The sequence below is a fragment of the Nicotiana tabacum genome, chromosome 17, assembly GCF_000715075.1.
Source record: "Nicotiana tabacum cultivar K326 chromosome 17, ASM71507v2, whole genome shotgun sequence".
NCBI classification, from domain to species: domain Eukaryota; kingdom Viridiplantae; phylum Streptophyta; class Magnoliopsida; order Solanales; family Solanaceae; genus Nicotiana; species Nicotiana tabacum.
This window is the reverse complement of record NC_134096.1, coordinates 26122980-26195068: the sequence shown is the minus strand read 5'-3', so window position 1 is coordinate 26195068 and position 72089 is coordinate 26122980. Positions and strand designations below refer to the sequence as shown.

At 37.9% G+C, this 72089-nt stretch overlaps 1 protein-coding gene and 1 long non-coding RNA gene across 3 annotated transcripts; one reads left to right on the top strand and one right to left on the bottom strand.

The window, feature by feature from the left end:
- Positions 1-36269: 36269 nt before the first annotated feature.
- Positions 36270-41749, bottom strand: LOC107801172 (uncharacterized). Of its 2 annotated transcripts, XR_012701109.1 has the most exons (3): positions 41397-41737; positions 36908-37475; positions 36270-36776 (listed from the first exon to the last, which is right to left on the bottom strand). It is a non-coding gene; the product is annotated as an uncharacterized LOC107801172 (long non-coding RNA). The 2 variants fall into 2 exon arrangements; XR_001651598.2 differs by lacking the exons at positions 36270-36776; positions 36908-37475 and adding an exon at positions 39873-40184 and having other exon boundaries at positions 41397-41749.
- An 8284-nt stretch (positions 41750-50033) lies between these two features.
- Positions 50034-62938, top strand: LOC107795028 (uncharacterized). Its single transcript, XM_075234125.1, has 10 exons — positions 50034-51659; positions 52367-52840; positions 52938-53239; positions 56272-56994; positions 57075-57353; positions 57479-57640; positions 57724-58659; positions 58763-58978; positions 60517-60777; positions 62326-62938. The coding sequence occupies exons 1-10, from the start codon at positions 50276-50278 to the stop codon at positions 62665-62667; spliced, it is 5079 nt and encodes a 1692-aa protein (XP_075090226.1). The 5' UTR covers positions 50034-50275; the 3' UTR covers positions 62668-62938.
- Positions 62939-72089: the final 9151 nt, after the last annotated feature.

The following is a 72089-nucleotide window of genomic DNA, read 5'->3' as shown; positions in this document are numbered from 1 at the left end:
TCAAAGATGAGTACAAACGCCTTTGTACCAATCTGCAAGACTCTACTAAACCTTCTTATGACTCGCAAAATCTATGAACCTAGAGATCTGATACCAACTTGTCACGACCCCAATTTCCCACCTTAGGATGTCATTATGGCACCTAGTCTCTAAGACTAGGTAAGCCTAAAATGCATAGAGAAATAGCGGAAAATAAAAATGAAACCTCAACTTTACACAATTAAACTATCATAATAAGTCTCAATAGCATAGCTAACAAATAACTCCCAAAATCTGGTAGAACTAGGTCATAAGCTCTACAGAATATTCTAAAACATCTACTACAACACTATCTGATAAAGGAAATAACAATAATGAGAAGGTAACAGAAGGTGACTTCAAGGCCTGCGGACGTCGGGCAGGTATACCTTGAAGTCTCCTGAAAGCAGCTAGCTAATCAATCTCAAGCATCTAGTACAAGCACACGTACTTGGATATGCACAAAAGATGTGAAAAAATACAGTGTGAGCACACCACAACGGTACCCAGTAAGTATCAAGCCTAACCTCGGTAGAGTAGTGACGAGGCTAGGTTAAAACACCTACTAGGACATAACAAACAGAACAAAAATATAATAACGAGAAGTAATGGAAGGCGGTGAAATGGATGAAAACAAGGCAGTTTAGTAACGAAACTAATGATAGAAATTTAAGCAAAAAATGCAACGAGAAGAAAATACATAATGAGAACCACAAATAATCAAATACGGATAAAACTGGTAAGTCAAGGAAGAATAAAGGCAACAAGAACTGTTCAACAAAAAAATCTTTTCAATATGATATGTACAACAAGAGTTACAACTGAGGTACCGCCTCGTATGTACATTTCTCAATTTCAATCACAATCTTTCCTTATAACACCGCGTGAGCCTTTACATTTAGTTTTGAAAATCATGTTTTCCGAAATAGCTACACACTTTTTATCCCACCTTATCTCACCGTGTGGCTTCAAGTAGTTCTCCTACTAGCAACACGCGTATCAAGCCCACCTTATCTCACCGCATATGTTTCAACCCCTAGCCTTATACCATCGCATGCGTATCAATATCACAACACAATTCCAACTTGTACCCCAAGCGCCAATATGCCACATCTTGCCACAAAGTCAACAATACCAATATTTCCACAACAAATAGCCCATGGGTCAACAAGAAAGATATCTCAACAATTAACAACTTCACCTCAATGTAATAACGGCTTTTAAAACATCAACACCAATAACTCAAAAAGAAGATATTCCATGAAATACAACTCTAAGTAAAGTAATTCAACAATTAAAGAAGTAACAAGACAATAAGGAAGCCAATAACTTCAACTAAAGCATATAAGAGCAAAATAACAAGCAAGAGGTAGAACAAGTATTAACAATGTCAAATAAATCATGTAAGCTTAGATTAACACATGTGAGGGTAGATTACAAATGAAATATATAACATGTTATGAAAATTTGATTAAAGGCATGAAAAGAGTCTAAAAAACCTAAACTGGTCAAATACCACATTTAGCCCTTGTAGGCACTCGTCACCTCGCGTACACGTCTTTCACATAACACAAATAGCACGTTCAACCCAAATTCTAAGGGGTAGTTCTCCCACACAAAGTTAGGCAAGATATTTACCTCAAACAAGCTAAATCAACCCACTAGTAAGCCTTTCCCGCAAATATCCAACTCTGGACAGCTCGAGTCTAGCCAAAATAACTTAATACCATAAATACAAACCATAGGAAACGATTGCGTATAATAAAGTTGCAGTCTTTAAATAAAATCAAAAAGTCAACTCAAAAGGTCAACCCTGGGCTTGCTTCTCGGAACCCGACAAAATTTACAAAATCTAAACATCCATTCTGATACGAGTCCAACCATACTAAAATGATCCAATTCCCACCTCAAATCTACATTCAACCCCTCAATTTATAGTTTAGGAAGTGTTCACTAAATTCTCTAATTTCTCCAACTCAAAACACTAATTAAATAATAAAAATAAAGGTGGGATCATGAATAATAAGCAAATTCGAGTAAAAAACACTTACCCCGATCCAATCCTTGACAATCCCCTCCAAAATCGCCCATATCCGAGCTCTCTAACTCAAAATGTGAAAAATGGAACAAAATCCTCTATCTCCACTATTTATGCCTAGTTATTTCTCTTTTGCGGACATTTGGTCGCTTTTGCGATTCCGTATCTGCGGAAAATACCTCATAGATGCGTCCACACTAAAGCCCAACAATTTACGCTTCTGTGATCCAAACAGCGCTTCTGCGGACCAAAGGCACTTCTGTGGAAAATACCTGCACCTGCGGTCCCAAGCCATCAGGGAAAACTCTGCTTCTGCGGAAGATACCCGCATATGCGGTTGCGCACCTGTGCATAAACCTCCGCACCTGCGAACACAGTTCACCAGGCTCAATCTTGCTTATGCAGCTTAAAGTCTGCTTCTGCGGTGCCGCACATGCGGCCATACCATCGCAAGTGCGATTGCACAAGAACTCATCAGGCCTTGAAAATCTTCCAAGGCCAAAACGAATCCAGATTCAATTCGAATCACACCTCACACCCCAGGGACCCCGTCCAAACATACCATCAAGTCCTAAAACACATAACAAACTTACTCGAGGACTAAAATCACATCAAACAATATCAAATCTATGAATCGCACCCCAATCCAAGCATGTTGAACTAATGAACATCTAACTTCTAAAACTAATGTTGAATCATACCAAACCAATTCTGAATGACCTCAAATTTTGCACACCAGTCCCAAATGACACAACAGACCTATACCAACTCCCGAAATCACAATTTGGACCCAATATCAATAAATTCAAACCTAAGTCAAACCTTTAAACTTTTCAACCTTCGCCAAAAAGCCTCAAACCAACCTATGGACCTCCAAATCCATATCCGGACATACGCTTAAGTTTAAGATCATCATATGGAGCTATTTGAATCATCAAAACTCCATTTTAGAGTCGTCTACATAAAAGTCAAACTTCGATCAGCTCTTTCAACTTAAGCTTCCAACTTTGGGACTAAGTGTCCCAATTCACTTTGAAACTCACCTGAAACCAAACCAACTATCCCGACAAGTCACATAATCATAATTTAACATATAATAGGTAATAAATAGGGGAATATGGCTAAAATACTCAAAATGATTGGCTGGATCATTACACATTTATTCCATGTTATATCTTGTTACATGCTTTGATTGCTACATATCTTTACTTGTTATTTATGCCTTTACTTGTTACCGACCATTTATTTGTTACGTGTTTCTATTTATTCATTCCTTTTTTATTATTTGATTTACTTGTTATATGCTCTCGCCTGTATGGAATGGACATCTTTAATGTTTCATGCCTTTGCCTACCTTTATTTCCTTTACTTGTTACTTGTTGCACTTTATTATGTTATATTCGACTGTGTGAGCCCTTGGCAATTCTTGCGTTAATGACTTGTTGGGGTTGTTGTCCTACGATGTGAGGATACTTTATAGATTTGCATTGTTGGATGTTCTCTGTTTCTACTCGTATTTCCATTGTAATTTATACGCTCTAGTTCCCTTTTATGTTATGATTTTGGAGTTGGTTGCAATGAGCTGCTAATGTTAATGAAATTATATTTGGAATAGGTTGTGCACCGCAACAGAATAAAAATAAAATTATATTGGGATCGAGTTGCTCACCGCAACAGATATTGAAATAATATTGTGAATGGGTTACTCACTGCAACATATGTTGTTCTTGTAATAGGATCAGGTTGCATGCCGCTATAGGGAAATTATGTGTTGTAACTGTTTGTAGCTATGGTGTTTTGTTTTTCGTACTGTGATATAAGATTACAAGATGATGTTATTCCGGGGCCCTCTGTTATTGACCTTTTGGTCCCGTTCTTATGAATTTATCTTTTTTCTCTATATTTCTGTTGTCTTCTATTTGTTACTCGTACATGTTTATAGTGATTGTCTTGTCATAGCCTCGTCACTACTTTGTTGAAGTTAGACTCGGCACTTACAGAGTACATGGGGTCATTTGTACTCATACTACACTTCTGCACTTCTTGTGTAGATCCCAGAGTTGGTCTTAGCAGTATAGAAGAGATTGCTCGGACAATATCTATCCATGAGACTTGAGGTAGAGCTGCACGACATTCGCAGTCCTTGAAGTCACCTTCTTATCTTGTTTACTATTTATTTAATTTCGGACAGTTGTATTTTATTTCAGATTTTATTTGTAGCATTCTAGTCACTCATGCACTTGTGACTCTGGATTTCTGGGATTAGCATAGACAACGTTACTTATGGATGTATTATATGTATTTCAGAGTACTTCAGCCTTTAATTCTTAATATTTTGCTTTTAAATTGTTAAACCAGTTCATTATTTAGCTAATGTTGGCTTGCCTAGCAAGTATATGTTATGCGCCATCACGATCCCGTGGTTGGATTTTTGGATCGTGACAGCTTATGAGTTCAATTCATGATTTTCAATTGCAAACACTATGCTCTTCTCTTGAAGTTATTTCAACTATTTTAACCTCTTATGTACTCATGAATTTGTAGCCAAGATTTACCAATACTTTAATGATATTTGATGTCTTTTAATAGTCTACAACAAGAGAATGAAATGAAAGTATGAGGATGGAATGTGCCCATTTTGTCAAAATGAGATTGATGATGTATTCCCAAGGGACAAATGAAAAAAAAGGTTTTATGAAACATTTAAATGAAATGTTTTGGGAGCATTGCTATGTAATTAAGTAGGTATATGTTGTAAATGCTTAAACCCAATAACTACAGGTATTGGTGTAGGAGACAATTGGGGGACAAATTCCCTTTGCATTATGATGAAATATTTTCCCTTAATTGGATGGATTGATTGCTATCAAAGACCACATCGACCCACACAATATTTTGAAGAGACGACTTAGTCAATCGGTCTGAAATCGGACTCTATCCCGCACATATGGTGGCTTTAGACACATCAATCCACATACATTGTGGTGGGACGACTTAGCCGATCGGGCCGAGATCGGACTCCGTTCCATAGTGGTATGTCGGTAACTAATAATCTCCCAAACTAAGATGTTAATGTTTATTTGTGGATTTCACTCATGTTACGCTTTTTTTCCTTATGTTTTAACATGGCATTTTCATTACTATCAATTTTCTCCCTATTTCCCTGCTTTTCTCTCCTCATCATAGCATTCTATTCCATGTGACGGTACTTAGCTTTACATACTAGTACTATCACATATGTACTAATTTCCTTTTTTTTGGAGACACTACATCATTAATGGATATTGGTGGCACCTCAGTAGACGACACAAATTCTTGATAAGAGTGTATCCCTCCCTCCCCTACCCCCCCCCCCAGTGGATTTTGGTGAGCCCTACTCCATATCTATGCACTTATATTGTATTGATCATCGTACATTATTTTGAGGTACATCTGGGGGTTTGTCACCTATACTTTCATATTTTTCTCATGTTAGTCTAGAGGCCACGTAGACTTTGTAGGTCATGTATGTATGGAGGAACTATAAATGTCGTTTTGTTATTTTCTTCCACTTATAAACTATGGGTTATATTATTTTGTCATCCATCAATGAAACTGCTTAATTAATGGAATCAGCGTTGTTTATCCCTAACTTCTCGGTTACCTATCTCATATCTTTTCTACTTAAATATCATGGTCAAGGTTAGAGAGTAGGCATCAAGTAGGCTTGCTTGACTGGGTCACCTCGGTCAAGCGTTGGTCCCGCTTCCCAAGGTCGAGGCGTGATAATATTTACTACTACATTTGAGGTAAGTAATTTTCACTTGGATTTGGCTTATATCTTGAATCCCCGTGAATTTCTATATCTAAAACTTAGATTTTTACAGAACAATTTGGGGCTTTTGTCTGCAACTTAAGAGAATAAAAATTAGAAATTTGAAAGTCGATTTGGACTTGGTTTTAGAATCCAATCATATATTTGAACTCATGGGGTTATGGATAGTCGGGATCTACCCCTTAAATCGAATTTTGACCATGTGGGTTTGGGTTGACTTTTGTTGACCTTTGCAAATTTGATTAAAGATCGAAGCTTTATTATTTGGAGTTGTTTCCTCTGGCTTCGTTTGACGTTATTGAGTTATTATTTGCCAAATTCGAGTTGTTCAGAAGTGGTTTCTAAAGAAAAGGTGATTTTGGAGGATTGATTTGGTCGTTTGAGGTAAGTATCTTACCTAATCTTGTGTGAGGAATAACTCTTTGGCCGGGACCCTATTTGTCTACTTGTAATGTATGTGATGCAATGTATATGTGAGGTGACGAGCGTATATACGGGTGCTATATATGAAAAATGACCGAATTAGACTCTAGACTTCTACTATGCCTTGATCTGATTATGTGTTGTCTATGATACATGTATAATTCTTTGTATGACTACACGAGCTTACCTTTTCATGCTAGAGATCATGTGCTAGGATTATAATTTTCTAATTGGCCAAGATGGGCATTTGTAAAATCATTGCTAAATTAATTTAGCCATAGTCATGTTTTCTATGTTGAACTCTCATCCGCGGTTTGGTTATTATCATGTCCTTGTGCACTTTGTTGATAAATTATGAGCATATGTCTTTTGATGGTAATTTGGCATAATGCCTTGTTATGATTATAGCACATGTGAAAATATTGGGCGGATTGATTGGGCGTTGGCACAAGATTTTTTCGTGCAATTTGTGATGATATTGTGTCACGAGATCTTTGTCATGCAATTATGATTATTATTATGCATATATGGCAGAATAAAGGAGGTTATTCTTGAATATACACATGTGACAAAATAAGGGTGGCTATTCTTGATTATGCACAAGTGGCGGAATAAGAGTGACATTCTTGTTTATGTAATGTGGAGTGTAGGGGTGGCATTCCTGATTAACCAAGTGAATTCTTCATGCTTGTTATGCAGCTTACATGATTTCATATTGTTTTTAACATGCTACTCTATGCCTCTATTATTTGACTGATAATTCCTTGCCAGACACGGTTTACCTGTGTTGAGTTGATAACTCTTGTTTTCATCGTGTTGATAGTACTACATCTCGTTGTATTCTTGTTGCCAGTTATTTGAGATATTACACAGGTTATTTGATTAGTGAGTATCACATGACTTGAACCTCGTTAGTACTTCACCGAGGTTAGTCTAGATACTTACTGAGTACATGTTGTTCTGTACTCATACCACACTTCTGCATATTTTTGTGCATATCCGGATGCTAGAGGTAGCGGACCTCGTGAGTGAGCTTGTGACCGTTCGAGCGGATTCAAGGTAGTGCTTCTTGGTTGCCACAGACACTTGAAATCTTATTCTATTCTTTTTATATTGTTGTATTACTTTCAAATAATATTGTACTTATTGAGACTCGTTATGTATTTTGTTTAGAGCTCATGACTCCGTATTACCTGGTTTTGGGAAGCTTGACTTATGTACCTACGTTTTGACTTTATTAAGGCTTTATTCCGCATTTTATGTTAAAAATTCAGAGTTATTATATATTATTTTGATGTTTTATATTATTGTGTGATTGACTCACCTAGTCTTAGAAGTTAGGTGTCATCACGACCATTGGTGAATTTTTGCATCGTGTAACCCAAATCCCTCCGGGCTCTATTCGATCATTCCTACAAGTCCAAATACCCTATATGAAATTGTCCAAAGGTTCCAAACACCCAAGTGAACATCACAACAAGGAATTAAGGCTCAAACCGAATAGAATATCTCTTAAGTTCTTCAATTTTCATTCTTTCAAAAGAGTGTGCGAATCACACTTAGACACTTCGGATTATTTTCAAACTTTACACACAAGTTCAATTCAACTATACAGACCTATCCAAAGTCTCAAAACACCAACCGAAGTCCAATAATAACAAAGTCAAAATTTGGTCAAACTTATGAACTCTTAAGTTCTTCAAATTGCCAACTTTTGACAAATAGCGTTTCAAACTCTTGTAGGAATCTCCAAAATAGAATCGGAACATACGTACTAGTCCAAAATCATCACAAACCTATTGGAACCATAAAAATATAATTTCGAGTTCGTTTACCGAAAAGTCAAATATTTGTTAACTTTTCCAACTTAAAGCTTCCATTTAGGAACTAAGTGTTCCAAATCACTTCCAAACCTCTTGGGACCAAAATCACTCATACCCGCAAGTCATAAAATAACAAATGGACCTACGAGAAGTCTCAAATCATGGAATGAGATGCTAGAACTCAAAACGACTAACCGGATCGACACACATACCAACAAGTCAAATACTTTATCCAAACTTATTCTAGGGCTCAAAACATAAAAAATAACGACAAAATCAAGAATCGAAGATCAAAGTCATCTCTTAACTTTCAAACATTCCAACTTCACTAAATGCGTCTGAATCACACTTAGACATACCAAATTACAATCAAACTTTGCACACAAGTTCCAATCAACTAAATGAACCTGTCCAATTTTATATGTTAAGTAATTTTTTTTACTTTATTTTATATTTTAACTTATCCTAAGGTATAAATAGTCATAAGTTATCTCAGTTTAGATTTTTTTATATTTTTATTTTCTTTCTATTATATTTTTTCATTAATTTTTCACCTCCATGTTTCTAGCTAATATAGAAAGAGAGTTGATGAGTGGATCTATATATAGATATAGATATATAGATTAGATTTGTCTAAAATTTATTTAGATTATGTCTTAAAGGTGCCAAATGACATTTTCTCAATACGCCACTTGACTTAATCTCACGCTTCACTACCTTCCTTTAAAATAATATAGATTTTAATTTTCTTTCTATTATGATTTTTAATTAATTTTTTACCTTCATGTTTCTAACTAACTAGTCTTAGAGTACGCGCTTTGCGCGTGTTTTTCATGTTAATGAGTAAATAATTTGTAAAACTTTGCATAAATAGTGTTAAATGATGTATTTGAACTATAAAAGAGTGTAACTTTCTGAAAATATATTTATAAATTCTATTTAGCTCGCTCAATGAAGGATAAATCCTACCACATGAAAATTCTCAAAGTTTTTTAGGAATACTTTGTTAAAATTTGTGCTCTATTACCGAGGACAAATAAAAATAGTTTTATCATGATACGTCTTCAAATAAAACAAATTAAAAAAATAAATATTTTGATCTTTAAAAAATATAATAAAGAGGTTGGCCTATAACTCCTACAAAAATAAATTAATGATTAACAATATAAACTCTAAAAGTGACTACTGTTGAGTTAATAACTTACAAAAATTGGCCTTTAAAATTTTCATAATATTCATAATTGTTAGATGGTCAAAATGGGTTAAAAGTTATAGGTAGTCAAACTATGGACCACAATTTAATGACATAAGTATATCTTTCAAGAAAATAACATATAAATTGATGTGTATTTCCTTTTGAGAGAAAGTGAATATTGAATCAAATTCTATGTTTGTGTCCTTTTTTTGAGTTTAATATGTATTGCTAATAATATCAAATCTCTATGAGTTTAGAATGGAGCAAAGAATTCCAAGCAGCCAACAAATCTTCCAAAATTTTCTTGATGTTATAAATAGTATTTTATTTACGGTGAATGTCTATACTTTAGAGAGATTTAAGGGTTTGTTACTTGGTGTCTAAGTCACTTTTTCTTATAAATAGAGAGGTTCTATTCCATTATAATTCATCTCAAATCAATAAGAATCCTCTCTCTCTGTTTTTCTCTGCAATACTCTTCTTCTTCTTTTATTGTTCTATAACATGTTATCAGCACGAGACTCTAACCAATTATGTAGAAGCGGTTGTTTTAATTTGTAGATATACTATTAATTAGTTGTCTAATGTTTGAGAAATTAAACCACCCATGGACATAAGATATTGGAATTTGTGTGAGGCTCTAGCGTGAATGCATTGATATTCCTATGCTAGGCATCTGCTTTGGTCATCATGCTTTGGGATACGTGCATGGTGCTCAACTTGTACATAATATTGAGCATAGCGATTATCAATTGTTTCATAAACTTCCTACAGGAATAAATTATGGATTTCAGGTAAGTATTTTACTTTATTTTTCTCTTTCAAATTCTTGAAATTCTATAATTTGATTTGAAATACAAGCAAAGACAATAAATTTTGGTTATAACTCTAATGGAGTTTGTGAGAAATTATAACCACACGGAGTGGTAAAATTTCTATGTCTTACCATGATCAAATTCATGTATGATTATGAGTACAAGAAGTGAAAACTTGTCCCATTGAATTTGCCTCATTCTCGTTCCCTTAAGAGAATGTGGTAGCAATATGTAATAAGTCTAAAAGAAGACAAAATTATTACCGTAAAGGTATCAATGGATGTGGACATGGTAATAGACGAAATTATAATCGTCATCATTTTGGTAATGAGAATAATAAAGATTCTCAAAATAATCCTTCACCATATGAAAGTAATATTTGTCATAGATTTGACATGAGATTTTATAATGCATGATCCATTCATGATGTGAATGTGATAACATGTGATTTATGAATACATATTCATTCTTGGAAGAATATAAACGTACTAGTAGTAGTGAATATATCACACTCACTTCTAGAAGGAGGTTTGAGATGAAATAAGAAAATAATGTCATTATTATGGCATGATTGATTATTGGTTACGGTCATTTTGAGCTCTAGCGTATCATTCGGCAGTTCGAGGACTTGAGTGGCTTCACTTTAGGTGTTATGACTGGTACGTGTGGTCAGAATTAATATGTGTGGTCGGAATTAAATTTCGGAAAGTTCATAGTCGGTTTAGAAAGAAACTTCTCATTTTGAAAGCTTTAAGTTGGAAGAATTGATTAAGATTGGATTTTAGAGTAAACGACCTCAGAATCAGGATTTGAAGGTTCCAGCAGGTTTGTATGATGATTTTGGACTCGGGCGTATGTCCAGATCAGGTTTTGGATGCCCCGAGATCGTTTCGACACCTATTATGGAAGTTAGCATTTTGGAAGAATTCTATAAATTTGGGTTGAAGTACATTTCAATGTTATCGATGTCCATTTAGAATTCTGAGTCTGAAAATAGCTCTGTATGGTGATTTCGGTATTGGGAGCGCGTTCGGGAGTGGATTTGGAGGTCCGTAGGTCATTTTCGAGTCGTTTGGCGAAAGTTAGAAATTTGAAGGTTTTTGAGAAGTTTGACCGGAGGTGGACTTTTTGATATCGAAGTCAGAATCCGATTCCAGAAGTTGGAGTAGATCTTTAATGTTGAATGTGAGTTGTGTGCAAATTTTGAGGTCAATCGGACGTGATTGATAGGTTTCGGCATCGAATGTAGAAGTTTGAAGTTCTAAGGTTCATTAAGCTCGAATTGGGGCATGATTCATGATTTCGATGTTGTTTGATGTGATTTGAGGCCTCGAGAAGGTTCATGTTATATTTGAGTTCGTGAGGCTATGGGTAATGGTTATCCTCAAAAATATTCAGAATCCGGGCACGTGGGCCAGAGGGTGCTTTATCGACTTTTCGAGCGGAGTTGGAAATTGTTGTAAATTGATTACTTTTGAGTATTATAGCATATTTTAATTGGGTTGCATCTTATTTGACTAGTTTTGGAGCGTTGAGCATCGATTTGAGTTGATTGAATGGCTTGGGAGACGGTTATGGAACTACGGAGCGAGGTAAGTCTCCTTTCCAATCTTGTAAGAGGGAATTAGCCCCATAGGTGAATTAAATAAATGTTTGTACCTAATTGTGGGGGGCTACGTACGTGTGAGGTGACGAGAGTCCGTACGTTACTACTATTATGCAATTGTCCGGGTAGTTTAGGACCTATATCATGCTATACTTGGAATGTTTGTGCCCTTACTTGCTAATATAATCACTTAATCATGATAGAAATTGATAAAAGAATTGTATAAGGTTAAATTCACTTACTTGAAATTATATGAGATACTTGATCGTAAATGAGAAACTTGTGTTTTCTTGAAAATAATTGTTATTTGTGGATCGGGCCGAGCGCCTCGGTAGTAAATAGATGCATCTATGGTTCGCGCCATTCGACCCTCTGGCAATGCATAGTTTAAATATTTGTTGGATCGGGTCGTACGACCTCGGCATGATTTGTGCATGACTTAATTGATTGTTTTGGAATTATTGATAATTGATATGGCCTCATTGGTCGGAGATATAATTTGTTAAAAGATAAAAATAAATTTGGAAATTCCCTATTAACGAGAGAATTATTTACGTGCCTCGTGTTATTGTGTTTACCGTTGCCTCATAAAATCCATAATTTATCATATCATTGGTATATTAATTATAGCCCATAGTAAGTGTCTGAGTCGACCCCTCGTCACTACTTTTTCGAGGTTAGGCGGGATACTTACTGGGTACACGTTGATTTACGTACTCATGCTACACTTGCTACACATTTTTGTGCAGGTATACATATGTTTAGCGGCCTTGTAGGCGCAGAGGCGCGATTATGGCGGGGACTTAGGTGAGCTACATTCTATACGACGCTCCGCAGCCAACAGAGTTTCCTTCAGAGTATTTGTGTTTTTTTTTTTCTTCTGTCCAAATTTGTATTCCGGACAGTTATTAAAATGAGAATTTACTAATTATTAAAATGAGAATTTACTAATTATTATGTTGGCTTTCCTGAGAGTGGTGTCCGGCGCCATCACGACCTTTTAAGGATTTTGGGTCGGGACAACATGGTATCAGAGCACTAGGATCACTTAGGTCTCACGAGTCATGAGCTAGTCAAGTAGAGTCTTGCGGATCGGTACAGAGACGTCTGTACTTATCTTCGAGAGACTACAGGGCTGTTAGGAGCACATCCCTTCTTGATTCCTCATCGTGCGATTTGATTCCTTTGAGGCTTATGCCTTCATTTCTTTTCCATTCAATCTTATGTGACGTGAAGCACTGGATATAAATCGGGAATTAAGGAATTGTAATGGTACTACATATGTGGTTCGGGATGTTTCTCCTTGCGTGGTTGATTGGGCTATTGTCATCGTCTTGTCGAAGGATATTCTATCATTTCGGCTCAGTAGCTGTATTTCTGAGAGCTTTGAGGCTATGCACAGGTTGCTATGATGCTCATGAGTTGTTATCGCACAGTATTGATGTGATGGTAGGATGCTTGCCTATGTCTCGGGGCAGTGAATGACTTGAAAGGAGGTTTACTCAGTGCATGATTCAGAGATTCGGTATTTTACTTTTGATGGAGGAAAGGCAATCGAACTAAGAATGTCCAGACTTGGGTTGATGGAGTAGCGGGACTCAATATTTTCGAGCGTGGTGGAATCTTTGTCTATGATGTGGCATCGTCATCCTTTATTGGTTTCAATGTGTTATGTTCACCGGTGCTATGATTTTCTCCAATTCGCCTTGGGGCAGGGTATTATAAATGGTGCCGAGAAAGCGGGTGTCAAAGGTCGCAGTATGCAGAGGTTTAGGATTGAATCGGCATTCCTGGTATGGATGGCTCGAGAAAGATGATTTTCGAAAAGGTTTAAAGTTGGTAGTGATCTATCGGTTCAAGTGATACAGAGGTAGATTTTGATTTAAGGCAACAACTGGGCAGCGAAGGATGAGGAAGGACATATGGGAGGTGCGTTTCGGTGGATAAACTTATAGAAGGCCAAGTGTGAGAAACAGGAGTCGGGTAGTTACTTAAAGGAGTGAGTTTGACCAAAGTGGGAGAGTGGCAGAGTAGCATGTGGGTTCTGATAGTTACACGCCTTGAGGAAACTTTAGAGTGAATTGGGATTCATGGTGGACAACAACTAGGTTTACGGGCTTAATTTGGAATATTGGCTGCTATATTGAAGAAGATTGGGTGTGACATGAGAGAGTTGCTTGATATGAAGAAGGATACAACATGACTTTGTATTGGAATGTATTTTCGCACCTTTAGTTGACGTCCATGAGGAGTGAATGGACTGGTGCAGCTGGTGAATGATCTTGGACTCGGGATGATCTACTGATTTCATAGTAATTATACCCAGTGTAGCGACGTTGGAATATGTCGGCATGTAATTTCCACATGTGGGTTATCTCCGGTGAGTAGGTTAGCAGTCGCATGGTGTTGATGAAGCTTCTGCGAAGAATTCTAATGGCTACCCGGTAAGAGATTGAACATGTAAACGTGGCTAGTGATTCAGAGTGTTCATGAAATGGTTAACAGGAAGATTTTGAGGCAATGGCACGGGTTGATTGTGCAAGATCATGTCAATAGGGGGATAAGGAATCTTGGTGGATTCCAGAAGTATGCAATGGTAGCTTCAAGCTGAGTGGGAGAGCCCTCACCACCTACGATGGGATCACATGGTCATCTATTTGCGAGATTTCTGGTTATTGGCATATTGGAGGGTTATTACGACTAAGGAAAGAGAATAGCAATGGTAATTTGAGCAAGCAATTTGAGGAATGTGTGCTATAGTTGGCCTTATCGATTCATGCTCACACTTTGGGAAGACTCAGGATTTATGCTTCGTGTAGGGGCGAGTTACAAGGAAGATGATTCGGCCAGGTGCTTCTTTGAGAGGGTGCTCATGTGCTAGCAGAGCCTTGGGGTTGATTATATTCAGGACCAAGTCAGAGTGGGTGACTTTCAATAACGGTCCTAGTGGATTCAAAAGTTAAGGTGTGGTGCCTAAGGATTTCGAGTCCATAGTATGGTTGAATATCGAACTTTTACAGCGGATTTTGATAAAGGAGCTTGGAGTGTTCCGTGTTATCTTCGGTCTATGGGGTATCATGAGAGGAAAGGTAGCATGTGACATGGATTTATAGAAGAATCATCAGAATGGGTGTATCAGTTGAAGACGCGATTATGCGCACAAGGAGGGTGTGAAATGATTCGTGGTTTTTGAGACAATTGGTCTTATGAAATAGGATCACTCAGGACGATTGTGGATTGAGTTTGCCATGTTTGAATGGAGCTATTATTATTCCTAAGGCAAGTCCAGGGGAAATTGGAAAGAGTCAGGTCGGTTAGCAATGGTTGAATCGGCATAATGATGGCAATGATCAGCTCTTTCAGTGTGTTGGGTTATTCATGTGATTTATGACAGTACGTGCGAGGTTTGACAGTGGCCGTAACTGATCTTATTTGGAGGCTTTCGAGTATTATGTAATGTTATGTGCAGATGGATCCCGAAAGGGTTATGGTGGTTTAGACCACTACTTGAGGTTGGTATTTTCTGCGGATATGAGGATTCAGTCGCGTGTTGCGATAGTTCTCTTGGAATGAGTTAAGTAAAAGGTTTCTATATGATGAAGTGTTTCCCCTATTAGTAGTTCGAAAGTTAAGATAAAATTCTTGTACTCTTGTGCATTGGCATGATTAAGTGCAGTGATCGGCACGGGATTCGGAAGTTGAGGATCAAGGGTGCAGTTTGGTGTAGACAAGAATGTCAAGAGCTCGAATGAGTGGGAAAGGATTCAGATGGTTAGAGTAAGCTGGTATTGTCTTTAGCGTCACCTGCGATCGGTGTCTTGTGTAAGAGGCTTTGTGTATTGATTTGAGGATCCTTGATTTGCTTTATAGCATTAGCGCATCCGATGGCATGAATGTACAGACTTGTTACCTGGTGCGGAAGGTCATGGGAACATATCCCACGGGAAGATTGTATAAGTGTGATAGGTAGTCACTTAAATGATTAAAGATGGAAACCAAGTATGGAGGTTGTGGTACTATCATTGATGTGAGAATTTATGCCTAAAAGACGTTCGGTCCACTTAGTGGTGGACTGTCGAAGTTTGTTCCGGTTATGATGGTTGTTCTTATGTGTTATGGGAAAAAAGGGTTATTACAGACCCTTGAGAAGGTTATTAGCCTTGTACGGTGCGATCAGAATCGGCTTGAAATCCATGAAAGGATTTAAATATGAATATGGGCTCTGTATCAGGCTGGATGTGTTCATTTCAGCATAGTGCTCCTTATGGAGGAGTATTCGGACGTTGGATGTCATTTCGTCGTCGGCTATATCATGTAATACTATATTGTGCCGTGTGAGTTTTGAAAGGGCTTGATAAATTTCACATGTGCTGAGGTTCCGCGTAGCGATGATGTTATGTGAGCAAGATGGCTCTCGAGATTCAGATCATATATCGCACCTTAGTTGTGCTTGGGTTTTGTAGCGTATGGCGCTATCTGTCTCCCTAGAGATGGTATTATGAACTTGGCGTGTTTGTGGCCGATATTCGGGTATTTTGCAGGTATGAGAATTTTGTTATTTGGATCGGATTGCACACTGCAACAGTGTGATGTTGAGTACAGTTCCCTATATCTATTCTAGTGTGTTTTGTTTCTCATTTTCTGAGGAAGGTTCATAACGCCTTTTCGGTTGTCTAATTAGTTATGTGGGTTGAGTAGTTCTTTCTAGAGTTCGTTATACTTATGTATCACATTCAAGTTTGTAGTTTGTCGGCACGTTGTGGCATCATATGAGATTTTTGGCAGAGTCTGAGGTGGCTTATTGCTTGGGCAACTTATACTGGGAGAGACGGGATTATTGGACCTGGGGTTAGTATGATTAGATTGGTATGAGTCATAGTTAAAGAGTAAATATCGGTATTCAGTCCAGAATGAGGTAATGGTTCTTATCAAGGGGAGAAACTCAATGAATGGTTGACCCAGCAGTTGGTTGTAAATTTCTACGCATCTTTTCCGCTGCGGTAGCATTACAAGAGTTGGAGCAGGACATGTGTGTGGCATGAGGTGTGTTGTGGACATCAGGTTCGTGGAGTTTCGGCTATTGTTATCAGAGGATGTTATTATGGTCATGTGAATTATACGGTGCATGGTGTGAATTCAGCAAAGGTATGCAGTCATGTTTTGGTACATCATGTGGTGATTGATACGGTGATCGTATGTTGGAAACAGGACTGGCAGAAGATTTCGGATGTTGGAATTTGGCTCTAAGGCTAATTTGACTAAACAAAAAGAGTATCTTCAGATTTACTCAAGCCAGTGTGCTCAACTGAGTTATGGTATCACGGGTAGGTGCACGAGGTGCTAAACAGTGATTTCGGACAACTCCAACGCAGTTGTTAGCACGTTCGAGGATGAACATATGTTTAAGTAGGAGAGAATGTAATGACCCGATCGGTCGTTTTGAGCTCTAGCACGTCATTCGGCGGTTCGAGGACTTGAGTGGCTTCGCTTCAGGTGTTATGACTGGCACGTGTGGTCGGAATTAAATTTTGGGAAGTTCAGAGTCGGTTTGCAAAGAAAATTCTCATTTCGAAAGCTTTAAGTTAGAAGTATTGACTAAGATTGGATTTTAGAGTAAACGGCCTCGGAATCGGTATTTGAAGGTTCCAGCAGGTTCGTATGATGATTTTGGACTCGGGCATATGTCCAGATCAGGTTTTGGATGCCCCAAGAGCGTTTCGGCACCTATTGTGGGAGTTAGCATTTTGGAAGAATTCCATAAATTTGGGTTGAAGTATATTCCAATGTTATCGATGTCCATTTAGAATTCTGAATTTGGGAATAGCTCCGTATGGTGATTTCAGTATTGGGAGCGCGTTATGGAGTGGATTTGGAGGTCTGTAGGTCATTTTGGAGTCGTTTGGCGAAAGTTAGAAATTTGAAGGTTTTTGAGAAATTTGATCGGAAGTGGACTTTTTGATATCGGGGTCGGAATCCGATTCCAGAAGTTGGAGTAAGTCTATAATGTCGAATGTGACTTATGTGCAAAATTCGAGGTCAATCGGACGTGATTTGATAGGTTTCGGCATTGCATGTAGAAGTTTGAAGTTCTAAGGTTCATTAAGCTTGAATTGGGGCGTGATTCATGATTTCGATGTTTTTTGATATGATTGAGGCCTCGAGAAGGTTCATGTTATGTTGTGGGATGGGTTTGTGTGATTGGTTGGGGTCCTGGGGGCCTCGGGTGTGTTTCGGAGTGGTTTCGGACCAAAACGGAATGATTTGTTGTTGCTATATCTGATATCTGGTATCTGGTTTCATTCTTCGCGAACGCAAAGGGAGTCCCGCATTCGTGAAGAGGAACTTTGAGTCTGTTGGGATTTGGCCTTCGCGAACACGAGGTAGTGGACGTGAATGTGAGGTAGTAGCTAGGCAAGCCTTAGCAAACGCATCCTAGGCGACGCGAATGCGAAGAAGTAAGGGGGAGATGGGCCTAAGGCCATTTGGCCTACGCGAACACGTAGAAGGAAACTTGAACGCGAGGGGTCTGGGCAGCTAGCCTTCGCGAATGCGACCAGGATGACGCGAACGCGAAGAGGAAATTTGGAGGCAGTGTGTCTTTGGCCTTCGCGATGGCGATGGTCTTTTCGCGATCACGAAGAAGGGCAGACATGGGTAGTGAAGTTTTATATTCAGAATTTGGCCATTTTCCTCCATATTGCATTTTGGTCGGGCGATTTTTGGAGCTTTTGAAGAGGAGATTTCATCATCTATTATGAGATAAGTAATTCTCGGTCCATAGGTTGTATATGGATTTATACATGAAAAGATGTTGAAATTTGAGATTTTGAAGGAAAACCTAGAAATTTATATTTTTGGATTTTAACCACGGATTCGGGCATGAAATTGGGAATAAACTATATATTTGAGTTCGTGAGGCTATGGGTAATGGTTATCCTAAAAAATATTCGGAATCCGGGCATGTGGGCCCGAGGGTGCTTAATCGACTTTTCGAGCGGAGTTGGAAATTGTTGTAAATTGATTACTTTTGAGTATTATAGCATATTTTGATTGGGTTGCATCTTATTTGACTAGTTTTGGAGCATCGAGCATCGATTTGAGTTGATTGAATGGCTTGGGAGCCGGTTATGGAACTATAGAGCGAGGTAAGTCTCATTTCCAACCTTGTAAGAGGGAATTAGTCCCATAGGTGAATTAAATAAATGTTTGTACCTAATTGTGGGGGGCTACGTACGTGCGAGATGACGAGAGTCCGTACGTTGCTACTATTATGCAATTGTTCGGGTAGTTTAGGACCCATATCATGTTATACTTGGAATGTTTGTGCCCTTTCTTGCTAATATAATCACTTAGTCATGATAGAAATTGATAAAAGAATTGTATAAGGTTAAATTCACTTACTTGAAGCTGTATGAGATATTTGGCCGTAAATGAGAAACTTGTGTTTTCTTGAAAATAATTATTATTTGTGGATCGGTCCGAGCACCTCGGTAGTAAATAGATGCATCTATGGTTCGCGTCATTCGACCCTCTAGCAGTGCATAGTTTAAATATTTGTTGGATTGAGTCGTACCAACTCGGCATGATTTGTGCATGACTTTATTGATTGTTTTGGAATTATTGATAATTGATATGGCCTCATTGGTCGGAGATATAGTTTGTTAAAAGATAAAAATAAATTTGGAAATCCCCTATTAACGAGAGAATTATTTACCTGCCTCATATTATTGTGTTTACCGTTGCCTCATAAAATCCATAATTTATCATATCATTGGTATATTAATTATAGCCCATAGTAAGTGTCTGAGTCGACCCCTCGTCACTACTTTTTCGAGGTTAGGCGGGATACTTACTGGGTACACGTTGATTTACGTACTCATGCTACACTTGCTACACATTTTTGTGCAAGTATACATATGTTTAGCGGCCTTGTGGGAGCAGAGGCACAATTATGGCTGGGACTTAGGTGAGTTGTATTCTATGCGACGCTCCGCAGCCAACAGAGTCTCCTTCAGAGTATTTTTTTTTTTCTTCTGTCCAAATTTGTATTCCGGACAGTTATTGTATTTTATTTTGCTCCCTAGTAAATGCTCATGCTCTTGTGACACCGGGTTCTGGGATGATTATGGGATTATTCAATATTAAAATTTGCGAAAAACATTATTGTTTACTCTGTGAAGTTCACCATTTATTATTTAATTGAAGAAAATTTATGATTTCAGAATTATTAAAATGAGAATTTACTAATTATTATGTTGGCTTGCTTGACAGTGGTGTCCGACGTCATCACGACCTTTCAAGGATTTTGGGTCGTGACAACATGGTATCAAAGCACTAGGTTCACTTAGGTCTCACGAGTCATGAGCGAGTCTAGTAGAGTCTTGCGGATCGGTACAGAGACATCTGTACTTATCTTTGAGAGGCTACAGTGTTGTTAGGAGCACTTTCTTTCTTGATTCCTCATCGTGCAATTTGATTCCTTTGAGGCTTATGCCTTCATTTCTTTCCCATTCAATCTTATGCGACGTGAAGCGCTGGTTATAAATCGGGAATTGAGGGATTGTAATGGTACTACAGATGTGGTGCGGGATGTTTCTCCTTGCATGGTTGATTGGGCTATTGTCATCGTCTTGTGGAAGGATATTCTGTCATTTCGGCCCAGTAGTTGTATTTCTGAGAGTTTTGAGGCTATGCACAGGTTGCTATGATGCTCATGAGTTGTTATCGCACAGTATTGATGTGATGGTAGGATGTTTGTCTATGTCTCGGGGCAGTGAATGACTTGAAAGGAGGTTTACTCAGTGCATGATTCAGAGATTCGGTATTTTACTTTCGATGGAGGAAAGGCAATCGAACTAAGAATGTTCAGACTTGGGTTGATGGAGTAGCGAGACTAGATATTTTCGAGCGTGGTGGAATCTTTGTCTATGATGTGGCATCGTCATCCTTGATTGGTTATAATGTGTTATGTTCGTCGGTGTTATGATTTTCTCCAATTCGCCTTGGGGCAGGGTATTATAAATGGTGCCGAGAAAGCGGCTGTCAGAGGTCGCAGTATGCAGAGGTTCAGGATCGGATCGGCATTCCTGGTATGGATGGCTCGAGAAAGATGATTACTGGAAAGGTTTAAAGTTAGTAGCGATCTATCGGTTCAAGTGCTACAGAGGTAGATTTTGATTTAAGGCAACAACTAGGCAGTGAAGGATGAGGAAGGACATATGGGAGGTGCCTTGTGGTGGATAAACTTATAGAAGGCCAAGTGTGAGAAACATGAGTCGGGTAGTTACTTCAAGGAGTGAGTTTGATTAAAGTGGGGGAGTGGAAGAGTAGCATGTGGGTTATGTGATAGGATAGCTACATGCCTTGAGGAAAGTTTAGAGTGAATTAGGATTCATGGTGGACAGCAACTAGGTCTACGGGCTTAATTTGGAATATTGGCTGCTATATTGAGGAAGATTGGGTGTGACAGGAGGGAGCTGCTTGACATGAAGAAGGACACAATATGACTTTGTATTGGAATGTATTGTCGCACCTTTATTTGACATCCATGAGGAGTGAACGGATGGGTGCAGCTGGTGAATGATCTCGGACTCAGGATAATCTACTGATTTCATAGTAATTATACCCAGTGCAGCAACGTTGGAATATGTCGGCATGTAATTTCCACAGGTGGGTTATCTCCTGTGAGCGGGTTAGCGGTCGCGTGGTGTTGACGAAGCTTCTACGAAGAATTCTACTGGCTAACCAGTAAGTAGTCGGACATGTAAACGTGGCTAGTGATTCAGAGTGTTCGTGAAATGGTTAACAGGAAGAGTTTTAGGCAATTTGGCGGGTTGATTGTGCAAGATCATGTCAATGGGGGGATAAGGAGTCTTGGTGGATTCCAGAATTTTGCAATGGTAGCTTCAAGATAAGTGGGAGAGCCCCCACCCCTTACGATGGGATCACATAGTCATCTATTTGCGAGATTTCTGGTTATTGGCATATTGGAGGGTTATTACGACTAAGGAAAGAGAACATCAATGGTAATTTGAGCAAGCAATTTGAGGAATGTGTGTTATAGTTAGCCTTATCGATTAATGCTCAGACTTTGGGAAGACTCAGGATTTATGCTTCGTGTAGGGGAGAGTTACAAGGAAGATGATTCGGTCAGGTGCTTCTTTGAGGGGGTGCTCATGTGCTAGCAGAGCCTTGGAGTTGATTATATTCGGGACCAAGTCAGAGTGGGTGACTCTCAATAACGGTCCTAGTGGATTCAAAAGTTAAGGTGTGATGCTTAAGGATTTTGAGTCCATAGCATGGTTGAATATCGAACTTTTGCAGCGGATTTTGATAAATGAGCTTGGAGTGTTCCGTGTTATCTTCGGTTTATGGGGTATCATGTGAGGAAGGGGAGCATGTGACTTGGATTTATAGAAGAATCATCAGAATGGGTGTACCAGTTGAAGACGCGATTATTGGCACAAGGAGGGTGTGAAATGGTTCGTGGGTTTTGAGACAATTGGTCTTGTGAAATAGGATCACTCAGGACGAGTGTGGATTGAGTTCGCCATGTTTGAATAGAGCTATTATTATTCCTAAGGCAAGTCCAGGGGAAATTGGAAAGAGTTAGGTCGGTTAGCAATGGTTGAATCGGCATAATTATGGCAATGATCAGCTCTTTCAGTATGTTGGGTTATTCATGTGAATTCTGACAGTACGTGCGATATTTGACGGTCGCCGTAACTTATCTTATTTGGAGGCTTTTGAGTATTATGGAATGTTATGTACAGATGGATCCCGGAAGGGTTATGGTGGTTTAGACCACTACTTGAGGTTGGTATTTTCTGCAGATATGAGGATTTAGTCGCGTGTTGCGATGGTTCTCTTGGAATGAGTTAAGTAAAAGGTTTCTATGTGATGAAGTGTTTACCCTATTAGTAGTTCGAAAGTAAAGATGAAATTCCTGTACTCTTGCACATTGGCATGATTAAGTGCAGTGATCGGCACGGGATTCAAAAGTTGAGGATCAAGGGTGTAGTTTGGTGTCGACAAGAATGTCAAGAGCTCGGATGAGCGGGAAAGGATTCTGATGGTTAGAGTAAGATGGTATTATCTTTAGCGTCACCTGAGATCGGTGTTTTGTGTAAGAGACTTTGTGTATTGATTTGCGGATCCTTGATTCGCTTTAAAGCATTAGCGCATCCGATGGCATGAATGTACAGACTTGTTACCTGGTGCGGAAGGTCATGGGAGCATATCCCACAGGAAGATTGTATAAGTGTGATAGGTAGTAACTTAAATGATTAAAGATGGAAACCAAGTATGGAGGTTTTGGTACTATCGGTGATGTGAGAATTTATGCCTGAAAGACGTTCGATCCACTTGGTGGTGGACTGTGAAAGTTTGTTCCAGTTATGATGGTTGTTCTTATGTGTTATGGGAAAAAAGGGTTATTACAAACCCTTGAGAAGGTTATTAGCCTAGTACGGTGCAATCAGAATCGGCTTGAAGTCCATGAAAGGATTTAAATATGAATATGGGCTCTGTATCATGCTGGATGTGTTCATTTCAGCATAGTGCTCCTTATGGAGGAGTATTCGGACGTTGTATGTCATTTCATCGTCGTCTATTTCATGTAATACTATATTGTGTCGTGTGAGTTTTGAAACGGCTTGATAAATTTCACATATGATGAGGTTCCGTGTAGCGATGATGTTATGTAAGCAAGATGGCCCTCGAGATTCAGATCATATATCGTACCTTAGTTGTGCTTGAGTTTTGGAGCGTGTGGCGCTATCTGTTTCCCCGGGGATGGTATTATGCACTTGGCGTGTTTGTGGCCGATATTCGGGTATTTTGCAAGTATGAGCATTTTAGCTCGGTAACTAATTCCTTGCAAGTTATTATGTGTGAATCAGGTGGCATGCCGCCACGGACATGTTGTTTGGATCGGGTTGCACACCGCAACAGTGTGATGTTGTGTACAGTTCCCTATATCTATTCTTGTGTGTTTTGTTTCTCATTTTCTGAGGAAGGTTCATAACACCTTTTCGGTTGTCTAATTAGTTATGTGGGTTGAGTAGTTCTTTCCAGAGTTCGTTATACTTATGTATCACATTCAAGTTTGTAGTTTGTCGGCACGTTGTGGCATCATATGAGATTTTTGGCAGAGTCTGAGGTGGCTTATTGCTTGGGCAACTTATACTGGGAGAGACAGGATTATTGGACCCAGGGTCAGTGTGATCAGATTGATATGAGGCATAGTTAAAGAGTAAATATCGGTATTCAGTCCAGAATGAGGTAATGGTTCTTGTCAAGGGGAGAAACCCAATGAATGGTTGACCCGACAGTTGGTTGTAAATTTCTACGCATCTTTTCCGCTACGGCAGCATTACAAGAGTTGGAGCAGGACATATGTATGGCATGAGGTGTGTTGTGGACATCAGGTTCGTGGAGTTTCGGCTATTGTTATCAGAGGATGTTATTATGGTCATGTGAATTATGCGGTGCATGGTGTGAATTCAGCAAAGGTATGCAGTCATGTTTTGGTACATCATGTGGTGATTGATCCGGTGATCGTATGTTGGAAACAGGCCTGGTAGAAGATTTCGGATGTTGAAATTTAGCTCTAAGGCTAATTTGACTAAACAAAAGGAGTATCTTCAGATTTACTCGAGCCAGTGTGCTCAACTGAGTTATGGTAGCACGGGTAGGTGCACGAGGTGCTAAATAGTGAATTCGGACAACTCCAGCGCAGTTCTTAGCACGTTCGAGGACGAATATATGTTTAAGTGGGAGAGAATGTAACGACCCGACCGGTCATTTTGAGCTCTAGCGTGTCATTCAGCGGTTCGAGGCCTTGAGTAGCTTCGCTTTAGGTGTTATGACTGGTACATGTGGTCGGAATTAAATTTCGGGAAGTTCAGAGTCATTTTGGAAAGAAAATTCTCATTTCGAAAGCTTTAAGATGGAAGAATTGAGTAAGATTGGATTTTAGAGTAAATGGCCTCGGAATCGGGATTTGAAGGTTCCAGCAGGTTCATATGATAATTTTGGACTTGGGCATATGTCTGAATCGAGTTTTGGATGCCCCAGGAGCATTTTGGCACCTATTGTGGAAGTTAGTATTTTGGAAGAATTCCATCAATTTGGGTTGAAGTGCATTTCAATGTTATTGATGTCCGTTTAGAATTTCGAGTCTGAGAGTAGCTCTGTATGATGATTCCGGTATTGGGAGCGCGTCCGGAAGTGGATTTGGAGGTCTGTAGGTCATTTCGGAGTCGTTTGGCGAAAGTTAGAAATTTGAAGGTTTTTGAGAAGTTTGACCGGAAGTGGACTTTTTGATATCGAGGTTGGAATCCAATTTTGGAAGATGGAGTAAGTCCGTAATGTCGAATGTGACTTGTGTGCAAAATTTGAGGTCAATCGGACGTGATTTGATTGGTTTCGGCATCGAATGTAGAAGTTTGAAGTTCTAAATTTCATTAAGCTCGAATTGGGGCGTGATTCATGATTTCAATGTTGTTTGATGTGATTTGAGGCCTCGAGCAGGTTCGTGTTATGTTGTCGGACTGATTTGTGTGATTGTACGGGGTCTCGGGGGCCTCGGGTGTGTTTCGGGGTAGTTTCGGACCAAAACGGAATGATTTGGTGCTGCTGTATCTCGTATCTGCTTTCCTTCTTTGCGAACGCGAAGGGAGTCCCGCGTTCCCGAAGAGGAACTTTGAGGCTGCTGGGATTTGGCCTTCACGAACGCGAGGTAGTGGACGCGAATGCGATGAAGTATCTGGGCAAGCCTTCACGAACGCGGCCAAGGCGACGCAAACGCAAAGAAGTAAGGGGGAGATGGGCTTAAGGCCGTTTGGCCTACGCGAACGCATAGAAGGGAACGCGAACGCAAGGGGTCTAGGCAGCTGGCCTTCACGAACGAGACCAGGATGACAAGAACGTGAAGAGTAAATTTGGAGGCAGTGTGTCTTTGGCCTTCGCGACCGCGATGGTCTTTCCGTGATCGCGAAGAAGGGCGGACCTGGGCAGTGAAGTTTTATATTCGGGATTTGTCCATTTTCCTCCATATTTTATTTTGGTTGGGAGATTTTTGGAGCTTTTAAAGAGGAGATTTCATCATCTATTATGAGGTAAGTAATTTCCGCATATTGTGAGTTTAATACATGTATAAGGATTTATACATGAAAATTTATTGAAATTTGAAATTTTGAAGGAAAACCTAGAAATTTATATTTTTGGATTTTGACCACGAATTCGGGCATGAAATTGGAAATAAACTATATATTTGTGTTCGTGAGGCTCTTGGTAATGGTTATCCTCAAAAAAATTCGGAATTCAGATACTTGGGCCCGAGGGTGCTTTATCGACTTTTCGAGCGGAGTTGGAAATTGTTGTAAATTGATTACTTTTGAGTATTACAGCATATTTTGATTGGGTTGCATCTTATTTGACTAGTTTTGGAGCGTTGAGCATCGATTTGAGTTGATTGAATGGCTTGGGAGCCGGTTATGGAATTACGGAGCGAAGTAAGTCTCATTTCTACCCTTGTAAGAGGGAACTAACCCCATAGGTGAATTAAATAAATATTTATACCTAATTTTGGGTGGCTACGTACGTGCGAGGTGACGAGAGTCCGTACGTAGCTACTATTATGCTATTGTCCTGGTAGTTTAGGACCCGTATCATGCTATACTTGGAATGTTTGTGCCCTTAATTGCTAATATAATCACTTAGTCATGATAGAAATTGATAAAAGAATTGTATAAGATTAAATTCACTTACTTGAAGGTTTGTATGAGATACTTGACCGTAAATAAGAAACTTGTGTTTTCTTGAAAATAATTATTATTTATGGATCGGGCCGAGGGCCTCGGTAGTAAAGAGATGCATCCATTGTTGCCGTCATTCGATCCTCTGGCAGTGCACAGTTTAAATATTTGTTGGATCGGGTCGTACGACCTCGGCATGATTTCCACATGACTTAATTGATTGCTTTGGAATTATTGATAATTGATATGGCCTCATTGGCCAGAGATATTGTCGCGTCCCGTTTTCTCGCGGAAGTGGACTTCGACGTGTAACAACTCTTTTAAATGAGTATTAAAAGAGAAGAGTCGTCACTTAACGATTTTAAGGTGCGTTAGGGCACCAATTTATAAATAACTTTGTTTTAACTAGTCCGTGTCACCAAAAATTGGTTAAGGGTTCAAATTACCTCAAAGAGAAGGTGTTAGGCACTCTTCGAGGTCCACAAATGTGGTTCCCGACCGAATTTTAAACTATGTGGGATTATATGAGTTATTAAGTAACCTCAGTGATTAAGCATGCAAATTGATTAATTATTATTAATAGCTAAGCGGTTACATATGCCATTAATCATTAATTATACCAAGTGACTCACATAATAATAATTAAACAAAATTGTTTAAAGCAACTTTAGACAACAAAAGTATTAGGTAATATATATATATATATATATATATATATATATATATATATATATATATATATAAAACGTCATCTGGTCCAAGACGCTACTAGGTAAAAGAACCACTGTTACTATAATTACAATTGAAACATACAAAATTGAAACAAAATCTGGCTAACCCACACAAATGAAACACTTGAGGATGATTATTAATTATTTAAAGGGGACCTAAGTTTTTACGCCTAATGGATCAACTCCCGTACAAAGTCTGCTAAGACTTTTATAGCCAAAAGTGTAATGGCTAATTCGGGCAATTTGTGTATCATGTCCGCTACCCTCATTACTATCTTTAAATTGTTAAACTAAGAGCGCACTAATTAATTCTAAATCGCGTCTTAACTCAAAACTACGTGTCCCTTCCTATAGTCCAGGAGGCTTCGGACACTATTCTAAAGGGATGGTTCTAGACTTAAAGAAAATCTCAAGTTTCTATTTCTATTCTTATTAGCGTCACATAAAAGGGAGCACATAGAGATTTAACAAGTAACACATAAGGCAAGTAAGAGTTCATGTTGGCCTCCGAATTAATTAAATTAACTAAAGCGATGAAGTGGTCTCTTAAATATGCAAGATCCTTGAATTAATATTCAGATATACAATACACAAAGTTTAATAGACTAGATAGCTATATGCATAGGAAATAAGAAAAATTGGTGAAAATTTTACCAAGAATCAACTAGAGTAAAAACATAATAGTTATCGGAATATATAGTATACTCACAAAATTTAAATAAAAGTAAAATATTAGTCCACTGAACAATAGCCTATCACGTAATAAAACCAACAAAAACTAATGATGAGATTAAACATAAAAAACCCTTTAAGTGTTTGGAAATTGAAATAATTAATAAAAGGATAATAAATATGATTTAATAAAAGAAAGTTCTCCCTTTAGATTAAAGCTAAAAATAGACCCATAATAAGACATGAACTATTCTTTTTAAAAAAAACTGTCGTACTACTTAAATGCCAATTATGGAAGTTTCATGTAAAAGCAAATAACAAGCAGGTATTCGTTATCATCTCCTACGGGCAAGACTAGTGCTTATAATAACCAAATAATTAAAGCATATCTTGAGCACATAATGTCACAACCCAGAATTTTCACTGTCGGGACCGTGATGGCGCCTAACATTTTATTTGCTAGACAAGCCAACGTTAGAAAATCATTAAACTAATTTTTATCCCATTCAGTAAATAACAGCAATTTAGCTAAGGTGAAATATAATGAGTTTGAAATAATATAAAAATTGCATTAAATACTACTACACGGATCTGGAGTCACAATTCACGAGCATTCTAGAATTCATTACAAGTAATAGTTTGAAAGAAATACAACTGTTTGGATGAAAGAAACAGTAAAACTGAAAAGATAGACGGGGACTTCAAGGTCTATGAACGCCGACAGATCTACCTTGAGTCTCCGAATAGCGGGTCCAACGGCTAAAATCTCGATCAACCCGAGCCGGTACCTAAATCTACACAGAAAGTGCAGAGTGCAGTATCAGTACAACCGACTCCATGTACTGGTAAGTGTCGAGCCTAACATCGACGAAGTAGTGACGAGACTAAGGCAAGGCACCTACAAATCAACATATACAATTTAATAGTATATATACAAATAACAATAATGAAGAACTAGACAAGAATTATTGGGAGGGGATACATGCTGGGGGGAAATACGAAGTAAAGAATTACAGCAGAATGAGAACTGAAACAACCAATATAATATGAATCAACAGGAGCGCGAATGCAGTAAAGGAAAAATGCACGGCATCACCCTTCGTGCTTTTACTCTCAATCTCACCATAAAATCAATAAAAACGGCACGGCAACCATAATGCAATGAATAAATAATAACATGAAGATAGAATAACAAGTACAAACCTTACTTCAACATTTGGTTCCATAATATCAATCTCAACTTTGAAATAAATACTCAATTATCACCAGAAAATCCATAAACATGATAAGAACGATCAATTTAACAACACTAGTATAAACACGTAGCAATTAGGCATAGGAAAGAGACAATGTAAGAAAAACGGGAGAAAACAGGGAAACAAGGTAAATTGGCGGCGCATAAGTACTCGTCACCTCACATATACATTGCTCACATGAATTTCACATAGCAAATAATTTGAGGTTCCTAATTCCCTCAAGTCAGGGTTAGACACAATACTTACCTCGCTCTGAAGGCCACTTAATTCTCAACCACAGTTTTTCCTCTAGAATTCACCAAACCACTCGTATCTATTTAAAAATGACTCAATAATATCAAATATTACTAAAGAAATCAATTATATTGCATAGATTAAATTTTCCAAATTTTCCTCCAAAAAGTCGAAAAATCAACCCCGGGCCCGCTTAGTCAAAACCCGAGGTTCAGACCAAAATCCATTTACCCATTCACCCCCGAGTCCGAATATATAATTGATTTTGGAATATGACCTCAAATTGAGGTCTAAATCCCCAAATTTCCGAAATTCCTATTTTCTACCCTAACCCCTAATTCGGGTCAATTGATTATTTGGCTCTTTACAAACTTGTTTTTAGTTTTATGACCCTACCTCTATTTTTACACATGGAGATTTAGTTTTACACGTAAGAGATGTGTCTTTTATACATAAGAGATCTAAAAATGTCATTTTCTTAAATTCAAAATTGTAAAGGGCCATGATGTACAAATACCACCCCCTAATTCTACCATAAAAACTCTAGATTTTAGGTTGAAGATTCATAAAATGTAATGGGTAATTGAAAGAAAATGGTTTAAAATCACTTACCAACACTTTGGGGAAGAAAATAACTCTTGAAAATCGCCTATAGTCCGTTTGGTTTTTTAGAAAATGGAATAAATGGCCAATTCCCGTTTTTGGATTCTGTTAAGTGTTGGGCGATAGTGTTCATCGCGTTCGCGATGAGTATAGGCTGCCAAGCCTTCGCGTTCGCGTAGGCTACCCCCTCCCCCGGCTTACGCATTCGCGAGACATTGCTCACGTTCGCGATGAAGGAACGACCAACCCTCCCCCAGGTATGCTTAACACTACGCGTTCGCGAAGGGTAACGCCATCATCGCTTCGCGTTCGCGACCAAGCCTTCGCGTTCACGAAGAAGAAAATTCAGCCATCCAGTTTACTCTTCGCGTTCACGAAGAAGAAATTTCCAGCTGACCAGTTTACTCTTCGCGTTCGCGAGAGGACCTTCGCGAACGCGAAGAAGGACATGCCAGAACACCGAATCTGCAGAAAATCAAATTTTCCAAAGTCCAAAACATCCCGTGGCCTATCCAAAACTCACCCAAGCCCTCGGGGCTCCAAACCAAACATGCACACAAGTCTAAAAATATCATACGAACTTGCTCGCGCGATCAAATCGCCAAAATAACACCTAGAATTACGAATTTAGCACCAAATCAAAGGAAGTTTTCAAGAAAACTTTAAAACCTTTATTTTTAACTAGACGTCCGAATCACGTCAAATCAACTCTGTTTCTCAGCAAATTTCACAAACAAGTCTTAAATATCATAATGAACCTGTACCGGGCTCCAGAACCAAAATACGGACTCGGTATTAACAATGCCCAACATAAATCAATTCTTAAAAATAATTAATTTTCAAACGTTTAATTCTCATCAAAAATTCATAACTCGAGCTAGGGACCTCCGAATTCGATTCCGGGCATATGCCCAGGTCCCATAATTCGATACGGACCCACCGAGATCGTCAAAACACGTATCCGGACCCGTTTAACAAAACTGTTGACTGAAGTCAACTAAAATCAACTATTAAGGCATAAATTCTTATTTTTATCAATTTTCAACATAAAAACTTTTCGGAAACATGCCGGAATGTGCACGCAAATCGAGAAGGATAAAAATAAGATTTTTAATGCTTAAGAGCGTAGAATCGAGTTCTAAAGCATAATATGACCTTTTGGGTCATCACATTCTCCACCTCTAAAACAACCGTTCGTCCTCGAACGGACATAGAAAAGTACCTGAGCTGGTGAAAAGGTGGGGATATCTACTCCGCATATCGGACTCGGACTCCCAAGTAGCTTCCTCAACAGGCTGACCTCTCCACTACACTCGAACTGAAGGGTAACTCTTTGATCTCAACTGGCAAACTTGCCGGGCTAGAATAGCCACTGGCTCCTCCTCGTAAGTCAAATCCTTGTCCAACTGGACAGAGCTGAAATCTAACACATGGGACGGATCGTCGTGACACTTTCGAAGCATGGACACATGGAATACCTGATGAACAGATGCTAAACTAGGTGGCAACGCAAGCCTGTAAGCCATCTCTCCCACTCTCTCCATAATCTCAAAAGGTATGATATACCTAGGGCTCAACTTGCCCTTCTTTCCGAACCTCATTACACCCTTCATGGGTGATACCCGAAGCAACACTCTCTCCCTGACCATGAATGCAATATCACGAACTCTACGGTCGGCATAACTCTTCTGTCTGAACTGAGCTGTGCGAAGTCAATCCTGAATAATCTTAACCTTATCCAAGGCATCTTGTACTAAGTCAGTGCCCAACAACCGAGCCTCCCCCGGCTCGAACCACCCAACTGGCGACCGGCACCGCCTACCATATAATGCCTCATAGGGAGCCATATGAATACTCGACTGGTAGCTGTTGTTGTAGGCGAACTCTGCAAGGGGCAAGAACTAATCCCAGGATCCTCCAAAGTCTATAACACATGTACGGAGCATATCCTCCAAGATCTGAATAGTGCGCTCGGACTGCCCATCCGTCTGAGGATGAAATGTTGTGCTCAACTCAACCCGCGTACCCAACTCACGATGTACTGCCCTCCAGAAGTGCGAGGTGAACTGCGTACCACGATCAAAAATGATAGACACGGGCACACCGTGAAGACGGACGATCTCACGAATGTAAATCTCTGCCAACCGCTCCGAAGAATAGGTAACTACCACACGAATGAAGTGTGCTAACTTGGTCAGCCTGTCCACAATGACCCAAACTGCATCGAACTTCCTCTGAGTCTGTTGGAGTCCAACAACAAAATCCATAGTGATACGCTCCCACTTCCACTCAGGAATCTCTAACCTCTGAAGTAAACCACCACGTCTCTGATGCTCACACTTTACCTGCTAGCAATTTAGGCACCAGGCTACATATGCAACTATGTCTTTCTTCATCCTCCCCCACCAATAATGTTGCTGTAAGTCTTGATACATCTTGGCGGCGCCCGGATGATTAGAATACCGGGAACTGTGGGCCTCCTCAACAATCAACTCACGAAGTCCATCCACATTAGGCACACAAATACGACCCTGCATCCTCAAAACTCCGGCATCTCCAACAGTAACGTGTTTGGCACCACCGTGCCACACTGTGTCTCTAAGGATAAGTAAATAAGGGTCGTCATCCTGCCGATCTCTGATGCGCTCAAACAAAGAAGACTGAGCAATTGTACAAGCTAGAATATGGCTGGGCTCAGAAACATCCAACCTCACGAACTGATTGGCCAGGGCATGAACATCCAATGCAAGCGGTCTCTCACTAACTGGAATATAAGCAAGGCTACCCATACTAGCTGACTTTTTACTCAAAGAATCGGCCACCACATTAGCCTTCCCGGGATGATACAATATGGTGATATCATAATCTTTCAATAGCTCTAACCACCTTCTCTGCCTCAAATTAAGTTCCTTCTACTTGAACAAATACTGCAAGCTCCGATGATCCGTGAATACCTCACATGGCACACCGTAAATATAATGCCTCCAAATCTTCAGCGCGTGAACAATGGCTGCCAGCTCTAGATCATGAACAGGGTAATTCTTCTCGTGAACCTTCAGCTGCCGCGAAGCATATGCAATAACCTTGCCACCCTGCATCAATACCGCACCCAGACCATTACGGGATGCGTCACAATATATTGTATAAGATCCTGAACCTGTGGATAACACCAATACCGATGTCGTAGTCAAAGCTGTCTTGAGCTTCTGGAAGCTCGCCTTACACTCGTCTGACCACCTGAATAGGGCACCCTTCTGGGTCAACCTGGTCAACGGGGCTGCTATGGATGAAAACCCATCCACAACCTGACGGTAATAACCTACCAATCCCAAGAAACTACGGATCTCTGTAGCTGATTTAGGTCTAGGCTAGTTCTGAACTGCCTTAATCTTCTTAGGATCCACCAGAATACCCTTTGTTGATACAACGTGACCCAAGAAAGCAATTGAACTCAACCAAAACTCGTATTTTGAGAATTTAGCATATAACTGGCTGTCTCTCAGAGTCTGAAGAACGATCCGAAGGTGTTGCTCGTGCTCCTCTCGGCTGTGGGAGTAGACCAAGATATCATCAATAAACACAATCACAAAGGAATCCAAGTAGGGCTTGAACACCCGGTTCATCAAATCCATGAATGTTGTTGGGGCATTGGCCAGCCCAAATGACATTACTAGAAACTCAAAATGCCCATACCGAGTCCGAAAAGCTATCTTAGGGACATCAGATGCCCTAATCCTCAACTGATGGTAGCCAGATCTCAAATCAATCTTCGAAAACACCTTGGCACCCTCAAGCTAATCAAATAAATCATCAATCCTCGGCAATGGATACTTGTTCTTGATGGTGACTTTGTTCAACTACCGATAGTCTAAACACATCCTCATCGATCCATCTTTCTTCTTCACAAATAACATAGGTGTACCCCAGGGTGAGACACTAGGCCTAATGAAGCCCTTATCAAGCAAATCTTGCAACTGTTCCTTCAATTCTTTCAACTCTAGCGGGGCCATGTAGTATGGAGAAATGTAAATGGGTTGAGTGCCCGAAGCCAAATAAATGCGAAAATCAATGTCCCTGTCGGGTGGCATCCCCGGCAGGTCTGCAAGAAATACCTATGGAAACTCACGAACAACTAGCATCGAATCCATGGAAGGAACCCTCGCACTAAAATCGCGGACATAAGCCAAATAAGCTAGACACCCCTTCTCGACTATATGTCGAGCCTTCACATAAGAGATAACCTTGCTGGTAGAATGGCTAAGAGTCTATTTCCACTCTAATCAAGGCAACCCTTGCAAGGCTAAGGTCACTGTCTTGGTGTGACAATCTAATATAGCATGATAAGGTGACAGCCAATCCATACCCAGTATGACATCAAAATCAACCATATCGAGAAGTAGAAGATCTACACGAGTCTCAAGACTCCCAATGGTGACCACACACGAACGATAAACACGATCTACAACAATAGCATCTCCCACTGGTGTGGACACATACACAGGAGCACTCAAAGAATCACGGGGCACAACCAAATAGGAAGCAAAATAGGATGACACATAGGAGTAAGTAGATCCCGGATCAAATAGAACTGAAGCATCTCTACTGCAAACTGAAACACTACCTGTGATAACAGCGGCAGATGACTCAGCCTCAGGCCTGGTTGGGAAAGCATAACTGTAAGGACCCGTAAAAAAAATTTAACCAAAAACTCGGGGTTTCGTGGTGCCAAGATAGATTCTTGCGTTACTATAGTAGAAAGCTCACAGCGGTTCAGACTTTTTGGATTGAACAGTACCCTACGGACTTAGAGAAAAATGTTTCGCAGAAGAACGCGTTTCTGCGACCCATTATGCGGTCGCATAATCACTTTGCGGACCGTATAATGGCCGCAGAGTGAAGCAGTAAGTTTGGCCAACTTAAGGTCAGTTTTGCGATCGATTATGCGACCGCATATCGGTCGCATAATTCCTCTTGGGTTTCTGCGTAGGGAGTTCTGCAGTGCATTATGCGACCGCAGAACAAGTATGCAGACCGCATACTGGTCGCATACTTGAGCCGAAAGTTTAGGCCCCTGAGGGACATTTCTGCGGTCACTTTGCGGACCGCATAACTATTATGCAATCGCATATGCGATCGCAGACCTATGTCGGGGCACCATTTTTCTTAATTTAAAACCTGACCCCCATTATATTAAAACACCCATTTAGTCTATTTTAAAGCTCATTTCTGATATTTCTAGTGAGAGAGAGAGAGAGAGTTCTAGATGGAGGGCCTAATTCCCATCAATTAATCTTCAACCATCACTCAAAGCTTGGAAATATTCAAGTAGAACACCAAATTCTTCATCCAAAAAGGTAAGACTGCATCACCCCAACTCTTAATTTCAAACATAGCTATAATGGGGTATTAATAAGATGGTCCATGGGTATGAGGGTTGTTTATCTTGCATGCATGTGATAAAGAGTGTGGGAAAAATAAAAAGTGAACTAGAACCATGAACGTTTTCCTAATTTTGGGTTCAATTTATATATTGCAAAAATAGATTGAGGTTGCTAAGGGTTCCGGATAATTGTAGAGTCTAAAGAAGCGCAATTGAGATATGTATGGCTAACTCTTTTCTTCTTAGAATCGAACTCCTGGTGTCCGAATAATTGGTATAATTTCCAACTTGATCATACTAGAATTGTTTTGCCTTAGTGTGTTGGATTGAAAGATTCATGTTCCCTAATTGTTTTAGATGGTTACCATGTCATCATGTTATTTGATAACGAAATCATAATTTTTCAAGCTCATTCCCTTATGTGTGAAATGTTTTATGTAATGGTACTTATCAACATGAATGATGATGTTATATGAACGAATACAAAGGGAAAGACTTGAATTGTAAAATATTCCCAAGTACCAAGAACTACTTAATAAATGAGACTGTTTGTGCCATGTAATGAAAGATGGGAAAGAAATGTGAATTGGGTGAACAATTGAAAGAGGTTATGTCTCAAGTGAGATGGCTTAGCCGATCGGGCCGAGATCGGACGCCATGTTATACACATGGTAGCATTTGTGTTGGAATTATTGATTTACATTATGGATATGGATATGTCTCACTTGAGATGGCTTAGCCGGTCGGGCCGAGACCGGACTCCGTATAAAAATACGGTGGCATTATGAGTTGTGGCTTTGGCACTAAAAATTATTAATCTAAAAAGATGGAAAGATTGAATTGGAAACTATGTGATCCTTACTTGGTGTTTCTTTGTATTTCTATGAAGTACTTATTGATTATTATGACTGCCTTCTCTTTGTTTCACCGTTCATTATACTAAGATTGGTGTTTGCCTTACATACTAGTACTATTCGACAGTACTAACGTCCTTGTTTTGCTGGGGGCGCTACATCTTTGAATGGATGTAGATGGTTGCATCGTAGAGCGGGAGTAGTGGGAGTCTGGGCTCCTCCTCCAGCCTAAGAGACGGCTGGTGCCATGGGAAATGCGCCAGTCTGGGTCACACTCTCCATAAGGCCCACCAAACGGACCAAAGTGTCCTGAAGTACTGGGGTGGCAATGAACCCCTCCGGAACCTAAGCTGGTCCGACAGGAATAGTCTGGGCTGGAATCTCCTCATCAAGATCTATCTGAGGCTCCACTGCTGGGGCTGCTGCTCGAGCTCTGGGCTGAGCCCTGCCCCTGACTCGGCCTCTGGCACGACCTCGACCTCTGCCCCTCGTAGGAGCTGCCACTAGAGGCTCTGGATGCTGCTCAGTTGAGGAAGCGGTATGTGTTCTCGCCATCTACGAGAGAATAAGAGTAAAAGAATTCAATCAGTATTGAGAAAACAACATCACACGACATAGGAGAATAGAAGTGAAATTTGTTCCTAAACTTCATAGCCTTTGGAAAATAAGCTCAGACGTCTCCGTACCGATTTTCCAGACACTACTAAGGTTGCTCGTGAATCGTGAGACCTAAGCAACCTAGTGCTCTGATACCAACTTGTCACGATCCGAAATTCCCACCGTCGGAACCGTGATGGCACCCAACATTTCACTTGATAGTCAAACCAACATTAGAAAATTATTAAACTAATTCTTATCACATTTAGTAAATAACAGCAATTTAGCTAAGGTGAAATATAATGAGTGCGAAATAATATAAAGACTGCATTAAATATTACTACTCGGATCTGGAGTCACAATTCACGAGCATTCTAGAATTCATTACAAGTAATAGTTTGAAAGAAATACAACTGTTTGGATGAAAGAAACAGTAAAACTGAAAAGATAGACGGGGACTTCAAGGTTTGTGAACGCCGACAGATCTACCTTGAGTCTCCGAATAGCGGGTCCAGCGGCTAAAATCTCGATCAACCTGAGTCGGTACCAAAATCTACACAGAAAGTGCAGAGTGCAGTATCAGTACAACCGACTTCATGTACTGGTAAGTGTCGAGCCTAACCTCGATGAAATAGTGACGAGGCTAAGGCAAGGCACCTACAAATCAACATGTACAATTTAATAGTGTATATACAAATAACAATAATGAAGAACTAGACAAGAATTATCGGAAGGGAATACATGCTGGGGGGAAATACGAAGTAAAGAGTTACAGCAGAATGAGAACTGAAACAACCAATATAATATGAATCAACAGGAGCACGAATACAGTAAAGAAAAAATGCACGGCATCACCCTTCGTGCTTTTACTCTCAATCTCACCATAAAATCAATAAAAACGGCACGGCATCACCCTTCGTGCATTAACTCTCATATCATGGCACGGCATCACCTTTCGTGCATTAACACTCACAATATGGCACGGCATCACCCTCACTCACAATATGGCAGGGCATCACCCTTCGTGCATTAACACTCACAATATGGCACGGCATCACCCTTCGTGCATTAACACTCTTCATTACCATAATACAATGAATAAATAACAACAGGGAGATAGAATAACAAGTACAAACCTTACTTTAACATTTGGTTCCACAATATCAATCTCAACTTTGAAATAAATACTCGATTATCACAAGAAAATTCGTAAACATGATAAGAACGATCAATTTAACAACACTAGTATAAACACGTAGCAATTAGGCATATAAAAGAGACAATGTAAGAAAAACGAGAGAAAACAGGGAAAAACAGGTAAATCGGCGGCGCATAAGTACTCGTCACCTCACATATACGCCGCTCACATGAATTTCACATAGCAAATAATTTGAGGTTCCTAATTCCCTCAAGTCAGGGTTAGACACAACACTTACCTCGCTCTAAATGACACTTAATTCTCAACCACAATTTTTTCTCTAGAATTCACCTCCAAACCACTCGTATTTATTCAAAAATGACTCAATAATATCAAATATTGCTAAAGAAATCAATTATATTGCATAAATTAAATTTTCCAAATTTTCCTCCAAAAAGTCGAAAAATCAACCCCGGACCCGCTTGGTCAAAGCCCGAGGTTCAGACCAAAATCTATTTACCCATTCACCCCCGAGCCCGAATATATAATTGGTTTTGGAATATGACCTCAAATTGAGGTCTAAATCCCTAAATTTCTGAAATTCCTAGTTTCTACCCTAACCCCTAATTCGGGTCAATTGATTTTTTAGCTCTTTACAAAAAAAAATTAGTTTTATGACCCTACCTCTTTTTTTACACATGGGAGATTTAGTTTTACACGTAAGAGATGTGTCTTTTATACATAAGAGATTTAAAATGTCATTTTCTTAAATTCAAAATTGTAAAGGGGCATGATGTACAAATAGCACCTCCTAATTCTACCATGAAAACTCTAAATTTTAGATTGAAAATTTATAAAATATAATGGGTAATTGAAAGAAAATGGTTTAGAATCATTTACCAACACTTTGGGAAAGAAAATAACTCTTGAAAATCGCCTCTAGTCCGTTTGGTTTTTGAGAAAATGGAATAAATGGCCAATTCCCGTTTTTGGAATCTATTAAGTGCTGGGTGACAGTGTTCATCGCGTTCGCGATGAGTATATGCTACCAAGCCTTCGCGTTCGCGAGACCTTGTTCGAGTTCGCGTAGGCTACCCCCTCCCCCGTCCCGGCTTACGCGTTCGCGAGACATTGCTCGCGTTCTCGGTGAAGGAACGACCAACCCTCCCCCAGTTATGCCTAACACTACGCATTCGCAAGCAGCTGGTCGCGTTCGCAAAGAAGAAAATTCCAGCTGACCAGTTTACTCTTCGCGTTCGCAACGCGAAAGGACCTGCGAAGAAGGACATGCCAGAACACCAGAATCTGCAGAAAACCAGATTTTCCAAAGTCCAAAACATCTCGTGGCCTATCTGAAACTCACCCGAGACCTCGGGGCTCCAAACCAAACATGCACACAAGTCTAAAATCATCATACATACTTGCTCGCGCGATCAAATCGCCAAAATAACACTTAGAACTACGAATTTAGCACCAAATCAAATGAAATTTCAAGAACACTTTACAATTCTCATCTTCTCAACTGGACGTCCCAATCACGTCAAATCAACTTTGTTTCTCACCAAATTTCACAAACAAGTCTTAAATATCATAATGAACTTGTATCGGGCTCCGAAACTAAAATACAGACCCGATACTAACAATGTCCAACATCAATCAATTCTTAAAAACAATTATTTTCAGATTTTTAATTTCATCAAAAATTCATAACTCGAGTTATGGACCTCCGAATTCGATTTCGGGCATACACTCAGGTACCATAATTCGATATGGACCCACCAGGACCATCAAAACATGGATCCTGACCCGTTTACCAAAAATGTTGACCGAAGTCAACTAAAATCAACTATTAAGGCATAAATTCTTATTTTTATCAATTTTCAACATAAAAGCTTTCCGAAAACATGCTCGGACTGCGCACGCAAATCGATGAGAGTAAAAATGAGATTTTTAAGGCTTAAGAACGCAAAATCGAGTTCTAAAATATAAGATGACATTTTGGTTCATCACACATAAGTGGAGAATAGGCGTATGAACGAGTAGCACATGATTTTTCCTTTTCCCAGCAACCCCCATTCACTATTATATAGAGCTTAAAAACTACAAGAATAAAATATAACATGAGCCTAAAGATGCCTAAATGAAATCCATGTCTCTCTGGAAGACTCCTCTTAGGACCTTCCCAACTTTCCAGATCCAAAACTCAGCCCAAACTAGAGTTTGAAACCCTGTCAAGTCAACTCACACAAATATGAATATACATGTTAATGGGAAAGAAATAAGCGACCAGGCCAGCATTCAATTCTTGAATAAACTTATAACTTCTCACATACTTGATTTGATTATTGTTATTTCCTAAAAGCATGATATAAGAGCACATTAGAGCATGATATCTAATATTCAATTCAGGCCATTTGCCTATCAGTCATACAAGAGCACATTAAAGACATACATCTAGATAGATTTTGCCACAAACAGATTGTCGACCTCATTTACCATTGAATCCTAAAGGTAGGATCTCTAGTATTTAACTAATTATTATATAATCTACAGAACATCTAGATATTCAAAACAAGCAAAAAAAATAAATAAGTATGGCATATATCAAGTTGGGGAGACAACTTTAAAAGTAGCAAGGTTAGTCCCAGAACATGATGTATAGATGACCAAGCCATAAGGTTTTGCTTAATTTTTTTAAACCAAGCATAGAAGGAAGGCACATATGGAGATTCAAGTGACGTACCTGAGATTTTACTTGGTATGCATTTCAAAAGAATGCCGTACAGCATTCAGCATAACCAAGCGCGAACAAATCGCAGAAGAAAGTAAAAGAGAGACAAAAACTAAAGAAGACAACTAGTCTATTCTAACAAACAACTAGCACGTCAAGGGATAGTAATGCATTGCTTAAGAAACTAACCAGTTGGAGAACAGAATAATATAATAAGAAGATTAGGAATCCAGTAACTTCAACAGCGACAAATAAGCCAATTACTCTTCGGAATATGCCACAACCCGTGCGAAAATTAGAACAACAATAATGAGAAACCAATACTCGAACTCGATAGGCCCTGATTGTATCGAGCAAATATAAAGACTAAAGCTTTGTCTCGAACGAAGATAAAGACTAAAGCTCTGTCTTGATTTGTACCTCGGAAGAACATAGGAGAATAGAATAGTTATATAGTGAAAATCGTGATTCAAGGTCCCCCTTCATAAACTAAAACCCACAGGTATATACATGTAATATAAGCACTTGTTTTATAAAATAAAAAAAGAATCAGAAGAATGATACGCTTCGAAAATTAAGGTTGCAAATTAGTAAAAGATTGATTTTGACAGAATCAATTAGCAAAAAATCTGCAGTTAATTAATCTTTCGGGAAAGAACTAATTCGGAAAAAGAAATACCAAAAGATACGCATAAAATTAACCCATTACCTTATTAGCTAAAAGAATATACCAGGAAAGAAAAGCCAGTCTACGCCATCATGAACTTAGACAGATTCTTCAAAGAGATTCGGCCTCAAACCTCTACAATTTCTTTTCGAATACATTCTTGCCATGGAAACAGGAGGAGAAAGAGATTTTGATTTTATAAATTAAGGAGAGATTGTAGTCCGCAATTTGGGGCAGTTGACTAGGAAATTGGGGTAGAATAATTAAGGAATGAAAACATAAAATGAAAAAAAAAAAAAAAAAAGAGAGAAAAGAATGAGATGTTGCTGTCGTAGACGCATTGACGCCGACGGAAGGTTGTTGAAAGGGTTTTGGAAATGTTTGATTTAATTTGGCTTTCTTGGTGGGTTTTGAAAATGGACTAAGACTTTAGGGGCTTATTTTAAAAATACATATAATTAAAAATAAAAATAGTTTTATGAAATGTTAAATACATATGTGAAATGCTATTTTGTAAAATTAGAACTTAAAATAGTAAATTAAGATTATCAAAATAGAAAAAATATTATTTTGACAAAGAAAATATGATAGATATAACTAATTGTGGAGAATATATGCTATTATTGTAAACGATATGCAAATGATATAAGAATGCAAATATTATATAAAATAAAGTAAAATTTTATAAATATACATGTAGGTACAAATAATAAATTCGGATGATTAAGTCACCCCAAAATAGTTTGAAGGAATAATTAATAAATATTTGAATAATTTAAATACAAGAAAATTAATTTTAAAGCTCTAAAAATTATGAAAAAAATATAAAAAATACTTGTATAAATTTTGTAAATTAAATAATGATGCAAAATGTCATTTTGAAAGTATATATACTTATTTGAAAAATATGAGGGTAAAATTGGATATCAACAAATATAAATTGTTAAAAGATGAAAATAAATTTGGAAATCCCCTATTAATGAGAGAATTATTTACCTGCCTCATGTTATTGTGTTTACCGTTGCCTCATAAAATCCATAATTTATCACATCATTGGTATATTAATTATAGCCCATAGTAAGTGTCTGAGTCGACCCCTCTTCACTACTTCTTCGAGGTTAGGCGGGATACTTATTGGGTACGCATTGATTTACGTACTCATGCTACACTTGTTGCACATTTTTGTACAGGTATACATATGTTTAGCGACCTTGTGGGCGCAGAAGCGCGATTACGGCGGGGACTTAGATGAGTTGTATTCTATACGACGCTCCGCAGCCAACGGAGTCTCCTTCAGAGTATTTGTATTTTTTTTTTTCTGTCCAAATTTGTATTCCGGACAGTTATTGTATTTTATTTTGTTCCCTAGTAAATGCTCATGCTCTTGTGACACCGGGTTCTAGGATGATTATGGGATTATTCAGTATTAAAATTTGCGAAAAATATTATTATTTACTCTGTGAAGTTCACCATTTATTATTTAATTGAAGAAAATTTACGATTTCAGAATTATTAAAATGAGAATTTACTAATTTTTGTGTTGGCTTGCCTGACAGTGGTGTCCAGCGCCATCAAGACCTTTCAAGGATTTTGGGTCGTGGCACCTATTGTACGCCAAAATATTTTGCAATGAGATTATTAAAGGATAACAATAATGCAAGAAACATATCCTGTATATAATTTTGACAATGACCATAATGGTATAACTTCCTCTTTAAAAGACATATTCACCATATGGATGTTGATGAATATGTGGTAGTACCAAATTAATTGAGAGCTTTGAAAGAGCCATAACCTTTATCGGTGGAGGAAAGGAATAGCAATGGATTCATATAGAGCATCCAGGAAAAAACACATTCAATATACTATTTTGGAGGAATAAAATTGATTATCAATAATGTATTGTATCGTAGTAAGAAACTTATTGAGTTTCTAAAGTATTCGCGAAAGCGATTGGTTATATTGAGACTATAAATAAAAGAACAATTTAATATTTTTTATTAGTACAACTTGTAGCGGAGTAATATGTATGTGAAAAGCTGTCCGCTTTCTTCTCCAGTTTGTACTACACAAACAAAAAAATGCCACAATAAAATAGAAGTTTGTTAATATAAATACTCATATCATAATAAACTTGAAGTTTATTGATAATTGCATACGTCATGGTATAAACCTGAAATTTATCAATATTGATAATTTTATCCAGTTGGCATAATTGGCTTAGCCATGTTAATTTAAGTATGATGTGCAAAAATAAAAGAGCATTCACATGGGTAAACATTAAAGAACTAGAAAGTTCTTTATGAATTCTCTTATGTTACTTGTTCTCACTAATTAATAGACCAACTAAAATTAGGATTGAATCCAATGAATGCTGAAAATATCAAAGGTGAATATGAGTCCATTCACTTGCCATGTATACCACATAAGATGCATCTATGACATGGTTACATGTGCGTTTATTATTAACCCGCAACCTGGTATTTGTGAGGTAACTTACTCAATAATTTAATTTAGAGCATAATTTTTAGATTTTCTATTCAAGACAGTTCATCTTGATAAGTTGATTTATATCACAATTGGTTTAGCAAAATAATTTATTGAGTGACTCCACTAAATAGCTAAACTATTGCTTATGAGAACAAAATTATCTATATCAGTTTGATATACGATATATCCGCAAGTATATTATATTCTCCCCTCACAAGTGGTTCGGGATCAGGAATCAAACAATTCCATCTTATTATTATTGATGCGCGGGGGTATATTTGATTAACACAATAACACACAAATATGAGTTTTCAATGTTGAGGAAGCAAGTTAGTTTTTCTAACATGAGGGGGGGACAGGATAAACACTTAAGAAAAAGTTACGTGAAATGAATTATCATTTGTACATCTAGATCCTCAAATAAAATAGTATGAACTCGAAATTCATAAGAAGATAATTCATCTGCAATATATTGCAAAGCATTCCAGATGGATTTGTTAACGCAAAGAAAGTAACTATATTCTCACTATAAATGCTCCCATTAGATTAAGTCCTAGAAGGGCAAAATCTATGGTACGTCTAAAGCGTATAGACAAATCAGTTTCAAATAAACTTATTGATAAAGAAGATGATCAAGTGATCATAATAAAGAGGCAAGTGATCTAGAAGATCACATGACATAACACTTCATAAAACCTGAGGAGAGGTTCAAGTACCTGAAAATATGAATGAAGAGATCTCTATGTTATGTCTTTATGAAAAAATATTGAAACCGATATAAAATATTTGTCAACGACATCTATGATATATATATATATATATATATATATATATATATATATATATATATATATATATATATATATATATATATATAGAGAGAGAGAGAGAGAGAGAGAGAGAGATAAGTAGAATTGATTTCATATGAAAGACATGTAGTTTTGGACCTGCAGTTCAAGCACTCGAAAGTATAATGTCAATAGCGTGTGCAATCACTTTTAATATGCACTGTACTCTTTTTCCCTTACAAGATTTTGTCCCAATGGGTTTCCCTTGCAAGGTTTTTAACGAGGCAACCAGAAGATGTATTATTAAACACGTGTACTCTTTTTCTTTTACTAAGAATTTTTTCCCACTGCATTTTATTTTAGTTAAGGTTTTGACGAGGCACGTTACCTATTGAATAGACATTCAAGGGGAGTATTATAAATAGTATTTTATTTATGGTTAATATCTATATTTTAGAGATTTTTTAGAGTTTGTTACTTAGTGGCTAAGTCACGTTTTCCTATAAATAGAGGGGTCCTATTCAATTGTAATTCATCTCAAATCAATAAGAATCATCTCTCTCAACTTTTCTCTGCAATAATCTTCTTCTTATTTTATTGTTTTATAATACTTAAGTAAAAAATGAGCACAAAAAAATTGAATACCAACCTATCTCAAGTCGCATACCCATATAAATCTTAAAAATTTATATATGATTGAGAAACAAGATTTTACCAGAGTTTGCCAACAATCTCAGTCTCTGATCAATTATTATAAAAACTTATAACTTTTACATAAACCAAGGAGATGAAACAATTGCATCAAATAGAAAAAATAAATAAGTAGTATTCTAAGAAAGTAATATATAGATAAAACACCTTGAAAGCACAACAATCTCAAGAGAAATACATGACAAGTTTTTACATTCCACACTTCCAGTAAATACCCGTTCCATTAGTTCCAGTATTGTAGGGTATGGTAAGAAATTCTTAGCAAATCGTAGGTACGCTTCCAAAAACTGATTGTTTGATTCGTGTAAGGTAATATTTTAATCGATTTTAAAGTCTTAAGTATTAATATATACGTAGTTCAATAAGAAAAGATTAAATGAATAAAATTTTGGTTGATTTTAAAGTCCTAAATTATTAAAAAAATAATTAAATTGTAACTTTGTCCAATATAAAATTTGATTTTAAGGATAAAGACGAACGAGATCTCGCTAAAGATTTCCGTTGCCTATATATCTATATAAAGGAGGGCCAATAAGTGCTTACATGGCACCTCCTTTAATCTAGGATTCACATTTTATCTTTTTCCTGGTTTGTTTTTGCCTTTTCCCTCATTTTTTTCCATTTATTCACAATTAAAAGCACAACGTTTCATGTGTGTCTAACGGTTTCTGTCGTTTCACTTAAAAGCCACGCCCCACTTATTGCACGGGCCTAAAAGGTTTCTTCTTCTCATTTATAATGCAGAAAAAATATTTGTGATAAACATAACCAAACACTCCAATATTTTTGTGTTAAACAACAAAATATTCTTAAATTGTCAAATAGTGAAAAAGGAGTGAGAATTTTGTACTATTTTGAAGATGCGTCAAGGATCGTCACTTCCACGATAGAAAGAAAGAGTGAGAATTTGGTAATATTCTGAAGATGAAGGTTCGTCACTTCCGCACCGATGATTTCTGCCAAACAAAAGCTTTCACTTACTAGATTTTGGCCCAGAAAAATTGAGTTTCTGCTCTTTGAAAGAAACAACAAATTCTCATGCGATTTCTTTGGCTAATCGCAAGAAACTTCTTGAGGTTTGAGCATAACCTGGTTGGTGAAGATTAATTTCTTTTCCTTTTTGAACTAATGCGTTTTTGGAATAAAGTCATAAACTGTATGGTGCAAAATATCTTACTCTATCCTTGAAAAGGAAATACTTTATTTTTTTTATCTAGAATTGTAACATTATTATTTAGATGTATTTATAGTAAACAATGATACTTTTATATTATTACTGCAGGAGAAGCACTTTCATATTAAAGATTTAAATACTCGATATATGAAACGTATTAGTTCGTGCACCAAAGATATATATAATGCCTTTTAAAAAAAAAATTCATGCAGGAACTTTCTAGATAGATTTTAGTGGTGCTTTACAAGAATTTGTTCTCTATAATGTGATAGAGGAAAGGAGAAATAATATCATATTTAAGTCGAGAAACAAGTGTATATATTACAACATATATTTGAAGAGGAGTGAACTTGTGGGTAGAGGTAAATGACGATTAAGATTCAGTTTTTTTCCTGGCGACAATAATTCATTACACGTGAATCAGTTTTTATGAATTTTTATTCTATATAGACTCTTAATATTTCGGTTCACTTTCCCTTTCCCACAATTGATGTTTATTACTATGGATGTATTACTGTTAGTGATGGATATATTACATTATCACCAACATGATAAAAAGGCTAGAACCTTAGCTACATATGTTGAGGCCTTCATTTCCACAAATATAAGGGAAATCCATTGAGAAGCAAACTTGCTTTACAAACAGAATGTGAGTTCTATGGACGACCTTCCTACAAACCACCATCAACCTCTTATATGCTTGACACTTTTAAATTCCGAATGAGTGCCTCGTAAAAAAGTTTGATCAGTCAGTTTTTGTGTGGAATGAGTACTTATGCACGTTACATATTTTGCTCTTTATATAATGAGAGTTGGAACAACTTTATTTTTCCAATTGAGAGATTACTTTTCTTGTAATTAATTTTTTATTTTATTTTTTCCACATATAATATTTTCCTTATATATTTGTTTTTTGTATATAAGTCCTGCCTTATATGTGTGTTTTATTTTTTATTTTGGATATTTCATGTTTATTTTTGAAGAAGTTTATATGTTTTTTCCTTCTTATTTGTTCTCATGCATTAGATGACTGTTTTATTTTTAATTTGGAAAAATAGTCGTTTTAGTCCTTTTGTTATTGCATAATTTCGGTTTGAGTCCTTGTGATATCTTATTTAATACATTTAACCTTTAATTAATCAAAGTGAGTGATTATAGTACTTTTACTCATGGAAGTTAACATTGCAAACAGAACGTTTACTACTACAGAGGGTAATTTGGGTATTACATTTAAGAGCTTATTAAAAAAAATCTAATTTTACGAAAAATTTAAGAGCCATGATAATATTCTATTCTTTCTTGATGAATTTACTGAGCTTAAGGAGTATACAATAAAATGAATGCCGATTTTGGTGTACATTTTTGTGCATAAGAATAGAGGTATTATGGTTCCTCTTTATAGCATCGAATAGATCATGAAGAATTCTGTTAGAAGTTTATGTAATCACTTAAAATGTTCTTGATGGTCAAGCTTACATCGTACATGGTTTGATTCATTGTAACGGATTTTGGCATTTGTTTTGCATTAATGGATTCGAGGGTGGATCAAAATCTCTCTCTGGCCGTGAAGTTGTGGACCTCTAGGTTGTATTTGCACTAATCTTGGCGAAGCCAGAATTTTCACTAAGAGGATTCAAAATATAAATAAGTAAGCATGCAAAGAAATCAAGAGGAATTAATATATAATATATATAGATAAATATTTAAAACGAAAAAGGGTCAGAAATGCCCTTAACGTATTAGAAATGGCTAAAAAATGCACTCCTTCCACCTATTGGTTCAAATTTACCCTTAATGTTATTTTTAGGCTTAAAAAGCCCCTCTCTTAACGGAAAGACGACATGACATTGATGGACATTTTAATTAAGCATGTAGCATTTATTTAGTCTGGAAAAAATGATTTCTTTTTACTAAAAATTGAAAAATGATTTTTTTCCAGTTTTTACAAAAAAACTGCTTTAAAAAAGCTGAAAAATATTTTCTAAAATAATATTTTTGTAAAAGCTGAAAAAAATATTTCCTCTTCTTCCTTCCTTGTTTGTCCATATGCTTCATGAGTTCATTTTTTTATATATTTTAGTTCTTCTAATGAGTCCGTATATCAAAACTGAAATATTTTTATTTTTTTCAGTTTTTAGTAAAACAAAATTCATTAGTCTCGGAAAATGTAGCATTTATTTAGTTAAACATGTAGCATTTATTTAGGAATAGACTGGCTTTCTGAGTTCTGGAAAAATGACATTTTAATTAAACATGTAACATTTATTTAGTTTGGAAAAAAAGTGAATTTCTTTTTACTAAAAACTGAAAAAAATAAAAATATTTTAGTTTTGATGTACTAACTCATTAGAAGACCTAAAATATATATAAAAAATGAACTCATAAAGCATATGGACAAACAAGAAAGGAAGAAGAAGAGGAAATATTTTTTTCCAGCTTTTACAAAAACATTACTTTAGAAAATTGCTTTTCAGTTTTTTTTTTCCAGTTTTTACAAAAATATTGTTTTAGAAAATATTTTTGAGTTTTTTTAAAGTAGTTTTTTTTTGTAAAAACTGGAAAAAAAAATATTTTCATTTTTTCATTTTTTAGTAAAAAGAAATTCATTTTTTTCAGACTAAATAAATACTACATGTTTAATTAAAACGGAAAATGGTCAGAAATGTCTTTAACGTATTAGAAATGGCTCAAAATGCCCTCCTTCCACCTATGTGTTCAATTTGTCCTTAATGTTAAAATGCCCATCAATGCCATGTCATCTTTCCGTTAAGAGAGGGGCATTTTTAAGCCTAAAAATAACTTTAAGGGCAAATTTGAAGTCATAAGTGGAATGAGGGCATTTTTGAGTCATTTTAATACGTTAAGGGCATTTTCTCATCCTTTTTCGTATTTAAAATTTAACCATCTATATAATTTTTCGACGAAGAGATGTCAATTGGCTCCCCTTACTAATGAGTGGCTACGCCATTGCTTAGAGTTCGATAATAAATATTTCTCTGAAATAATAACAAGAAATCAAATTCTGATTTTGAATGTATTCCATGTGTTCTTGAATTAATTTCATTTTTTTTCCATATAAAATAAAAGGAAAATCACTATCGAAGAGGTATCCAAGAAGCATTCGATGAATTTGCCTTTGTTGTATGAGGTTTTTCCCCCCGAATATGATGTTGCCTATGTGCATATATGGTTTGGTCAATGAGATTACATATACAATCATAGAAAAATTAAGATTCTAGCTGTAATACTCAAATTGCCCTCCATAGTAGTAACAAATATTATGTTTGCAATCTTAACTTCTATTAGTAATAGGACTAAAATCATTCAATTTAGTTAATTAAAACTTAGATGTGTTAAATGAGATATCACAAGAACCAAAATCAAAATTAGACGATAACATTGAGGGACTAAAATAATAAATTTTCCTTTTAATTTTTTATATTTCATATTCGAGGAAATTAACTAGTTCTAATATTAAAAACATCCATATAAGCAAGATCTTGTTTAGGCAATTTACCATAACCTAATTTAAATTTAAACATAAAAATTGCAGCAGAGAAAATAGTTTGAAGACGAGAAAGGGTAGTAATCTCTCTTTCTCCCTTTTATCATCACACGCAGCTGCATAAACCCCATTTCTCACCTCTTTTTCTCCTTTCATCATCCCTCTATAAGAACATATATACGCACCAATATACACACAGAGACGAAGGAATAAACTTACTTCTCAATTAATTGAAAAAAAAGAAAAAAAGAGGATGAAAAACAGCCACAGCCCCCATCATCAGAACCTATCGTCCGATGTCGAAACGGCGGTTCCTTCATCATCAGCCGAGCAATCTCAGCCGTCGTCCGTTGCCCCACCTTCGATGACTTCATCACCTGCCACGTCATCATCGGAGAAACCAACGGCGCCGGCGGAGGACGTAGCTGCTACACGCGACCCTACCTCCGTCGCCTCGGCGGCGGAGTTTGTGACAGTTGAACGGCGGAGCGAATATGGCGCCGTTTGCAAATGGGCGATAGCGAATTTTACAAGAGTAAAGGCGAGGGCGTTATGGAGCAAGTACTTTGAAGTCGGCGGTTTCGATTGCCGTTTGCTAGTTTACCCAAAAGGTGACTCACAGGCATTGCCAGGTTATATTTCTGTGTACCTTCAAATTATGGACCCTCGCAATACGACGTCATCTAAGTGGGACTGTTTTGCCAGTTACCGTCTTGCCATTGAGAACCCTAGGGATTCCTCAAAGTCCATTCATCGTGATTCGTGGCATCGTTTCTCTTCCAAAAAGAAATCTCATGGCTGGTGTGATTTCACTCCTTCAAATTCCATATTAGACCCTAAATTAGGGTTTTTATTCAACAATGATTGCATTCTTGTCACTGCAGATATACTTATACTTAATGAATCTGTTAGCTTTTCGCGCGATAACAACAATGAATTGCAGTCGAACTCTGTATCGAATGTAGTGGTTACTGGTTCCTCTGGGGATGTTCTGAGTGGGAAATTTACTTGGAAGGTTCATAATTTTAGCTTGTTTAAAGAAATGATAAAAACTCAGAAAATTATGAGCCCGATTTTTCCAGCTGGGGAATGTAATTTGAGGATTAGTGTGTATCAGAGCGCCGTAAATGGGGTTGAGTATTTGTCGATGTGTTTAGAGAGTAAGGACACTGAGAAGACATTGATTTCGGATAGAAGTTGTTGGTGCTTGTTTAGAATGTCAGTGTTAAATCAGAAGGCGGGTTTCAATCATATGCATCGGGATTCTTATGGAAGGTTTGCTGCTGATAATAAGAGCGGGGATAATACGAGCTTGGGATGGAATGATTATATGAAAATAGTTGATTTTATGGGTACGGATTCAGGGTTCTTGGTAGATGACACTGCTGTTTTTAGCACTTCGTTCCATGTTATTAAAGAGCTTAGTAGCTTTTCAAAGAATGGTGGACTGATTGGGCTGCGGAATGGGAGTGGTTCCAGGAAATCTGATGGTCACATGGGGAAGTTTACATGGAGGATTGAGAACTTTACAAGATTGAAGGATATTTTAAAGAAAAGGAAGATTACGGGGCTTTGCATAAAGAGCAGGAGGTTTCAGATTGGAAACCGGGATTGTCGGCTGATTGTTTATCCCAGAGGTACGCCTTATGCCCCCTACAGTAATCTCATAACATATGAAAACTCAAATATGTTCCGGTATGCTCACAGCTGCTTTCATTGCCTTTTTAGTATGGTGTTAGTTGGTGAGGCTTGGTTTCTGTACATAAACAAGTTCCTTCCGTATTTTGCTATGGTAAATCTGATATAAAGGCTCCACAGAAATTAGAGAAATGTGTTCATGTAAAATGTATGTATTTATCTGATCATGCAAACTTCTTGCCTCCAGCATAAATGACCTTTTCTGTCATAATTTTTGTGTTATGCTGCTTGTTCGTGTACTCTCCATTGCTTCTGCTGTTGTGTGTTGAGCATGTAAATTCATGAGCACTATCAGCACCCGTTCCTCAAAATATTTTATACATGAAGCTTCCTTGTATAGACGGGTGGGTTGCTCTAGTGGTAAGCACCCTCCACTTCCAACCAAGAGGTTGTGAGTTCGAGTCACCCCAAGAGCAAGGTGGGTAGTTCTTGGAGGGAGGGAGCCGAGGGTCTATCGGAAACAGCCTCTCTACCCCAGGGTAGGGGTAAGGTCTGCGTACACACTACCCTCCCCAGACCCCACTAGTGAGATTATACTGGGTTGTTGTTGTTGTTGTTGTTGTCTTGTTGTTAAACCCTTCCATCCTTTAATTAAATAAGCTCAAATGACATAACTGATGTGTGCTACATTTATCCACGGAATCAGGGCAGTCTCAGCCACCATGCCACCTTTCAGTGTTTCTTGAAGTTACGGATTCAAGGAATAGTAACAGTGACTGGAGTTGTTTTGTGAGCCATCGTTTGTCTGTTGTGAACCAAAAAATGGAGGAGAAGTCGGTAACCAAGGAATCTCAGAACCGGTACTCTAAAGCTGCAAAGGACTGGGGTTGGCGTGAATTTGTGACACTCACTAGTCTCTTTGATCAAGATTCTGGATTTCTCGTTCAGGATACAGTTGTATTTTCCGCAGAAGTTCTTATCTTGAAGGAGTCATCCATCATTGAAGAATTGATAGATGAGGACATTGACCAACCAAAGGCTGGTTCTCAGCTGGATAAAGCAGGGAAAAAAAGCTCTTTTACGTGGAAGGTGGAGAACTTTTTTTTCTTCAAGGAGATAATGGAAACACGGAAAATATTTAGCAAATATTTTCAAGCAGGTGGATGTGAGCTTCGTATTGGTGCGTATTTTCCTGTAGACCCTTTTGTTAAAATTTTAATATTGTCTGCGTCCCATGGTTGACAATTACCAATCTTGCTTCTTGTTTTACACCGCAGGTGTATATGAATCTTTTGACACTATATGTATATATTTGGAGAGTGATCAGTCTATTGGCAGTGACCCGGAGAAGAATTTTTGGGTTAAATACAGGATGGCTATTCTTAACCAGAAATGTCAGTCTAAAACTGTATGGAAGGAATCTTCCATTTGCACTAAAACTTGGAATAATTCTGTTCTTCAATTTATGAAGGTATCAGATATGTTGGAATCAGATGCTGGGTTCCTTGTACGTGATACAGTTGTCTTTGTTTGTGAAATTTTGGACTGCTGCCCTTGGTTTGACTTTGCTGACCTGGAGGTTAGTGATCAATCTTTTATCTAAATAGGCGTTTGTTGTTAAGAGGAAGTACCTGTAACTTCTCTCTCTCTCTTTCTCAGTCTAATCTGTGTGATCATAAAATTTCAATCACCGTCATTGGCATTTGTGGACCAAGGGAAAATTTAACAACAACAACATACCCAGTGAAATCCCGCATGTCAGGTGTCTGGGGAGGCTAGTGTGTACGCCGGCCTTACCCCTACTTTGTGAAAATAGAGAGACAGTTTCCGATAGACAGTTGGCTCAAGGAAAGCATAGTCACAACAATAATGAAAAGGAAATACGGCTGTGAAGAAGCTATGGAAGAGAAGTAGTAGCAACCAACTAGAAAAATAAGATAACCGAAGCAAAAGAAACAACATGTAGTAATAGAAATTTAAGACCAGGAAATACGAGAATAACAGGGAAAGAATACAGGTTTGAAAAAGAAATACGCTCGACTACCTGCGACGCTAATCCTCAACCTCCACAGTCTCCTATCAAGTGTCATGTCCTTGGTAAGCTGAAGATGTGCTATGTCCTGCCTGATCACCTCTTCCTGATACTTCTTCGGCCTACCTCTACCTCTCTTTGGACCTACCATAGCACCAAGGAAAAATTTATATTCATGAAAAGCAAGCAGCTCATCCCGTCTCTCTATTTAGTTAGCATTTAATAGTGAAATATGTGCCCAAGTAGTGGAGGTTTTTGAGTCTTTAGGTAGTTATCAGAAGATGGGGGACGGGGACGGGGGGGTTGAGTCTTTAGGTATGCCATGAGGGAATAGGTAGTAATTGAAATCTAACGTAGTAATTGAAATCTAAGAACAGGAAATACGAGAATAACATGGAAAGAAAGAATACAAGTCTAAAAAAGAAATACACTCGACTACTTACTACCCTAATCCTCGACCTCCACACTCTCCTATCAAGTGTCATGTCCTTGGTATATTTGAAGATGTGCATGTCCTGCTTGAGCACCTCTTCCCCGTACTTCTTCGGCCTACCTCTACCTCTCTTGGGTTCTCTTTGAGAATGTCTCGATTTGTATTCTGCCCTCTTTCCTATCTCCCTACTCTTGTTATTTTTCTTTTTCTTTTTCTCTTTTTGCGTTGTTTGCATTTCCTTTACATATTTCTATCACATAAAATAGATGGTGCTTATATGCTTACATCCTAACTCAATATTCTACTAATGTGTATGCTATAACATTATATCTACGTACCAAAGTACTTGCTCTAATCCAACTAACTCAAGAATCTATGCAAGACACGACAATTTCAAGTGACCCACTATGATATTGCACCCAGTTGATCTATAATCGTACTTAGGGTTTGGCCCATTGCTATCCCTAACCAAAATTCATCCTTATATTTAATCCCTTAGTTAAAACCCTTAACTCTCAACTATCTAATCCATCATCTAGGATACCCATTTATAGATAATGATAAACTACTAAACTAGAGCATAAAAATTACCTCTTTGAGCCCACAGATTGAAGAAATCTCGGATTTGAGTAGTAGGGTTCTTATGGTGAATATATGAGATAGTCAAGAATATTATTGATGGTTAGAGTGTTAACTTAAGTAATCCATGGATTAAAGGGCTCAATCCCACCTTACCCCAGTGTTTCTTTACGCCCATTTTATGTCCCAACGTCTCCTCACTCCTTGCTTTAGAGAAAGCTTCTGCTAATTTTTTTGATGAAGTAAGAAGATTTTATAGATGGCATCAAGAAGATGCATAAAGTACAAAAGAGGAATTACATCATAAGACTGTCAACTTTAATACAAAAGAGAGCTAGTGAGCTGATGACGTCCAAAAAATTAATAGGGCAATTAACAGGAGCGAAGTTATGCCAACTATAAAGCCATAAAAGACATCTAGCCTTAAGAGTGGGAGTGGGACCGGGAACTGATGTCCCATCAAAACATCTGCAATTCCTTTCCGTCCAAACACACCAAAAAATACATGCAGGAATTGTTTGCTAGATTCTTCTGATGGACTTATCAACTTTCCATAGAGACCAGCATTCATAGGCATCGTTAATACTCTATGGCATGACCCAGCTAAGACTAAACATAGAGAGAAACATGCACCAAATATCTGAGACAACTGGACAATGTAGCATTAGGTGTCTGTTGGTTTCTAACTGCTGTAGGCACATGAAGCATCTGCTAATGGTTGGAATGCTTCTTCTGCTGATATTATCCTGGGTTAGACATGCTTCATTAAGGGCTATCCAGCTGAAACAAATGACCTTAGTAGGGAGCTTTGTTTTCCAGATATACTTCCAAGGCCATCTTTCAATAATCTGATTGAAGGAGCTCAAACATAAGTAGCCTGCTTTCACAGAATAGAAACCATCCTTCCACTTCAGGCTGTCAGCAGCACCTTGCCTGACAGAATGTCCTTCCAATTTAGCTCACATGTTCATTAGTTGAGGTAGTTCCCAGTCCTGAATATTCCTCCTAAACTGAATGCTCCAGGTATAGTCTTGCCAATTCTGAGAAATGGTGGAGTCTTGATCTTGAGCTATCTGTACAGGCTTGGATATTCGTTCATTAGTACAGACCCCTCTAACCACCTGTCCTTCCAAAACTTGATGTTGGTGTCATTGCCCACTTTAAATGAGGTATTTAAGAAGAATCATTCCATAGTTGTCTGATGTTTTTCCATGTCCCAACTCCATGTGGGCTCCTGGATAAATTAGTACACCAGTGGTTTTGAGAACCATGATTTTCCATGTCCCAGCTCCATGTGGGCTCCTGGTTTTGAGAAAAGTTTCTGCTATTAGGTCACCGCTTTCAGCTTCTTCAGAAGCTATGTGTTTTCTTCTTTTTTTCAAATAACCAAACCACCCCTGCTCATTACTTGGGGCATTACATGTGGCTTGGTCTAGCAGTGTTTGTTTGCATGCTTCTACATCTTTTCTCCCATGAATATTAGTTGCTAGTAGAATACTTATTTGATTATTTCTAAGATCTTAATTTCTCCATCTGTTTTGTGTTTTTTTAAAATAAAATTTTCTAGGTGTTGGCTTCTGAGGATGATCAGGATGCTCTGACAACTGACCCTGATGAACTCATTGACTCGGAAGATAGTGAAGGTATCAGTGATGAAGAGGATATCTTCAGAAATCTTCTTTCTGGAGCAGGGTTTCACCTCACATATGGAGATAATCCATCGCAGCCACAGGTCACTCTAAGGGAAAAGCTCCTTATGGATGCTGGTGCAATAGCTGGGTTCCTGGCTGGACTTCGTGTGTATCTTGATGACCCTGCTAAAGTAAAGCGTTTGCTCCTTCCTACTAATATATCTGGCTGTAGTGATGAGAAGAAGGGAAATAAAAATGACAACTCCTCTCCCAGTTTGATGAACTTGCTGATGGGGGTAAAAGTGTTGCAGCAAGCGATCATTGATTTACTGTTGGATATTATGGTCGAATGTTGCCAACCTTCAGAAGGAAGTTCTAGTAGTGAGTCATCTGAAGTGAAACCTAAAGCTTTTCCAGATGGCAATGGAGCAGGTAGTCAATTGGAGTCTGATAGAGGTAATGGTGCAAAAGAACCTTTGCAACTTTATGCCCATGATAGACTGGATACAGTGACGGAGGAGAGCATGAATTCATCTGCTGTCCAAAGCTCTGATATTGATGGGATTAATGCACCTGAAAAGGCCTTCTCTGGGCAGCCTATGTATCCACCAGAAACATCTGCTGGTGGCTCCTCTGAAAATCCTTCCCTTCGTACTAAGGTACAACAGCTATCTTCCTGTTGAAGTTTCCTGGTTTGATATGTCTTGGTATAGACCATTCACAGAGTTTTCAATTTCAGACCAAATGGCCAGAGCAGTCTGAGGAGCTTCTGGGATTGATAGTAAACTCCCTAAGAGCACTAGATGGAGCTGTTCCACAAGGTTGTCCTGAGCCAAGGAGGAGGCCGCAGTCTGCCCAAAAGATAGCCCTTGTATTGGATAAAGCTCCAAAGCATCTACAGCCGGACCTAGTTGCGTTGGTTCCAAAATTGGTTGAGCATTCAGAACATCCACTTGCTGCTTATGCGCTTCTAGGACGACTTCAGAAGCCAGATGCTGAACCCGCATTAAGGATGCCAGTGAGATATTCTGAAAGTTTCTTCTGTTTCTTCAATCATGCATGAAAAATGATTGTACCTTTGCATCATTTCTATTACATAGAGCATTTAGCATTCAGCACTTACGAAGTGGCAATTTCTCTCAGGTCTTTGGTGCCCTTGGCCAGTTGGAATGTAGCAGTGATGTGTGGGAACGTGTTCTTTTCCAGTCATTTGATCTTTTAGCAGATTCCATTGATGAACCTCTTGCAGCAACTGTTGACTTCATATTCAAGGCTGCCCTTCATTGTCTACATCTTCCAGAAGCAGTATGCATAAGATTTGGTTTTATATATATTTTGGTCTTATTATGCACCCTTCTACCAGTGTAATATTTTGATTTTCGCTGCAGGTCAGAGCCGTACGCGTCCGGCTAAAAAAACTAGGCACTGAAGTCTCCCCATGTGTTCTTGATTATTTGACCCGAACTGTAAATAGCTGTGCAGATGTTGCAGAAGCTATTCTAAGAGATATTGATTGCGACAATGATTCTGGTGACAATTGCTCGGCTGTACCATGTGGGATTTTCTTATTTGGTGAAAGTTGTCATACTTCAGAAAGACCGCCTGAAGTAGATGAGCAAGCTTTCCTTTGTACTCATCATTTTTCTGATATTTATATACTTATTGACATGTTATCAATTCCATGTCTTGCCGTTGAAGCTTCCCAAACATTTGAGAGAGCTGTAGCTCGAGGGGCCATTGTGGCTCAGTCTGTAGCCATGGTCTTGGAAAGACGTTTTGCTCGGAGATTACATATGACCTCTCAATATGTTGAAAATTTTCCGCTCACTGACGTGGTTGTGGAAGGGGAAACCATTGAGCAATTGACAGCCCAACAAGATGATTTTACTTCAATTCTTGGTCTTGCTGAGACATTGGCACTCTCTAGAGATCCACATTTAAAAGGTTTTGTAAAGTTGCTTTACACAATATTGTTCAAGTGGTATGCAGATGAGTCTTATCGATTGAGGATACTCAAGAGGCTTGTTGATCGTGCTACCAGTTCAACGGAAAGTGCTCGTGAAGTAGATCTAGATTTGGAGATATTGGTAACCTTGATATGTGAGGAGCAGGAAATTGTTAGACTAGTCCTAAGCATGATGAGGGAGGTTGTTGAACTAGCCAATGTTGATCGTGCCACACTTTGGCATCAATTGTGTGCTAGTGAAGATGAAATTATGCGCATTCGCGAGGAAAGGAAAGCTGAAAATACCAGTATAGCTAAAGAAATAGCTATCATGTCCCAAAAGCTTAACGAATCGGAGGTTACTAATAATCGTCTCAAGGTATCTTGGTCATTATTATTTATTTTTTAGGATATGTTTGCTTGAAAGAATATCTCATTCTTTTTCTGGTGAATTTTGATTTGACAAAACCTTGAAAAATCAGTCTGAAATGAGGGCTGAGATGGATCGGTTTTCTCGGGAAAGAAAGGAACTCGCAGAACAGATACAAGAAGTTGAGAGTCAACTTGAATGGCTACGATCTGAACGGGATGATAAAATTGCTAAGCTCACTGCAGAAAAAAGAGCTCTTCAAGATCGTTTGCATGATGCCGAGGCACAACTTTCCCAACTGAAATCACGGAAACGTGATGAATTAAAGGTCTGCATTCCATCATTAATTGGCATGTATTGTTGTTTACATTTAATCTTTAAGTTTGTTAAGTAGCTTTCAGACCTTTATGACTCTTAGTTCTTTGACATTTCTTCTCTTTTATTTTTTTGCTTCCTGGTTTTACTTTTTTCTTTCTTTGTTGAAAGCTCTTATTTTGCCTGTTGATCATTTACCAATTTAGCCGTGAGTTCCGGTCATTTAATTAAACGAATCTATATTTCCTTAAAGGTAAAATTTCTTTGAAGATTGATATTTCTAGTGTCATATCACCAGATTTTTATTTACAAATGTCAATTTAATTAAAAATGAGGTCCAATGCTTCGCGTTTCTTAGAGTGCCTTGTGGTACAACTTACCTAAGTAGAGTCAGTTTCAGCTCTTGCCAGTTCCTTAGGTAGACTATGAATCAGACCATGTGGTGTTCTTATTAGGTTTGTCAATCTTGATTAGGGTGCTCTTTCGATCTCGTAGCTTTATATACAGATAGTTAATGAAAGTTTTGATATCGGAATAGTATCTTTTATTCATTCAAAGACTATACATTTATAGGAGAAAACAAATCAATAAAAAGGGAAAATAATCCCTTGATTCTAGATTGTCCAGAATTAAGAGAGAATTCTAATCTGAATATAATTCCAAAGAATCTGAAACTTCTTATCTGATCTGATTTGATCCCACATGATCATAATCAGATAATACAAATCAACCGTTTATTAAGGCAGTAATCTTTCATGTTCAATCAAATGATAATATCAACGTTGTGTGCCACTATGTGTATCATATTACTTCGTTCAGACCTTTAATGTCATTCCCAAAAGGATCAACTCCTTTTAATATGTAGATGCTAATTAGTCTTTCTAATCCCATTTGCTGTAATATAACTTGTTGTAGGGCCTACTGGACACAAAAAACAAAATTTTACCAGGGTTCTTTTTCCCCCCTTCAAAAATAACGGTGGTGTCTGTGCCAGTTTGCATGCTCCTCGACTATACCACCGGGTACTTGCTACCTCCTGCCAGCATAGGTACTAAGTAACTCTGCCCTCCTAGGTTTAGGCAAATTGGAAAGAAGTCACTTACTCTTTTTCTTCTTTGCTGGTTTTTGAACCCTGGTTTCCAAGGTATAGGCCACACCCTTGAGTGCAACATTTGTCAAAGGTTCTTTTGGTGTTATATCCATACTTGCCTTATGTTTTCTTTTTCTTGGACTTCATAACTAGGCAACGAAATAATTTGAGACCAAGGAGTATGCTTTGTGCAACCAAATAAATTATTCTTCTTATAGAAGCTTTAGGGAGTGCCCCGAGTCACTTTTCTGGAACTGCTGAATGGTTCGATCTTTTTCTTTTGGAATTGCAAATATTTAAAGACTTTTGACGGTCCCTGCTTGTAATTGTTGCAGATGGAAATTCCTCTTTGTTAAATTTGTTATGTGTTTTATTTCTTTTTGTTTTCTTTGGGGTTCCTAAATGGATTCACATATTACATGTTTTTCTCTTTCCCTGACTGTAAACTATCAATCTTGCAGAGAGTGATGAAGGAGAAAAATACTCTTGCAGAAAGGTTAAAGAATGCTGAAGCTGCACGGAAAAGATTTGACGAGGAACTAAAACGTTATGCCACAGAGAAAGTGACCAGAGAAGAATTACGAAAGTCACTTGAGGATGAAGTACGCCGGTTGACTCAAACAGTTGGGCAAACGGAAGGGGAGAAACGTGAAAAGGAGGAGCAGGTTGCTCGTTGTGAAGCTTTTATTGATGGAATGGAATCCAAGCTGGAGGCTTGCGAGGTTTTTGTTCTTGATACTTCTTTTCCTATTTCTTTGATGCCTGTCTTCTGCCTTAATTATGGTGGTGGTTTATATCTTTTATGTTTTGAAAAAGTAAGAACAAGGATATTTTATTATTTGGTCGAATTAAAAAGGTACTTTGAGGTTGCTGAAAATTAAAAAAATGAAAATTGATAAATTAAGTGATGAAGCCGTCATAGAATGTTTAGCTCCTGCCGGATGAAGGATAGAAATTTGATCATTTATCTATTTGAGTGTTATAGAGTATATTTTTCTTTCTTCAATGTTATAAAGGGGGTAGAAGATTTTTCTTGTAGAGCCGCATGCACAAAAGATCACCAGTAGGATTGCTAAATTCTATCCGTTTTCTGTTCCTCATCTTCTTTTCGCCCTTTCATGCAAGATAAGGAAAGCTTTTATTTTGTTATACATCGGAGTAGAGCCATTTTTAATGGGATTGGCTTGTGAGGTCGGCCCAACCCAACCCATTAGTTGGGTGGGGTTGGGCTACGATATTTTTAGTCCATTTTAAACTGAGCTTTTTAGCCCAGCTCCAATCGGCTCGCTGGCCTCAAGGGCTAGACTAGGTTGTCTCTTAAGGCAAAATATTTTAAAAAAGAATTCGCCAATTCGGTCAACTTATATGTTAATGTATTGATTTATTCAAATTTAATATGTAAGCTAAATTTTAACTCATTTGTGCTATTAAATGTGTACTCAACATTCTTAAAATGTTTTATACAATTTGGCTTTCTTTTCAAATAGGTGGTAGGTATCTGAACTTTTTTCTTTCAATTAGGTAATAGGTGTCTGAACTTTTTCCTTACAAATGGGTGGTAGGTAGATGTGTTCCAATGAATATGGTGAAACGCATGTCCTATTCATATATGAATTTCTGAAGTTCGTTGAGCATCATTTACCAATTTCCTCTTCCAAAATTATACTATTTTGTTCATTCTCTTTTTTTTTTGTTGTAGCCATGGAAGAAGAAAAAAGGAAAACAAAAACCTTGAGTAGCATTACTGGTGGCAACTGACAAACTTATATATATTTTTTTAAAAGAAAAGTTGAAGGGCTAGCCCACAGCCTGCTTTGAGCTGGGTGTGCTAGCACTTTGAATGTCCTTTTGAGATGTAAGGCAGGACTGGGTTAGGCTGTTGAATTCTATAGTTCGCGAGAATTGGGTCAGCCTGTTTGACAGCTCTACAATTAACGTACTGAGTTTTTGTTGTTGGTTTTCGAATGCGCCTTTCTTTCACTCTCTTAAAGGTGGCATAATGATGTGTAAAAGTTGGCAAAGCTGCCAATCTCTTTGTAATTGCTTTGCTCTTTTCTTTTTGTTCTCTTTTATTTATTTTCATATTCTGCATTTAATCTTTTCCCCCCTTGTGTTTTTCACCTTCATCTGTCTTTCTTCCACATCATTAGTGATCTTTGTTACTGTACAAATTTGGCTCAATTTGGGTGCATGCTGCTTTGTATTTGTGTGAAACTTACTCTGATGGGCATTAGGTATCAAAGTTGATTCTTTTGTTGCTTCATTTTCAGCAATACATCCGTCAGCTTGAATCATCACTTCAGGAAGAAATGTCTCGGCATGCCCCACTGTATGGAGCTGGCTTGGAAGCTTTATCAATGAATGAGTTGGATACATTATCACGTATTCATGAAGAAGGACTCAGACAGATCCATGCCATCCAACAGCGTAATGGAAGTCCAGCTGGTAGTCCTATAGTAATCCCCCATAACCTTCCGCCTACTCATGCGTTGTTTCCTGCTCCTCCTCCGATGGCTGTTGGAATGTCCCCATCTCTTGTTCCAAATGGTGTTGGGATCCACAGCAATGGCCATGTAAATGGTTCTATTGGGCCCTGGTTCAATCATTCTTGAATCTGGGTCTAGGACGACCCTTGTTATGATCAAGGTGGCTAGTTGTTTCATTCTCAAGCCTTGCAGCTAAGTAGGAGAGCAATGTGTAGGCAGTAGGTTTGGTCATCTTTTTCTATTTTCAAGCTCTCTTGGCGTTGGCTGGTACCACTGTGGGAAAAATTGGTAGGCGTTGTCCAATAGCAACCAACATTTCAAATGCCACACTTATTCATGGTTTTTACTTTTTCGTCAAATTAATTAAAATGCATTAGAAAGTTTTGATTACTGTTTATCTCGTATTCGCAGAAACTCTCAATGATCGTTTGCTTCCTAGTTATTTCCGGGCAGGGGCTAATTATCAAAATAATTGAAAAATGTCCTGGCAGATGCCCCGTTATCTGTAATTTGCATCCCTTGTTTGTAGTGTTTTTTTCTTACGGTTTATTTCTTCTTCCCTTTGCTCCTATGTGTGTCTTGAATTTTGAGAATATGGTCTGATCACGGCTGCATTTTCCTTTCTTCGCATGTCTCAACTTTCCAGATCGTATGATTTGGGTTGATCAGTTCCCTGGAATAGCACTCGACACCTTCAGAGTTGGAAACTCTCTAGTCTCATCCTCATTTTTTTTGGGGAGCCAAAGTGAAAGGGATATTGTCGACTCAGTAGGAGATCATTTGTCAATGGACCCCAAAATATTAGGAAATTGACAATCTCATACTTAAAATACAGTCAGTGCAAACACACGGGCACACATTTTTTGGCGAGCAAGAATAACATTAACCAGAACAAGACTGTAAAATGACGAGGATACTGGTGACTCAGATGACAGTAACAGAACTCAATTCAACTTTTCAATCGTGTTGATAGCGGAATTGTTAACATCTTATCTATTTAGCTTTGGCATTGTTACAAAAATAGTTGGTTAGATTCACTGTTTATTTTTTCTATCTGGTGTACATAAATTATACACATATATATATACGCCGGCTATTTTTAGTTTAAGAAATTAGATGGACGGCTATTTGGATGAATCTTTCTTTAGCCTGCTTTTGTCTCATTACTCGTGTTTTAATTTAGTTAAAGGATAAAAATATTCTCAGATTGTTCAATTGTACACATCGAAATTCTGTACAAGTTTTTGTTTTCCTCCTCGTGGAATTTCTACAACTGTCATCTTCCACTTATCTACAAACACTATAGCCAAACCATTATTGTCCGAGTTAGTATTGCATAGCTTCATCTTTCCAAATTAACTTAGCAAATTCATCAGAATATCTGTTTTTATCATTTTGCTTTTCCCGTTTTGAGTTAACTAGTATTAGTACCCGCACGGATACAAATATCAAATTATGATTTGGATTATATGCAAATTACCTTAAAATTTAAACCTTCTAGATAAAAATTACAGATATCTCGTAAATATTAATTAAGAAGCAGGATATGAAACTGTTTCTTATATCTCGTAGTGGGTAATATATTTTCTTTTTTATATCTATGACAATCCAACCCCGTGATTTTAGTACTTGCATTTTATTCCATGGTCAATGTTAAAGAATACTAAACATATCACGTTATGATATCTTGTTTGAGCACATTAGATCATATTGTTTTAATAAAATTCTTACTACCACTTTATGTTTCACCTCAAATTCGAATAAGTCTTATACTTCTACATTTCACCCAAAAAATTCTCTTTGTTCTTTGCTTATAGTTATTGCATTATTTATTACTTTGTCACGACCCCAAATCCCAGCTTAAAGATCGTGATGACACCTAATCTCTACGACTAGGTAAGCCTATTGCACAACAATATTAGATAAGGGTATAACAACTTAATATTAAATAAAATTGAGAAAAATGACCCAAAACATAGCTAATATCATAATACAACTCTTACAATCCCAAAATTTCGTTAGTATAGTCATAAGCTCTACGGAGAGTACACAAGATATTTCAAAATACAATGCTGTTTTGGATTACAATTAAACAGTAGCATAAATGAAGTAAGAGAGTGACTACGAGGCCTGCGAACGCGACGACAGGTATACCTTGAAGTCTCCACAGCAATATCTGATCCGCTATCTAACAATCAACAGACTCTGGAGTACCTGGATCTTCACAAAATTGTGTAGAAGTGTAGTATATATCAAGACTAACCTCGATGGAGTAGTGACGAGGTACAAGTCAAGACACTCACTAGACAATATAAATTGTGCAGTATAGAAGTATAAAGCTAATAATGGAAAGCAGAAATCAACAAATGGCAACAAGAGTAAACATGTGATAAACAACAAAATAATCAAAACACAATTAAAATACAAGTGAAATAAATTAAGAAAAACAATAACATTTCAAGTATCAAGTTGTTCCAACACCGAATTTACAACATGAATTACCCCGAGGTACCACACCTCATAACCACAAATCATAAGTCACAAATCACAACTCTTATACACATGGCACCTCGTGCCCACATTATCAATCACTTTTGCACGATAAAGATCTCGTGCCACCCAGTATATCGTATGTGTGTCAAGTACAAATCAAATATTCAAAAATTTTATTTAAATAATGTTAAGCATGATATCAATTTTAAATAAAGTAAAGTGACAAATGAGATAATGAGTTTATTTTAAGAATCAAATAAAGTAAGGTATGATAACTATTAAATAAAATAAAGAATTAAATAAGAGAACGAGTTTATTTTAAGAATCAAAATAAGGTAAGCATGATAGCAATTTATATATTTAAATCCGCTGTGTTACCAACAACTCAACAGAATATGAGATAATAACACCACGTAAGTAAATCTATCTTGACAGCCAATTCATCAAGTAATAACGGGGACACATATTAGCACATTTAAATAACGCAGCAAATCATGTAAAAATGCATGACACACATAAGAAGTCATAAATTGTTTCAATACAAAAATAAGACAAGAGTCACTTCTATGGGCCACATATCATCCTTATGTCACCGCGTGAGCTTCATATTTAAAATATTTTTTCCGAAATAACTTCACGCACTTTAGCCCCCTTATCTCGGTGCATGTGCTTCAAAATGAAGTAATTCCCCTTACTAGCAACACGCACATAAGTACCCCTTTATCTCGCCGCATGCGCATAAATATACACACCACCCTTATGCCGCCACATGCACATCGCAGTCACAACATACAATCAACCGCTTACCACGTGCCCATATGCCACAACATTTCTCAAACAACAATACCAATATGATAATATTTCTCAAACAAAAATACCAAAATAATACATAACCCATGGTTCAACAACTATGTGTACAAGAATTTCAACAACAAAAATAAATCAACAATGAAAGGTGTTCCAATATAACAACAACTTCAATTAAAGGCATATTAAAGGCCTAAGAGTCTAAACCGGTCAAATACTACATATAAGTTCGTGTACATGCTTGTCACCTCATGTACACGTCTTTCACATAATTCAAATAGTGCAATTAGCCCAAATCCTACGGCAAAGTTCTCCCACACTAAGTTAGGCAAGATACTTACCTCAATTAGACCAAATCAATGCTCAAAATATCTTTTTCTTTAGAAATTCGCCTCCGTACGACTCAAATCTAACAAAAAATGACTTAATATCATCAAACAATACAAGAAAAACCAATTTCGATAATTAAAGTTAAGATCTTTACACAATTCCCCAAAAGTTAATAAAAGTCAACCCCAAGTCCGACCGGTCAAAATCCGAATCGAAAGATAGATCTCGACTACCTATATCTCCACGAGTCCATATATGTGTTTTGTTCTCAAATCCGAGTCCAGTTCAACTCTCAAATCTCAAAATTTTATTTTTCAAAACATAATCAAAATTTTCCAAAAGTCTCTTCAAATTCTATGGATTAGATGTTAAATCTCATAAGCAATCTTGTAATATAATTGAAATTGGATCAAAATCACTTACCCAATGATTTGGTATGAAAATCTCTCCTAAAAATCGTCTCCCAACTAGTCTAGGGCTCAAAAACTGATAAAATGAGATTAAGTTCCGAAATCCCTTCCTTAATACCAGCTGCAGGTGTCACATTTGCGACCTGGGGTTCGCAAATACGACCATCGTAAATGCGACCATCGCAAATGCAACCATCGCAAATGCGACCATCGCAAATATGACCATCGCAAATGCGGAAAAGGCATCAAAAGCGCCCCCTTCGCAACTCTGCAGATATGCGCAAAAACGACATTCTATTCGCAAATGCGATCCTTACCCCCCTTCCCCTGCAAAAGCGATCGTTTGATCGTAAATGCGGCCAAAACTCACCTGAGCACCCGGGGCTCCACACCAATCATCCATACAAGTCTAAAAATATCAGACAAATTCGCTCGCGTGATCAAAATACCAAAATACCATCCAGAATCACAAATCGAACACCAAAACACATAGAAATTATAATAAACTCAAGAATCGCTAGAAATACAATGATGCGACTGATTCCTATCAAACCAACTCGGAATGACACCAACTTTGCAAACAAGTTCCAAATAACAAAATAGACATATTCCAAGTCCCAAAATCAAAATCTGAACCCGATAGCCAGAAAGTTAATGTACGGTCAAACTTAGGATATTTCTAAACCTTCAAATTTCCAACTTTAGCCAATTAGAGCCAAAATCTTCTAGAAGCACCCAAATGAAAATCCGGGTATATGCCCAAGTCTAAAATTACCATCCGGACCTAACGGAAATGTAAAAACTCTGATCCGAGGTCAAATATATAAAATTCAAACTTGGTCAATCTTTTCAACTTAAGCTTCTAAATTGAGAATCATTCATCCACATCAAACATTCCGAACCACTCAAAAACTAAAACCGTCCATAGACGCAAGTCATAATGCATAATACGAAGATAATCAAGGCCTTAAACCATCGAATGGAATGCTAAAGCTCAAAATGACAGGTCAGGTCGTTACATTCTCTCCCACTTAAACATACATTCATCCTCGAACGTGCCAAGAGTCGCCTCAAAGACATCAAATCACTGTATAAACTCAATATGTCCATATCCATGGGTGATCTCACGTCATCGAAATCCATGTAAGTATGACAACACAATCTAACCGAAGATCTTTACATTAACATTAGCTCACAACCCTTAGAACCCAATCTCCAACTTCCGAAATTCATTATAAGAATTGATTCTCCTATCTATTTGCTATATGAGTCTGAACCAAGCTGCATCAATCCATAACCATATCCCATGTATAATCACATGATATTCCACATAACTTAGATACACAAAGCAATAGCCTCCAACCACAATAGGTGCTCAAATAGCAAACCCGGTACCAATATCTAACCTCCTATCAATAAAAACCTTGTTCCAAATCTTCGTACACTGCCAATGATGAATGAAATACGTAGAAACTCATATCCACCCATCACATCAACTCGTCATGGAGATCTCTTGGCCGAAAAGAACCATAACTAAAATCTAAGCTAACTAGTGACACTATTCTTCCAAACATACTTTAATCAAATCTGATGGCACTCATTTTAGGCCCAATAACTTCACGACCCAATACAAGCTACTATACCAATAATCCACACTAATCCTACCTATATCCACATAACATGCAATCCGTGTACCAAACAAGAAACAATTCGGATGTACCCAATGATGGAAAGAGAATCAAATGAGAGAATCACCCCGCAAGCTCAACAAATACCACCATGAAGCGCAATGCTATGAACTCATCACACAAAGGAGAAACAAAACATACGAAATAATCACAAAGGATCATATCCCAACATACTCCGATGCAATGTGTGACCCAATCCAAACACCGGTCCACATGGAATACGTTGAGCCACAATGCTCACAATCAACGACCATATGCATATCAACAAAAAGCACGCGAAGTGCATGGCCATAACTATGGAGAAACGGATAGCTCGATATACCACAAAAAAGAATATGATAACCAAGGTACAATCAACCATTCAACACCCCAAGAATCATCCTGCTCAAAATTCGCCACAAGGCCCCTACAGAACCGCGTCAGTTGTGCAAATAACCAATAGATCACAACACATCGTAGCATTGGAGAGTAACACATGGAACATATCAGAACACGAATGAGATCCACTCCAACTAATAACACACCCCTCCACAATAACTGCGCTGAGTAGAAACAATCTGACCCGATGTAGAACACACATTCTCATTAGGCATACCAGTGGCCTCCAAATCAGTTTTGATCCTCCCGAAATAGGTAGATAACCTCCGAAAATCCTACAATAACATATTCATAGCATACACACTCAGTCGTCAACCTCTCAGCCTTCACCATTCACAGCCATGGAACAATCTACCTATGAGAACCCTCTTATTAGCCTTAAGATTCTTAGAATACCAGAATCTCCATATCTGATCCCAACTACTCAACTCAAATGACTGGAACCTTTCTCATACACGATCATCCCACTAGAAATACTTCCATAATTCTTTCGTGCCACATAGAAAAATTGAAACACAACGGTCGATCAATCAGGCGATTACCGTAATACTAGTCAGACATCCGCAAGTCAAAGCACAATGCGCCTTTTGAAGTGTGCACCCTTCTCAGGTGGTATCAAATAATGCTAGAATTCTTCTAAACATTTGAAATCGTCCCGACTATCTTGAACTCATGACCCCACCCAGGAAAAAAATCATAACATGCAACATATTCCTTATGCCGGTAGGAGACATCCGGTCCAAGCCGTGGTTGACACTATGAAGAACTCTTCGAAACCCGTCCGCACATAATCAATCCATTAGAACTGAATTTCCCCAACTTAACCAAGTCACACAGGTCGATAAATCCAAGAGTATCGCCACAAAATACCGGTAAAGAATAACCACACCAAGAACTAATTACCTTTATTACCATGCTAACCCAACACCACAAAGCTGACCCATTTCTTCAAATTCTCCTCGACTTGCCTTCAAGATAACACTTTCCCTATCGGTACACTACGATCCTAAATCAAAGCTCACCACAAGATATCCTAGCACAAACCGCGTCGTCCGAAAGCCCATAAACCACTATATTTTTTCTGAAACATCCAATAATGCCACAACTGAGATATTCACTCTGAAGAGACCTTCTATGAACCTGAAGCTGTTCTCTAACCTCTGATACTGGAATGTAGATTTAATAATGATTCAGAAATATCGCAAGTCTCAACACTATCCCCTTCAAGTCTTAGATCTTATCCATATATAATTCTGGGGAATCCTCCAATACCACATATATACCTCAGACCAAAACTAACATAACACATGACCACGCAATCTGATTGCCGATGGCAGACTCCCCTACTTGGCTCGAGGCTATAGAACATAACCCTGAATTGTACTCTAACTAAATCCCCCGTAAGCTCATGTAACACCAGTCATAAAATACCTCAAATCATCTACTAAGTACGTATTCACCCTCGTGACAGACAAGCCAACTTTCTCAAGTGCCCTGAATGATAATATATACCTTCCACTGAATAGAAGCCCCATACGAAACATGTAACCTCAAATACCACCGTCTAGCCTCAAATCAACATCCCCCATGACTCTTCCATGATCATAATAACTAGGAAATCAATTAAATCCTCCCAAGCTCGTACTCACCAACCAAATACAAGAACCCGCTGCATCCCACACGTGAACAACTGAAAGATCAACCAACACATTCACATCCTCAGTCTGGAAAACACATTGAGACAATGATCGAGCATCCATAGCCCCCTCGTAGCACATACGCAACATCACAAATCGTAGGTGCATAGCTGATACCGAGTGTGCAATATCATATACACGTGGATGTAAAGGAATATATGATATATGCTTCAAGATGAATTAATGTTGCATGATAAGGAATGAAAGAAGTGGAATTTCCTAATAGTTCTATAGCATCTCAAAGATAAGTACAGACGTCTCCGTACTGATCCGTAAGACTCTACTAAATTTTCTTATGACTCATAGAACCTATGAACCTAGAGATCTGATACCAACTTGTCACGACCCCAAATCCCACCTTAAGGATCGTGATGGCACCTAGTCTCTACGACTAGGTAAGCCTATAACACAACAACATCAGACATGTTATAACAACTTAATCTTAAATAAAATTGAGAAAAATGGCCCAAAACATAGCCAATATCATAAAACAACTTTCACAATCCCAAAACCCGGTAGTACATAGTCATAAGCTCTACGGAGAGTACACAAGATATTCCAAAATACAATGCTATTTTGGATTACAATTAAATAGTAGCATAAATGAAGTAAGAGGGTGACTCCGAGGCCTGCGAATTGTCATGCACCAACCTCGGTGAGCACAACCGACGCTCAATAGAGTTACCCCAGTCGAGCAAGCCTACACTGTGCCGTCTACCCTACTTACCCATAAATAAAGAGAAGAATACATTTCATTAATTAGACAGTAAGAGGTTATGTGAATAACACGAATTTCCATTAGTACGTCATTAACGAGTCTTCAAAATAGTACCTTGTACAATCATAGTTAAAATGGAACAGATGGTACGATTACAACAAGTTTAGTTCAACCTTACCATAACAGGATACAACCCACACTATGTCTACGGAGCCTCTAACAGAAACAAAAAAGTACCACGACAGTGCCGGCAACAAGGCCCCAGCTATACCTTAAAACACTATGTACATGGAACAAGAGATAAAGGACCCCAGAATGAAGTGGGGCTCACCAAGTCAGTTGAGGAGAGGGTGTGCTGCTATCACTGATCAATACCACCTACTATGGAACCACCTGCATCCATTAAAGATGCAGCGCCCCGACAAAAGGGACGTTAGTACATGTCGAATAGTACTAGTATGAAAACCAAACATATTCAAGGACTTGAAAATACAACATGAATATGATGAATCATGGTAACAATAAAAGGTTTAGTTAGCCGTTAAAGCCATAGAAAATTTATTAAGAGATTTCCATAACATTTATAAATTCATAAGTCGGGGATCCTCTACAACTACCTTTACACAAAGCGTCCATGCCGCCTCACCCCAACGTATGCAGGTGGAGGTGCAATCACAATACCAGAAACTCTACACAAAATGGCCCTACCGCCTCACCCTAATGTATACGGGTGAAGATGTATTCACGATGCCACAAACTCTACACAAAGCGGCCCCGCCGCCTCACCCCGATGTATGCGGGTGGAGGTGTATTCATAATACCATAACTCTACACGAAGTGGTCCCGCTGCCTCACCCCAATATATGCGGGTGGAGGTATATTCACAATGCCACATCTCAGATTCCCAAAACAATAATAATTTGTACAAAAGAGTTCCCTTTTAAATCAACCATTTGGCACCTTTGGCCTTAGCAAGTGTAAGTTCACAAGGTCTCTGTCTCATCATATGAGAAATAAGTGTGTAATC

Bases quoted from the DNA above. Each gene is read 5' to 3' on its own strand.
- LOC107795028 (XM_075234125.1), top strand. From the start codon at position 50,276: ATGAAAAACAGCCACAGCCCCCATCATCAGAACCTATCGTCCGATGTC. The intron at 53,240-56,271 runs GTTAGTGATCAA...AAAATTTTCTAG, and splicing joins TTGACTTTGCTGACCTGGAG to GTGTTGGCTTCTGAGGATGA. The intron at 60,778-62,325 runs GTTTTTGTTCTT...CTTCATTTTCAG, and splicing joins CCAAGCTGGAGGCTTGCGAG to CAATACATCCGTCAGCTTGA.